Source organism: Euprymna scolopes, chromosome 5 (genome assembly GCF_053919585.1).
Source record: "Euprymna scolopes isolate OS-2025 chromosome 5, ASM5391958v1, whole genome shotgun sequence".
In the NCBI taxonomy this organism is placed as follows: domain Eukaryota; kingdom Metazoa; phylum Mollusca; class Cephalopoda; order Sepiida; family Sepiolidae; genus Euprymna; species Euprymna scolopes.
The window spans coordinates 70,347,633-70,419,721 of NC_136486.1; positions in this window are offsets into that span (position 1 = coordinate 70,347,633).

Here is a 72,089-nt window from a genome sequence, read left to right on the forward strand (position 1 = left end):
ATGAGCGCAACTAGCAACACGTGCCAGACGGTCACTTCTGTGAACTTTCTACAGTCCTGCACATTCGATGATGACCGGGTCAAAACTGTGATCCCCGAACACCTGCCAGGCCAGGCCCTGGAAGTTCCAGAGCCCTTATTGCCATTGACACCCATATTTGCATCAGTCTTCATTGAATGTCCGTTTACCATTTTAGGCGAAAATCCACCTTTTTTTTATCGAGATACACACTGATTGCAAAACGTGTATTCCATTGCATATCAAGTAATGATTGTGCTTGAAGCTTTTTATAGTGAGGAAAGACTTTGTACTGAGACAATCCCACTCTCTAAACAACTAAACCAAAAAGAAGAGCAAGTCAGCAAGTCAACATCATTGGAAGCAGGTTTTATATCAGGGTTTTCCATTCTCCTAGAGAGTTTGCCTTCACCACGTCTTACGGGAGCCTTATCCGCCCACCATGCCATTTTATCCATGACTGGAACTTAGGTTGTTGGGCACCAGAGCATACTCCACACGCCGGTGGGTCATGTATGCCGCAGCTAACAGGGTCTAAGTTCCTCTGGAGGTTTTCGTCAGGGTGACCTCACCCTTAGCCTTTGGTTAAAAGAACCTTGGCCCACAAGGGAATGGGGGCCCATTTATACGGCGCAGGACACTCGCCGTTCATCAGAGACCCGTCTAAGTGGCAGTGGTCACGACGCGCATGTGCAGTTGATTTTTCTGGGAGAAGCGCTGTATGACTCTAAGACATCTGTGTGTTTTAAACACACGTCCACACAAGACCTTGACCACCAACATACATACATACATACATACATACATACATACATACATACATAGAGCGTTAAGTAATGCTAGCTTCGCTATTTATCAATCTTTTATTAGAAGAGATTGACAAATGACGAACCTGGCACACTTATAAGTCTTTTTCTACATATGAACCACCAGGTTATGCATTTCCTCTATCGTTTATTGCCTGCTTGCAGATCGTTTTTGTTGAACAGTCTAAGTTGGCTCTTTAATTATATAAATGGTCTCGAAAATAAAGGCTGCGTCATTTTAAAAACTTTCTCCTTGCAAAAAGAACTTCTTCTTTGAGGAGATGTGAAATGTAGGGATGAAAGTTCATGAGTCTAGAGGTTAATCATTCAACCACGGTAGTGGTTTCATTCAACCACGGTAATAGTTGAATATATGCTTAAGTCCGAAATTGAATGAATCGAGACACATTCAAACCCCCACCACTAATTCCGTTCGCACCCAAATTTCAAACAGGTTATAGAGTTGGATAGAACACCTCATTAGCTACATTTTGAAAAATAAATTTCGAAAATTGGTTCAGTAGAAAAAAAGTTACAACAAAGTATGTGGGTTCACAAACAGGAGAGTAAGTACATACATAAGTGACTAACGCTTTTTTTTTATTTTGCATAACTTTTTTTTATATATAAATATTTTTTACTGCGATTTTGCCAATAAGACATGTTAGCGTAACGGTTAGAGTACCGGGGGTTCGTGGATCCCGTGTATCGTTTTTTTTTATAATTAAAAAACCGAACTTTTTTTTAATAACTAATTTTTTTAACTCTCCTTATGAAATAGATATGCGGTTTTCTTTTCCTAGATGGTTTAGATTTTCAATGCAGCACAGTACGGCTTGGGATCTTACCGTACTATTCTCCAATGCTTTAATAGCTGCCTGACTATCTGAAAAGATAGTTATTTTCTGTTGCTGAACCATGATCAGAACTTCAGATTCAAAAGCCTTAAACATGCGCTATCTCTCCTTCTTCTTCGGTTTTTGTCTTGATGTTTACCGAATGTTAGAGCTGACTTGTCAGACTTAGGTCTGAGATCCTGCTCTTCGGTAAAGGCGGGGGTGGTGCTTGGTACCACATCTAATGGTGCCAGCTCATGACTGGTGTTTGGTGTTGTATCCGATGATACATGTATTGTGAAGACCGTCCTCAGTTTACTAAGATAATAAGATTTTTTACAGGTGAGGTGGTTTGAGTATTCTATATAAACACTCGCAACAACCCTATCATTCATTTTAGATCCATCAGTATAGCATTTGATTACGTTGCTTTCCAGCTCTTTTTCGTAATCTCTTGCGTCTGTTCTGTCATAAACCATACATGTGAAATGCTTTTCAAATGATCTGGTTTTAGTCATAAGGTCACCCGGCACATGCAAGAGCAGTAGTTCCTTCCTAGCCTCATTACACAAATCCACGTGACTCTTTGTTTTTCCAGTAGTCCCAACAGATCTTGATCACCACAGACCCATGAGATCTATTCTATAGGATCCCCGTATCGCTTCTGCCTTCAGGAATTCTTTAATCGGAGGGATATTCAACAGCATCTCCAATGCTCCAGTAGGTGTGCTCGGATATGCTGAAGAAGTCATTAAACAAGCAAGTCTTTGTACCTTCTGGAGTTTCTTCCTCAAGTACAGTTTCTCTGTCCCGCGGATCCAGGAAACATATGCATACGACAAAATGGGACATACCATAGCAATGTATATCCACCTCATTACATGCGAGTTAACTGTCCAGGTTTTCCCCATAATTTATTTGCATTGCATAAGGGCTGCAGTCGCCTTGGAGGAAATATTTTCTATGTAGCTTTTCCTGGTTAGCTTACTGTCCAGGATTACCCCTAACAGCCTTGCCTCCTGCGAAAGTTTCAATTTCTGTCCACTCAAAAGAAGGTCACCAAGTTGGCAATTCCTTTTATATGTAAACAAGACTATTTCTGTTTTACGGCTACTGAATTCTAATTCATTTCGATTAGACTATTTATTAGGAATATTTAATGCCATTTTGGCAATGCGTCTGACCAATGATGCTTTTGAACCCGCGACCAGCACTGCGATGTCATCAGCATCAGCCTGGGCATAAATATTCCTATTTTAAACTCCTTTAAAAGAGGATTCAGCATACCGTTCCATAGTAAAGGTGATAAAATCCCACTTTGGTGGTTTCATTTAACTACTTCCCTTTTAACAGTTGTCCTCAGTAGTTCTACTTGAACTGTTCTGTGCCTCACCATATACTCAATCCATCGGATGAGTAATGGTGGCACATTGAGTTCTCGTAGCGACTTGAACATACTACTGAAGGGTATGTTGTCAAAAGCTCCAACGATATCTAAAAAGACACCGAGTGCCATCTTCTTTTTTGTTAGTTTACGCTCTATACAGATCACGAATTCATGAACCGCAGTCTCGGTAGAGACCCTGGGTCGGAACTACTGTGATTGAATGATAAATATTGCATAAATGTGTGTTTGAGAGCTAATTTTTTTTGACAATCATTAATAAATATTATAAATTTATATATTAATACCATAGCAATGCCTGGAAAAAGCATGGATTATAGTGAAAAATGCGCGCATGAAAAGTAATATTCTTAAGATTTTATTAAACCTGGAAAAGTAAAGGACAAGAAATTCAACCTGGAAAAGTAAAGAACAAGATATTCTAGTGAAGTAAAAAATAAGAATTTTTTAGACTTAAAATATTGCAGCTAAAAATAAAATTTGAATATTGATAAATATTTTATTTATTATTTGCATATGTTGTTGTCTATTATTGAGTTAGAAAGGGTGTCAGTCGATGGATTGAACTTATTTCCCCCCTATTATTTGCATATATTTATGTAGTGAAAATTTTTTGAATAAAATAAATTCATTAGTTAGTTAGTTAGTAGATGGAATTAATAATTTTATAATTTACATAAAAATGAATTAAATGATCCTAATTATGATATAATAAAATGATTAATTTTTAGCTGCAATATTTTAAGCCTAAAATATTCTTAATTTTTACTTTACTAGAATATCTTGTTCTTTACTTTTCCAGGTTGAATTTCTTGTCCTTTACTTTTCCAGGTTTAATAAAATCTTAAGAATAATACTTTTCATGCGCGCATTTTTCCATATAATAACAATTTCATAACAACATGCCCGTGCTTCTAATTTGATGGCATGCACGTTGTTGACGAGATCGTTCTATTGTTGATCTTTCCTGCCATCTTCACTTTGATGGGTTTTTTTTTCAGTAAGAGGTAAGCATGATGGGCATCTGCAATTATAATAGTCTTTACCTGGAAATCTATCAGTATTAATATTATTATTAATATATATATTATTGTTATTGGAGGACTGCGTCCTTTTCTTTTTTTTATTTATTTGAAGTGGTAGGTATGTTTAATTTAATTGCTTGCACAGCATAAACTGAGATTTGGGATCTGAGTCATAATGATGGATCCAAATTAATTATAGCCGTCAGATTCGTTTTTGTTGAAAAACGTGACCGATATATATATATACATATATATATATATATATATATGTGTGTATATATATATATATATACGTGACCCCTATATATATATATATATATATATACGTGACCCCTATATATATATATATATATATATATATATATATATATATATATATATATATATATATTTGTTTACCGTTTTTTGGGAAGAATTCCCACAAAGTGCTCGATTACAAAAAAAATAAATTTCGATATATTCATTCGAATTCACAATTGTACTAATGGTAATTGAAGGCATTATTAGTGGTCTACCATGACACACTGTTTCGGGGATTTAAAATCCAAACAGTATAGTATTAAATCATGGCTCTGCAGCAGTGTAGATCAAACACCTCCCTTAATCTTAAGTAGAAACATGGTATAGATATTAGATCTGGTTTCCTATTTTTACTTAACCTGGCTAGCCTATTCATGTTATAAAATTTAATTCCTTACTTGTGAGATTCATGTTTCCAAATTCAAAATGTATATATTTTTTAATTGTATTTATAAGATTAGGATTAATCTATTTGACTACTTATCACCCCCACTAGTATTAGTACTTTATATATGTACATTCTTATTATTGAAAATTAAAATATATAAAGGTTAAAAATATTTTGAATATATGCATTTTGTTTTTCATTTTTTTATTTTATTTATATAATACATTTTATACATTACTAAAATAGTTTGGATTTCCTTCATTAATATATTCTAGTTAATTTTTATATGATTGAAAAGCATGAGAATGCGGAACAAATGCTTTATTTAGCTGTTTAAATATTTTTGTTTATTCCCCCCTGTTTTATCATCCTTATTACACAGCTAGAAACTGGAGGTATAAAATCTATTAATTTTAAAGTAACGCGAGCTATTCTAAAAAACTCTGACATAATGGATCCATAAAACATAAAAACAGGGCAGGTACTATCTTTATGCGGCATACGGACTATTTGAAAGTGGAAAGAGTTTCTTTTATCGAATATTTTATAAATAACAATCCCATCCTCAATTGTATTTCTAAATCCAGAAATGTAGCCAGTTGTACTCTATGTTCACAATTCAATTATAACATATGTTTAAGTTTCGGTTTCAATTCTAGCTGATGAACCTAAGTTATATAGTTGGTTTTTAAATAAAAATCGATAGACCATTAACTCTATAATAATATATACGAAATCTGCAAGAATTAAAATATATTTAAGCATACTTTACGATCAGGCTTTCCCGGGCGTTCGTACTAGCTTAGATAAATACTTTTGCAGTTTTAACAAAAAAAAAAGCTACAATAATATCAGATCATCTCTATTTACACTGAATACCTACAAAATGCTAACATCAATATATTACATATGAATCCACAGGTTTCACGAGTTTACCATAATTATATTATTTCATTTTATCAAATATCGGGTGTGGTGTACGTTTTTTGGTTTTTTTAATACAAAATCTGCATCAGTGCACGAGACACAACAGGCTCCATTTCACATATGATATGATTCAAACACTTATACATCAGAAATCTCAATTAGCTTGGAGCTCTAATTTGAGACATAAATAGTTGTACATGCACAATATCGGCTAGATCAGATGGATGGAAGTGGGCAAGAAGCATCATTTCCTATATTAGTAATGTATAAAATCTATTATATAAATAAAATTTTAAAAAATGCATATGTTAAAAATATTTTTAACCTTTATATATTTTAATTGTCAATAAATAAGAATGTTTATGAAAATATTTTTAATTGGTTTTCGCCCATCGTATATATAGCCAGGTAAAGCCGGGCTGAACTGCTAGTATAAATAAAAAAGTGAAAATCTGTGTGTGTCAACTTCCCTACCAAATAACAATTCTCGGTCTACAGACTCGAGATTTTACATAAGGAGTATTGAGACTTAGGAAAACATTTTTAATTGGTTTTCGGCTAGAAATTTGGTTGTTAAGGAGTCAAAGTTCAACGATTTGACCTTCATAACTCTACCAAACTCCTCCGCCAATTTAGGGTTAAAAACTTGAAATTTTAGATATAAGTTACTTGGAATTTATAACTTTATAATCTGATTTGAGCCTAAAACAATGAATTTTAAAGGGGTTAATTTTTTTTTAAATTGACCTCTCCGATCTCTACCGAATTACTCAGCCAATTTTTGGTCTAAACATTTGAAATTTTACATAAAGTGTATTCAGACAGCGGGCAAGCTTTCATGTTTTAAAAATCTTTTTAATGTTTTTTTTTTCTTTTGCTGAAAAATTGGCTTCCAAGGGACCAAAGTTCAAAAAAGTTTACTTAACCTTTAGAGACTCTACCAAAGTCCTCCGCCAATTGTGGGTCCAAACACTTGAAATTTTGAACACTTTTTAATATATATTTATATATATATATATATAGATAGATAGATATTTAATATATATATATATGTATTATATATATATAATATATATATAAACAAAAGTTTATGTTCCAAATTTCAAAATGGTGTCCTTTTAATGTTTATTTTATTCAGCATGTTTAAATATTCAATTCTTAAATGGTAAGATGTATAACATCTTGTAATTTGGAATATATACATGTCATTTATTTGTATATGCTCTGTAGTTACATCGAACTTCATAAATTAAAGTATTGGAATAAAGTGGTGAAATATATTTAAATAAACATATTCCTCATAAACACACACGCACACACACATACACATATATACATATATATATATATATATATATATATATATATATATATATATATATATAATTATTAAAACTTTGTACCTATAGACATTAATGCTTTATGCTTACTAAACCATTAGTGTAGGTGGTAACAATTCCTGCCAATCATAAGATTCAAACCCAGTCACAAAACCACCTTTTGCTCCATTTGCTAAGCCTTTACCCCAGGCTCACCAAACAATTGCGACGCGAATGGAAGGAATTAAGAACTATTAAACGCTGAATTCGGGGAATAAATTATGAAAATCTAAATTGTTCGCACGATGGGAGTCGTGAACAGTGCCATGACGCTAGTTATAATTCCTTAGTTATAATTCCTCAGTTAAAATTCCTTAGTTATAATTCCGCAGTCAGTGTCCATCCTTAAGTATTCCTAAAAGAGACTTGATAATTATAATTAAATGATAATTATTCTTTTTTTGCTGACAGATGTAGCTTTCTACCAAACGTGTGGAACAAACAATTTTAAAAAAACATCAATCTAAAAATGGGCGCACTTGGTATTGTTTTGCTGAACGTGTACGATGTTCAGGTTTTTTTTTAACTGCGTGTACCAATTACCGATTAAATTTATATTTTAAATAACATCTTATGCTATTACATAATATATACGTGACTTCATCTCCAGGCATATTACATCTCCAGATTCGCGAAATGTATATCCCATTGTATATGCTTTTTTATACGTATTTACGTTGTGTGTGATTTGTTTGTGACTTTATCTCTACTATTATACAAATGTCACTTTATGTGTGTGTGATTGAGTTCCTTTCTTATATGTTCCGAAACGGATGAGACTATATTTTACAAATTTCACACAAAAAATAATTCAGTTGCCTAGTAGTGTTCTTAGATATGTTTCGTACAGAAATTCGTACGATTAGTATCGGAAATTGGATAAATCTAATCCTAAAAGTAGCATTTCTTTCATATAGATAAAAAAAAAGATAATTTAGGTTGCACCAGCAAGAGAGATAATAAACAATTTCTTCTTAGAAAAACAAACAAACAGATTTGCTGACATCTGGAAACATAGCTCAGTGGTAGAGCATTCGACTATAGATCGGGTGATCCCGTGTTTAAGGTCGAGCGTACCTCACCATTTTTTTTTTAATTTTCTTATTAATAAACTCAATTTACGATAAAAGAATTCCCATTTAAAATCGCTTCAAACAATGTCTTCATTCATCGTCAAACACAAATATTAGCTGACGTGATATTGTAAACAAAACCGGACGGAATTTTATCTATTTTTATTTTTATTTTGGTTTTGCGAATAAGTCCACCAGCCAAATTATTCTTCGTAATATATAATAATCAATATAGGATCTAATAATACAAACGCAATCTGCATAAATTAAAATATCATATTTAAGCGTATGGTATGACCGGGCAACGCTGGGCATCCAGCTAGCTAGAAATAAATGTAATCTCACACAATTCGTCATTGGGTCAAGGGAACAATGTGGACCTAGATAACTGTGGCATCACAGAGAGTAGAAATCCTATGTGAAGTGACTTAACTTCAATTTTAAGAAGTTTTAATTTTAAATATATTAACGCTAAACGGTCAGTAAGGTTAAATAATATTTAAAATCTAGTCAGGTGACACTTGCAAATATGAATTTGCTCCATCCTAAAAAATTGATATTTGGAGAACAGACGTGTCGGATTGAAGATGTTTGCTCCATTAAAATGACGACTGAAAAATAGTTTTAATGGGTAGTTTTACAAATTTGCGAATATTAAAAATTGTTGTTATAATTAAATTGTTTATGTAATTTTGTTCATTATTACGTTAACACAGTGATAGGCTTTTATTTTCTATCTTGGAATCAAAAATTTTCCTGCATTACTATATATATATATATATATATATATATATATATATATATATATATATAGTAACCCAGCTAAATTTATATAAACATTTTAGAAATTTTGAATTGTATCAATAATCCAATAATCCAATTGCTTGATGTCTTTTTACGTATCTCTTGGAAAATATTATTTTCTAGGTGACATTTGAATCTAGAACTGCACGTGTTTGTATGCATATAAGCTACTGTATATATACACATTCGTATAACTATTGCCTTCTGAACTAATCTATCGGTCGCCGAGCAGATCGATTAAGACATCAACACTGCAGGAAACTGCTCTTTTTCCATTGTAGATATACATAATTGCAATAAATAGATCGCACTCCTGTTATTTGATTCGAAGTGTTAGTTTTTATTTTGCTTGTGCCTCTCTGTTTCCTTCATTATCTGTTTGTTTTAGTTTCTTATTTTTTCTATTTTCTCTTATTATTATAATTATTATGGCTAACTTTTCTATTTTTCCTGATTGGGATTTTTCACAAAGTCACTGACAACATGTATTATTCTTTAAAACTTGAATGAAAAGTCTGGCAAAATTTCAAGTCTTTCTATCCTTTCTCAATAATCCATATAAATCACTTTACGTTAACACCACATCCGTTTACCATTGACGTCTCGCTATAAAAGATTGCTGGTATACCATAATATTTTAGTAATTGTAGGCCTCTTTAAGAGTCTGGACACCTTTCCTCTGTAAATTTTACCTGTGCCATCATTCCATGTTTTTTTTTCTTTTTCCTTAGCGTTTCACGTCGTTTTTTTATTGCCAGGCGAAAGGGACATCTCCATATAAATATATGGATGCTTAATTATTTTGGCATGTAATTTAATTGATTTCTAGCAGTTTTCACTGGTTTTGTTCTTTTGATATGTTTCTTTTTTTGTTTGCATTTAACATTATCTGTCGTAGATTCGTGTTCGTTGCGTAGACTAGATTGTTTTCACATTCTTTAATATTTTAATATTGGTATTCCTTGCCGTTTGTTATATGGTTTCATTTTGGTTTTTGTATTTCAATTTTATTTACGTGTTTTCTAGTGTTTTCGCTAATGTACCTAAAATTATTGGCATTGTAGTGATTTTACTTAAGTTCCATATTCCTTTCAGCTTTGTAGCAAGCATTGCTTCATTTTTCTGCTTTCTTATCATTCTGTAACGTGCCAAGATGGCCAAATCTATGTTTTTTACCATTTGTCTTTATGTTAAAAACGAATACTTTTTTATTTCCCACGCAGTCATGTCTACTTATGTATTCGTTTGTAGTGGGTTTCTACATTCATTCTACTGTGATTTACTGTTTATTTGTTTTGCAAATTCTGTTTACAGCCGCGTTGTTTTGTGCATCTATCAATAGCGATTCTGTTTCTCTCTTTAGCTGAAATTTCCGTAACAATAAGCAAGTATTTTTTTTACATATTTTTTTTTCATATCATTTTGTTGTTAATTTGGGTGATACTTATTATCGAAATGTTTTATTGCAAAAGGGATGTGTTGTGGCGAAACTAACCTGTGTTACCAACTCATAGACTATTTCACACTCAATAAATACCGGAAGACCAAGCCGTATGGGGGTTGTTGATATCCGGTGGACAACCCACCTTTAAGTATGTTTCTTTTTATACATGTTGTTAGCTGTTTTGCGTATAAGTCTTTAGCAGGGCTATAACAGTTGCAACAAGTAATTCGGAATTTGCAAAGAACAGTCGAATTTAATATACCCACATGGTTAACATAACAAGTACTCAGAAGAACTCACGGCAGAAATCTGAGTTAAACGAACGACTGTTGAAAAAACACTGACAAAAAAAAAATAGGAAACTAAAAGAAAACAGGAATTCAGAAAAAAAAACAAATAAGTACACTGTCCACAAAACAATGAAACGGTTACAGCAGCAAATAAGAAATATTAATTACGAACTCGGAAAAAATAAAACACCGCATGGTCAAGATATCGTTCGAAAAGTAAGTTGAGAGAACATTTTCATTTTTATTCTCACCTTTGCACTGTTTACGACAATTCAGTAACCTGTCAATTCTATGAAAATAGAGAATATATATATATATATATATATATATATATATATGAAAATAGAGAATATATATATATATATATATATATTCTCTTTTTTCATAGCATTGACAGGTTACTGAATTGTCGTAAACAGTGCAAAGGTGAGAACGAAAATGAAAATATTCTCTCAACTTACTTTTCGAACGTTTTATTTTTCCGAGTTCGTAATTAATATTTCTTATTTGCTGCTGTAACCGTTTCATTGTTTTGTGGACAGTGTACTTATTTGTTTTGTTTTTTTTGAATTCCTGTTTTTTTTTGTAATGAAAATGGAGAATATATATATATATATATATATATATATATATATATATATATATATATATATGTGTGTGTGTGTGTATTCTCTATTTTCTTAGCATTGACAGGTTAGTGAATTGTCGTAATGATATATATATATATAAATATATATATATATATATATATATATATATATATATATATATATATATATATTCCTATCTATGATAAATTACATTTTTGGAAGATATATTCTTTCCAATAAATTTAAACTCTACGTTTAACGTTCGTTTGCAAAGGTATTGAACGAAAACGAATTGCTGTTCCCTTTTCCATCAGTAAATGAAAAATACTAACAGCTGGTTTTGTTAAATGTCCGTGAATTTTGTATTTTAATCATCATACAAGGACAAAGTACTTTGGGACAATTATTAAAACTGAACATTTAGCAACAACAATTATGTGAACACTAGAAATGCTAAGATGAAAGACAACAACAGAAACAGCAACAAAATACCAGCAAATAATAAGGTCAGAGACCCAGTAATATTAAAATCAATAGCACATGAAAGAGCCGCTTATTTATGTCATTAAAGATACTGCATTTTCACAAGACTCAATATCGAGTAACATTAACAATTACTACTATGAACTAGAAGAGGAGAACGCATTTTCAGTATATTCTCGAAGATACGAGGATATTGCAAACAGTTGTGGAGCCAGAAAAAACTATGTTTTCTATTACGAAAACTAGAGACGGGTGAGCACAAATTTGTGGATTTTATTTTACCGCGTAAAACTACAGAGTTATTTGTCGTTGAGATAGTCGAACTGTTTAGCTCGAAAGTCTCTTTATTCCATAAGCTTTAAACATGTCGAAATTTACAAAAAAATTATGAAAAAGATGGCTTCCTTTCTAGAGCTATTGCCCTTTACATGTCAGGATATGGCATAAAGATGTACCCCATAAGATCTTTAGCAACGGTAAAGCTGGAAATGCATTTTCAGTTAGCAAATCATTTCTCTCTAATAGATTCAGAAGAGTCGTGGTTGTTGCGAAAAAATTAGACGCCCCCAGTATGAATGCTGGAGACACTCAAGGGGTCAATACTAGACCCAATGTTATACCTGATCTTCATAAATTATCTTATTCTAAGATGATTTGTAGACATTTATGCTGACGACCCTACCATCTGGCATCATTTGAAATGAAGGACTCTCGTCTTTGAGGGGGGCATCATGTTTTCAAGCTTCTGAGCTTGACCTTTACCCGTGATCTGAAATGGAACACGTACATCAAATCTATTGCCAATGCTTGAAAAATGGTGAGAGCCTTCTATCGCTCTAGTAGATATCTCACCGCTGATGCAATTCTCTACCTGTATGAGAGCTAAGTGCGTCTCACATCTGGACAGGAGCTGCTAGAAGCAGCTTATCCTGCCTTAACAGAGTTCAAAATAGACTTTGTAGTGGTTGATGCCTTTTCCTCTTTCCTTACACCAATTTCCCACAGAAGAAACGTTGCAAGTATGTTTCTGCTTTATCGTTATTTTCATGGTAAATATTCGCCTGACCTCCAATCTATGGTCTCTTCGCCAAACATTCATGAACAACACTCGTCTAGCTCAAACCATAATCAATAATTCCCCCCTCCACTCTTTATTTGTGCCTAAACCTAAACGTAGATTCGATGAACTGCACGCCTATGGAACTCTCTTCTGTTTTCATGCTTTCCAACTCAATACAATATGGTCGTCTTGAAATCCAACGTAAACAAATTCTTCTTGAACCGTCCCCTTAAGTAATCCAATTTACCAAATTAACACTACTAATGATTACTACGATATTATCCCATCGACTACTGTACACTCATTAACCCGTATCCTCGAGTGGCCTCCAAGGCTTGAGAAGTGGTTACTCCTAAATGAAAAAATAAAAAATACCAGGTGCTGTATAAGCCATCCGCTTATCTCGATATTCCCTTACAATTATACTCGCAACTACATATACATAGGGTATGCATTGTTGTTTTTTTCAAAATTGAACGGAGATAATGAATGAATAAATTAATAAACTGATGATATATATATATATATATATATATATATATATATATATATACATATGCACACACACAAACACACACACATATATATATGTTGTTTTGAAAAAAGAAAAAACCGAATGAATTTATAAAATAATCAATGTTTCGTCCCTATTGCAGAGGACATCTTCAGGATATTAAAGGAAAAATAGAAATAATAGAGTATACATACCTACCTACCAACTCTGTAACTTGGGTTGAATCAGTAGCGAGTAGAAACTATTAAATATTAACATATTTTATATACTTGTATATAGAGTATCCACTCCTAAATTAATTAACTAATATTCATGAAATTTGGAACTTCACGCTTCGTCTAAAATTGTTAGAAAACAGTTCTTTCTAGAAGGGAAATACAGTTCAAACAAAGTTATCAAATGTGAAATGTTATTTAGAAACTTCTGTGTTGAAAACACCCATTACACCTATTATGCTGACATTCAATGCAGTCGTACAAACACAAATGATGATGGGCGCTCTGGTCCCCCAAATTCGGCAGTTGTCTCGAAATTCGTTTGGTTGGTTGGTTGTTTTTGGTTTACGGCATATCAACTATTTTCAAGTCATTTAATGCCGAAGCCAGTGATTTTAATAGAGTATATTTGTTTTTTTTAAGTCGGTTTCTATTGTACCCATAGCTGCGACCCTAACAGGTACTACCAGTCCGAGTCAGACGGTGCATGCGGCGTGAAGGTTCACAAACAGATTCATTATGATAAGAATAAATATTTTTTAAAACACTTTTTAAAGAGAGTGTTAAGATGGCCTATCGTTATCGTACTTGACTTACTATTTTTAGGTTTTGGTTTCGATCTCAACTCGAGTATTTTTGTTTACTTACAAGAATTGAACTGTTTAGTAAAAAAAACATAGTACTCGTATGATCATATGTCAGTTTCTTTATAAATTGAAATATAATGTTTATGCGTATTTTACGACCGGGTAACTTACTAGTTTGTCAACTGTTTCAGGACTGCGCATACGCGGACGTGAAACATAACAGCTTACTTATGGTTAGAATAAGTAGTTTTTTGTTACTTACTAGAAGTCAACTTTTTAGAAGAACATGCTCATGTCTCAGTTTCTTTCCGTTTTTTTTATTTAATATTTTAAAGGAATTAAACGTTACGTTAAATACCGGGAAACGCCGGATACATATGCTAGATTATTTGTAAAAGTGATAATGTGTGTCTATATATATATATATATATATATATATATATATATATATATATATATATAACTACTTCATTTATTCATATAAATTTAATATACGAAAGTATAGATTTATGCGTAAACTTTAAGTATTTACTTCAAAAGTGCTTAATACGTAGGTAGAGCTAGTTAGTAATTTATAAAATATATATGGCGATTAAGCTACACTGAATATTCTGCGTTTCATCCAACTATAGGATTCGTCAGGCTTATGCGCATAAGCCTGACGAATCCTATAGTTGGATGAAACGCAGAATATTCAGTGTAGCTTAATCGCCATATATATTTTATAAATTACTATATATATATATATATATATATATATATATATATATATATATATATATATATATGTATATGTATAACTACTTAATTTACTCACATAAATTTATATACGAAAGCTGATTGGCTAACTAAAATCTCAATAGAAGATGCGCATATAAAAACGACAAACAACCACAGAATTCGCGCATAAGCCTGAAGAATCCTAGAGTGGATGAAACGCGGAATATTCAGTGTAGCTTAATCGCCATATACATTTTATAACTTACTATATATATATATATATATATATATATATATATATATATATATATATATATATATATATATAGGTGAGGCAAACATGGGGAAAACATTGTCAAGTTTCATCCGGAAAAAGGCTGCTAAGAGGTCAGAACTGAAATACTGGTACGTGGGGGATCGTCGGATTTTTATCATTTTCTAAACTGTTTCACGACTACGCATTCGCAACTCGTTTACATTATGTTACGAATAAGCAGGTTTATAAACACTCCTTAAATATTGTGCCAAGCTAGTACTTGACTCGCTGATTCAAGGTTTTTGTTTCGACTTCTTTCAACTCGCAGTTAAATTACAAAAAATGCGATAAAACTAGAGTGACAAAAATTGGTTTGTATATTGGTAGATATATACATAAATCTATAGATGAATAGATATTAATAGATACATGATATTTAGGTATAAAACCATATCGATCACTAAAAGGTTTAATCACTCATTTTGAGAACGGTATGATGTTGTGAAATCAACGAGTGACTTGTATCCTCTTTTTCCTTATATACATATATATATATATTACACTGTTTATTTATGTTGCTAATGCCTCATGCTAAGGCCAGTTATATATTTTTACAAGGAAGTCACCTATTATCAATGCCCGGAGGCCACTTGGGGAGAAGGGATATTGCGTGTACAGTAATCAATGGGATAATATCGTAGTAATCGCTAGTAATGGAGATCTGATAAAGTGCCTTACTAAAGCGGGCGGTTCAACAGGAAGTTGTAGGACTTAAAGATAATAATTTATGCATGACTCGTGTAAATCACACAGTTTTAACTTGCATCTCCATAGAATTAAGTATAATCATCTCAAAGCTTTCCACTGCATTTGACGAAAATTAGCATTGAAGAACTATACTCTGATGCGTTTGCCGCATCAAAATTGAGTAATATTTTCTAGGATTTTAACTTGATGGTGCCAAACTGATAGCACACTCTGGGAAATTACAAACATGTATGAAACACGCCTCATGTCAATAAAGATATCGAAAAAACGTATAAAACGGAGACTTGATTTATATTCTGATTGTATAATTATGGGTTGTATACTCTAAATGATTCAAATTCGCGACTTTCTCTCTTTTACTTTAGTTTATATAAATTTTCATCATCACATGGTGAAGATGTAACCCCAAAATGTACACACAATCTCAACAAAAGCAGGCAGGTACAAATAAAAAAACACACGTTCAACTCGCCAATCTCAAAATTTCATTGTAATAATATCCAACTCCACACTTAACATGATTTATCGTATAATTTTTTCTATTATCATTATTATTATAACTAAATACTCACTAACATGTTCACTTCGAATAAGACACGTTCATTATTTTAGTTCTGATTACAACAAGTTTAACAAAGTTTCCAGGATTTGGATTTTTCGATAATAGTTGCAAATCACTTTGTATTATTGCAGCAATTTATATCTGATAACAACCAATAGTCACCGCGCTATTTCAAGTTGAGGTTATAATAGTGTTTTCAATCCTTGACCTATCCGTCCTCATCAACCCTTTGCAAGCTAGTTGTATAACACTAACCCTTGCTGGTTTCACCATCTTCGTTTTACAAAGGAAGACGAGTTATCAAATCATAGGAATTCTGATCGTTTTATATCCCTTATGTTCGAATACATTATATATATATATATATATATATATATATATATATATATATATATATATATATACACACTTAAAATTTGCTGTGTTTGGGGTGTGTTGCTTATGAGTTGGTTGTCGTCGTATTCTTGAATTTTCTCAATATTTCTTCTGTTGTTTTTCATTTATGCATAGCCAGCAAACTTTTGAGGAAGTACCTGAATGTGAATATAAGTTGTTTTTTTTTTGTAAACTTAAATAATTAGAATATCGTATGTATATATATGTATGTGTCTGTGTGTGTGTATCAGTTAAGATAAAAACGAAATGTAATGGGTTCTCTGACGTACCTCTCCATCGTGCAGTATGTCGATACTCTATGGCTGACTGGGATAGCTTCCGTACATTTATATCAGATCTACATCTGCGTTCTATGTTTAAAAAGGATATATCCTCTATAGTATCAGATCTGACGGAATGGTTAATTGTAAGTATAGACCGTTTCATACTTTCAAAAAATTCCAGCAAAACCCTCGCAGCCAGCCGTTGTTCTCCCCATAATGTGCTTCTGCCATTGCAAACAGAAATTACTTTTCCAATGCTTCTAATGTAATAGATGTACAGAGACTAAGCCGCTTTCAGGACCCCCAGCAATCACTGTAAAAAAGTAATAAAGAATGCGAGAGAGTTGTATGCTCAGTTCGTCAAGCCAAAGTAGCTGAGCAGCGGATTGGTTCCCATCAGATTTGACAAATAGCAAACAGAATACTGAACAGAAGTGTATGCTCTATCCCAACTATTATCAATGGACTTCGGGTAATCTCGGCAGCATCAGACAAAGCCGACTCTTTGCCAAGATCTTTGCAGCTAATTCTACCTTTTACGACCAAGGCCGCAAAACCAAGTATTTCCTCGTGTATCTGAAAACATGCCATGCGACATAGAAATATCTGTACGTGATGTTGCCACGCTAATCATAAACCTTGATTCTAGTACAGCAACTGGCCCTGACGGAATTCCAATTAATTATATACGGCCAATCTCAAAAAGATTCAACCAGAAATAGCGTCCATATTTACAAAGTTATTTAAGTGCTGTCTTAAGGGAAAATACTTCGCATAACCCTGGAAAATCTCATCAGTATGCCCTGTATTTAAGAATTAAGGTGAACGCTCATCTCCATCTCATTACAGATCAATAAGTTTCCTGTGCATCATGAGTAAGCTGCTGGAATCTACGTTAAATAGAGAAGTAGTCAACCATCTAAGCAAAAATAATCTTCTTAGTGACGTGCAATATGGTTTCTGTACAGATAGAGCTACAGCGGACGTGCTTACAGTTATATCTCATGGGATTACCAAATCTCTCGACGGAGGATTCCTCTCTAGGGCCATTGCTCTTTACATACCAAAAGCATTTGATAAGGTATGGCATGAAGGTCTACTTCACAATATCTCCAGCTATGGTATAGCTGGAAATGTCTTTTCAATTATTAAATCATTTCTCTCTGATATGTTCTTAAGGGTAGTGGTCGATGGGCAGAAACATAAGCTCTCAGTATTAATGCTCAGGGGTCCATTCTGGGCCCAACTCTGTTCCTGATCTACATTAATGATCTTCCACATCACATCCTTACATCATTGGTAGACATCTATGCTGACGACACTACAATGTATGGTAGCAAATCAAACACCGTAAACGAATAAGCTCTCTCTGACGCTCTCTCCTCTTATCTTGAGCACGTGGTACAATGGGGAAAGCGGTAGTTGGTTACTTTTAATGCATCTAAAAGCAAGCTTCTATCTCTACATTATCAACGCTCTCATGCCAATCTGGCATCAACTGAAATTAACGGCTCTCGTCTTGAAATGGCTTCATGTTTTAAAAAACTTCTGTGCTTAACCTGTTTCCCAACCTGAAATGGAACACGTATATCAAATACTAAGCCACGGTCGCTGGAAAAATGATAGGATCCTTCTACAGCTCCAGTAGATATCTCCCTCCTGATGTAATTCTCTACTTATATAAAAGCAAATTACGGCCAACGATGGAGTACTGTTGCCACATCTAGACAGAAGCTTCTAGAAGCAGCCTTTCATGCTTTGACAGAGTTCAACATTCGTAGTTTAGTGGGGCAGGTGCCTTTTTATCTTTCTTGCAACCCCTTTCCCACAGAAGTAACGTTGCGATCCTGTCTCTGCTTTATCGTTATTTTCATGGCAAGTGCCTACCTGAGCTTCAATCTATGCCCCCCCGAGCAAAACTTTCACAAAAACACTCGTGTTGCCGAAATCACTATCAATAATTTCTCACGCTCTTTATCTGTGCCTAAACCTTAAAGTAGATTCTACGAACAAAGCTTCTTTCTTAGGACTGCACGCCTGATGAATTCTCTTCCAATCGCCTGCTTTACAGATTACTACAATCTGATTGTCTTCAAGTTCAACGTAAACTAATTCTTTATTAGTAATCCAATTTACAAAATTCCCATTACTTCTGTTTACTACGCTATAATCACGTTGACTAATGTACACCCATTAAGCCTTATGGCTCAAGTGGCCTCCGGGCCTTGATAAGTAGTGGTTTCTGTGTAAAACATATATATTTATTTATTTATTTATTTATTTACCAGTGGTAAAAAAACCGGACTAGAGTGCTCAATGTGTAGCCAGAGCAGTATATAGGAAATCTATTACTGTGAGTCCAGAATGAGTTTACATATTGTTTCAGCTAGAGGAAGATCCTCAAAGAGAGGAAATATCCAACTAGCATCGTCAGAATTCATAGATGGACTAAGTTATAGAATCAAATAAGAATGGAAAAATCGTAGATGAAGGGAAGTTGGAAAAGAAGGGGGAGTGGAAGGGAGAGGACGTTGGAATTTAAAGTAGTAGGAGTGTATATAATAAGAGAGGGGTTTATAATTGTATATTAATTATGTGTATATTCTTATATACGTTTTTTGTTTGTTTGTTTTTAGTTTATAACGGTTTAAAATTAAAAGACGCAATTCTTATTTATAACGGCATAAGTAACAGTTAATTAAAAGGATCACCATGGCAACAGGGTGGAGAGTTAATGTTAGTGGGTTTAAAGTGATTTAGCCGCGCGGGGAGAGATTGAAAGATATTTATTGTTTATTATTTATAAAAAGGAAAGAAAAAGAGAAGGAAAATAAGAGGATAAATTAATGAATTATGCGTTACAGGTTTATTTTGATAGTATAATGATAGGTAAGAATATCAGTAAGTAAATAAAATAAAAATAAAAATATTAATAAAGAATTGTTTATGATAAGTAAATAATACACACACATAAATACACATACACACGTACACCTGTACAACGTACGGAGACAGATCAATGAGGGGAGAACACATGCCTAAGTATATATAAAAACACAAATACGTAAACATAAAAATATAAATATACATATATACATACATATGCATGCATATATATATATAAATATATATACATACACGCACACACACACACACACACATATATATATATATATATACATGAATAAATTAGCCGGGCAGGTAGAAATTATACGTTACAGGTTTATTTTAATAAAATAAAATAGGTGAAAATTTCAGTAAGTAACTTAAATAATAGATTAATAAAATAAAGGAAAAATTATGATAATAAACAACACACATACACAAATACAAACACACGCATACATATGTACAGCATATGCACATACGTCAATGGGGGAAGAGCACATGCCTGAGTATTTATATATATACATATATATATATATGCACAAATACGTAAATATACACACATATATACATATATCAACATATGTATAAATACAAATACACATACATACAAATACACACACATACACGTACACATACATATACATATATATATGCATATGCATATACATACATATATATATATATAAATTAGCTGGGAGGGATTGAAAAATATTTTATAATTATTTATTATTTATTATATATATGTGTGTGTATATTTATATATATATATATGTGTATATATATATGTATATATACATATCTGTATGTATAAGTATGTACATTTATAAATATATAAAACATTTGAATAATAATGGGCGCATGGCATTAATATTAATAGTTAAGTTATGTTTTTATAATTTCAACGTATATTATTAAACAAGAATAGTTTGATAAGGGACAGAAACTAAAGCATACTTCTAAAATATGTTTATCCGTAGCTCTAATTCAATGTTTAAAATATTATATAAAGAAGGGCGGTGAATAAAGTGTGGAGTAGGAGCAACTTTACTAAGACGTCTTTCGACCGACACTTTTCAAAATGAACATTGGCAACGAGGGAGTAGGAAAACATAGTTTTAAAATATTGTCCAAAGACCAAAAATGATTAATGAGGCAGTTTAACCAATGTTGACGAGTGATACCCCAAGATACGTGTAGATGTACATATTACTGTTATGACCGTCAAAAGTATATTATGTATATATAAAAAATGGTAATTAAATATCCAGTATATATATATATATATATATATATATATATATATATATGCGTGTTTGTGCTCGTATGTACACTCTTTGTATTGCAGCTACATTTTAGCGGACATTTCTCATTGTTTATATTACCTTAATGTGTGACTATTAGGTCATTGTTGTGTTTGCAAATTATAGTGTTATCACTCTTTGTACATAAGTAGCTATATTTTATTTTTTATATTATTATTATGCATAGTCATATACACAACAAAAATAAATAGAGAGATAGGTTGCTGAAATGAGCATGCTTGGCCTAAATAATTTAAATTTTTGTTTCTATACTCCTAAAAATACAACTTTATAATTTCATGAAATAAGTAAGGTCTTATGTTTTATTTGTAAAACTCGTGTAAAGAAACAACAATGTGACCCTTTATTTATATATATATATATATATATATGCATATATATACATATATATATGCATATATATACATATATATACATATATACATATATATACATATATACATATATATGCATATACATATGCATATATACATATATACATATACATATATATATACATATATCTTTACACACATATATATATACATATATATACGCAACAAATCCGCTTTAAAGCCAAATTACAACGCATTTTTACGAAAATAAACAAATATTTTACTCGTTTGAAAAATTTCAATCAAGTAAAATATGTGTCTATTTTCGTAAAAATGCGCTGTAATTTGGATTTAAAGCGGACTTGTTCGTATTTTATTCCATTCAAATTAAATCAATACTTCTATAACGGAACTCACCCACTGTCACACACACGTATATATATATATATATATACACGCACACACACACATACATATATATATATATATATATATATATATATATATATATATATATATATATATAATGCAATACACCTTGGCAAAGATTGGTTTTCTTAAAATGATTGGTCTAACTGACGCTAGGGACACGTTACTTTGTCTGAATCAGTATGTGATTATTATATCTACAATAATGTATATCATTACAGCATTTATTTAGTACACCTTGTACAAAATTGAATTGTTCGTTATATGTTGTCTCGTACAGTTTTCTCTTGGCTGCACAAATCTCATTAGTTCTTTTCTTGTTCATTCTACTATAATTCCGATATTAATGGATCGGTCTATAAACAAATGTACATTCGTTTATCATTATTTCTTTAGTTGAATTAGTTTTATTAAAGATAGTACAACTACTACAAGCGTGTCGGCAACATATACATTGTTCTTTTAATTGTTTCCAGTACTTATGACGGGATATAGATTCAAGTCCTTATTCCTTTGTACCGTTGCTATGTGCGATTGTATTTTCGACTGTTCAAGTAAACTATGTTTTTTTTCTTTTCTGGATAATAGTATAGTCTGATAGTACTAATTATGTGACGAAAATCAGGTTAGGAGTGTAGAATACTGTATATAATTGTAAATAAGTGGCACTCGAACGCATGTCCGTAAGTGAATAAAATATAACCGGAGAAAAATAGGACCAGTGTTTTAACAAATCAGACAAAAAAAGAAACAAAAAAAACCTGAACAGGAATCCGTAAAACGTACAAATGTCAGACATTGAGTGCAAAAGATTTTAGAAACAAAATGTGATGTTTCCTTGGTGTTTTTAAGCACACAAACACACATTACACACGTATACACGCCTGTATGTATCTCTATGTCTAATATTATAGAAAACGAATTGTGTATATGTGTGTGTCTGTGTGTGTGCAGGCGTGTGAGTTTGTTCCCTTTTGACCGGATCGATTTGGATTAAGTTTCACACAATTAAACTTTATGTGTCTGACAGTGTTTTAGGTCGGTTAAGTATCGATAATCAATGATCAAAATAATTTGATGTGAGAAGGAACCCCGATTTGGACAAAAGTTAGCACCTTACACAGCCTAAAATCACAAGTGGATTTGAGAAGTTTTATTATCTTTAAAGCTGAAAAGCGCCGACATATAAAATCAACAGTAAGTTTTCGGATATGACAAGGGAATTTTCGAAATTAATGTTTCTGTTTAAAGCACAATTTCACCATAATAGTTGATATTTTATTATAAACGTATATTCAAAACATTATCGCCGCACAGGCACTAAGGCTAGGCATATAGAATCAAGAGTAGGTTCTTTTATTTGACAAGAACGCGTTCGAAATGAATGATCCTTTTAGTACACAACTGAAGCATGATACTTGACTGTTGCATTTTAAACTTTTATTCAAGAATGATTTTATTAAATCAGCAGTAGTTACTCTAACGTGCAATGTAGGGGATGTCTCCAATTTCGATGACAATAAAATATGTCAATGTGAAACATTCGGATATCCTCATTCGATCCCGAGCAACATTGGGTTTTCTTACTAGTATATATATATATATATATATATATATATGTATACGTATGTATGTGTATATATGTGTGTGTGTATATACTGTGCCAGCAAAAAGAAAGTCCGCACTTGTATTTTTTTCCAAAACTGCAAATTTAAGCTAAATTTAATGTAACTGTTTAAACAACTTATATCTCATTTGATTCGCCTTTTATTCCTCTATAATATTACCTGTTCACATTTGAATTTTGATTGAAATATTCTAGTGTTCACAGCAACTTTAAAAAAATAACTTCAAATTGAGGAGGCAAAAAGAAAGTCCGTAGCAACAAATTCGCTTAAAACCAGCTTAAATTATCGCCCCTAAATCAGTTTAAAATATCCACTAACAGGCAACAAAGCATCTCTAAATCGTAATTATTGTTGTTCCAGGTTATACAACGTAACATGTTGATCATTTGGGACGACTTTCTTTTAGTGATCGTCAGGAGCTCACTAATCTCCACCTTTCTTGTTTATCCAATCGAGAAATCGGCCGCAGATTGAAATGTGATGAGAAAACGGTACGAAAGACTATGCAAACGCACCTAAACACCGGCAGTGTTCGTGATTTCTCTAAATCTGGTCGTACTTAGCTTACTTCTAACAGGGAAGACAATGCTATCAAGATCTGCAGCCAAAGAAACAGAATTAAAACGGCTCCCCAAATCCAACAACAGTGCAATCTTGTAAAAAAGTGCTCTCTTAATACTGTTAAGAACAGATTAAAGGAATTCAATTTGCGAGAATATGTTGCAAGAAGCAAGTCAATGATTTCTGTAAAGAACAGAAAGCGCCGTCTAGACTTCGTCAGATGCAATAAAGATTATGATTCTTCATATTGGTCAAAAGTGCTTTTTAGCAACGAAAGCAAGTGCAATACACCATGCAGACGGAGAAAAGACGAAAAATGTAATCCTACGTGCTCAGTCTCAACGCTGCAAGTTGTGGATGTTCAGTTTTGGTGTGGGGCATTATTAGTACTAATGATCAAGAGCATGTAGTTTGCTTGCAAGGTCGAATTAATTCGACCAAGTGCATTAATATATTGTCTGAGCATTTTCCATCCTGCTTTGGTCGGAATTTAGATGATAATCCCATCTTCACGCAGGATAATGCTCCCATTCACACAGCTGGCAATGTCAAGAGGTTCCTTGATCAGTATGGTATTCCGTGTTTGGATTGGCCTGTATAATTACCAGACCTCAATCCTATAGAAAACGTATGGCATTATATCAAGCAACAGCTACGCAATGATAGAACTTCAAATTTGGAAGAACTTTGGACAAAAATTAAAGAAAGGTGGGATGCCTTTTCCCCGGAGTATTGCTACAGTCTAAATCAAGGAATTCCCAAAAGATTGCAGGCTGTCAAATTGCAGAAGGGCTATGCTACTAAATATTTACTAGCTCATTGTGTTCCTGTTGTATTTGTGTTGCATTAATGTCCTAAAGTTACATCTAAATAAGGATTTTCTATTGTGCGGTCTTTATTTTGCCTCCTGAATTTGAAGTTATTTTTTAAAATTGACGTGAACATTAGAATATTTAAATTAAAAGTCAAATATGATTACGTACAATTATACAAGAATAAAAGGCTAATCAAATGAGGTACAGTTTGTTTGAACAGTTCCATTAAATTTAGCTTAAATTTGCAGTTTTTGAATAAAATACAAGTGCGGACTTACTTTTTAACGTCTGTGTATATATATAATATATATATATATGAAAGTATAGAATTGTCTTTATGCATAACTATTATAAATTAAGATAATCGATGTTTTCGCAGTCGACTGGTGTTTTGCGTGCGTGACACCAGTCGACTGCGAAAACATTTTAAAGAAAAATGGGATGCCTAAAAATGATGACAATTGAAGGGGAGTAAGATTTACAAAGTTGTCTCGTTAATTAATTCAAGATTCATATTCCACTCATAGGTTGGGAGGTGATTCGCATGCAGCTTATCCGATCATTTACACATACTCTTTATAGTCTTCCAGAGTGTCCAACACAACTACCTGACATAATTATTTTATAGTATTTATCATTGATTAACTGTAAATCTATTTGTCCCATAAAATGTGCTAGTCCTCTTATGTTGTCAGATTTAAGATATCTATCTTTTCTGCGGCTTGTTACTTGATATACGTGCACTATAGTATTATGATAAATTTGTTCTCCTCACTAAACAGGGTTAATACAACGAGGTAGTTGTGTTGGGCACTCTGGAAGGCTAGAAAGAGTATGTGTAAATGATCGGATAAGCTGCATGCGAATCACCTCCCAACCTATTCATTAGAAAGTGGAATATGAATTTTGAGTTGATTCTTGACAACTTTGTAAATCTTACTCCCCTTCAATTGTAATCATTCTGTTCTCATCTTTATTGGCAATGTTTCTTTTACAAAAAAAACAACAAGAATCTGTTTTGTATGGGTCGATTGTTGTTTTATGTGGGTTAGGTCTTGATATTTTTACTTTCTGATTATCATCATAATTTATTAATTAGCAAAATATTTCACTAACCATTATCTTCCTGTATTTTTCTGATCACGTGAAGAAATTAACATACTCTTTACAATATTACAAATTACGCTCATCATAACGTGTTCAATATCTTAAAGTGTAAAATAGCATTCTAAGATACAAAAGAGTTCTTTAAAATATGTTAAATAACGTATTAATGGTAACTCATTTAGAATGTTAAAACTAATCGTGTTTTCAACTATTTTACAAACTAAAATATTATCTAGTGTTTTTATTCTCTTTTTGTTTGCGAGAATTGTCGAATCGGCAAACCGTGGTCAATATCATTCGCGGTCGTAATATCGGTTGTCATTCAATTTTGTAAGACATATTATCATTCATGTTTCCTCTCCAATTACAATGAATAAAATGGTGTATTCTAAACGCAGGAACGGAACATTTTGTAGGAGATAAAATTTAAACCAGAATTTATTTACGATTATGTGGCATCTCTCCTCTCTCTCTCTCTCTCTCTCTCTCTCTTTCTCTGGTGATAAACTTAGCCCTAACCAGTTGGTTATTGCTGTATTATTGTTTCTCAATAAATTCGTTACCTTACATACAGCCTTTAAGATGGTACTTGTTGGCTCTCTGTAAAACTAGCTCAATAATTATATGCACTCTTAACGGGTATAAATCAGTTGAAATTGGGTACATCTGGCAAACATAATAAATGCTTAGTCTAACTTCAAAATGGCATATACGTATGAATGTTGGCGACAAAAATGAAGCCTACAATTCCCGAATGCTAAATGATGCAATTATGAAATTTGACCGTAAAAGGCGCAATAATCGGTCTTTTGAGAATTTTATTTGGCAGAGTTTTATATGAATGGAGTTTATGATGCAATTCTTGTAAGATTATTGTAGAAAGTAAATCATTTACTATTGACATATTAAATTTAATTGGATTGAATACATAATCTAGAAAAAGAATATGTCTACCCTCCACGCAATGTGAACTTGAGTAAAGCAAGAAAAGTCGGTTTACGCCGACTTGAGTTTTTGTCTGGAACAATCCACTTTATTATTGAATAGAAAATGCGAGCATGAAGAGTAAAGATTAAACTTAGAAAATAAAAGGACTAGTTGTTAAAACTGGAAAAGAAAAAGGCAACATATTCTAGTAAAAATATAATAAATTCATAACTTAAAATAGGGCAGCATTAAGATTTTTTTTTAATTCAATTTAACATTATATGATCAATTCTTAATCAATACTGCAATATTATCAGTTATAAATTTATTATATTTTTTTATTATAATATATTGTGTTTTTTACAGTTGTAACAACTAATTGTTTAAGTTTTCCATGTATAAATCTGAACCATAATACTTTTCATGCTCGCATTTTTCTATGTAATCCGTGATTTTACCAGGCTTTACTTCGAAATAAAATGTTCACTCTCCATTTCACGTGTTACCTGTGAATTATAAGCGGCAGTACAGATGAGCGACAGATCAAAAAAGCTGTTTATTATTAGCGGCAGTTTTTATATCCTGTTACCTGACCATCTCCACCGTTCACAGCTGGTTTAGCTAGAACGGATTTGGCTGCTATGATTAGCAGCCAAATCCGTTCTAGCTAAACCAACAGCTAATAAAAAACCGTCTCTCTGTTTCTTACAGATTCTGAGAATAATTTAACACACTAATTTTGTTATAACATTTGTTTTACTGGACGGAAATTGATTTTTTTCAAAATATAGATTAGAAGGTGACCTATGAACAGATAAAAATTGTTTGAAACGTGGTCGCAAAACGAGTGAGCGCCGAATCTTTAAAACAGTTCTAATGAGTAACACTAACACCTAACCATATATTCAAACATGGTATGATAATGGTTAGAGACGTTTGTTGCGCTTACAAGGAAGAATGATTCACTTGCAAACAGCGGATCACTTCATTGCAACTGAACTATAAGGATGAACCAGATGTTACGAGTGTTTTTGTTTTTATTTTTCAGGGTTCAGATGCGTTTTTGTTTTTCAAAATCCTGCTGAATTCATTCCCTCAATTATGTCAGATAGAAAAATATGCGAAGTCTTGTATCAAAATCAATGATTTGTGATGACTTGACAGGTTAACAGTTGATGAATACAAATTACTCTTAATGAACATCTCACAAAATACGATTTAAAAAAGACACTGAAACAACAAACAAATAATACCAGTTTCAGCTGCTAAAAATGCTACCAAAACGTTCGGTTATAAAATATATCGGAGATGTGCGAATAGAATTTAAAGATATATATTTGCCATAATATGAGAACGATTAACCTTTTCTTTATCAGAGATGTTCTTGTTTATCATCGCTATCTGAAAATGCTTTAAGCCACTGCCTCTCGTGAATGTATTGATCCACCTGACGCTAAGGACAATTCGCTTGGTCTCAATCAATATTTCACGCGACGATTATTCCATCTCCAACAATTACTTAATATCGTTGCAGCGTTCATACGAGATGAATTGAATAGAATCGGATTTGTTCGTTATGAGATGTTGTCTCTTATCCGTTTTTCCCTTGGCTGCACCAATTAGATTAGTTCTTATCTTGTTCATTTCATTATAATCGCTGTATTCATGGCGACGTTTATAATCAGGTGTATATTTTTTATTATTAATTTATTTGCATGATTGTGTTATAGATATTGCAAATACAACCCACTCATTCTCACTGTTAACATTATCTACTTTTCCTTTCAATCTAGTGAGGATGCGGCCGTTGAAATATTTCGTTTTGGCTGCATTTACGTCCAGTGTTTTATTTGCTGATGAGCAACCAGAAAATTTCATGAGTATTCTTGCTTGTAAAGTCTACAATAATCATAACGTATTTTAGTAATGCATATGAACCAAATAATAAAAAGGATTGTCTCATCATTCAAATCATATTCATATTCTTATATAAAAAGATAAACGAGTGTATATTTTATTGATATTAAAATATTGTTTAGTTACTTGTTATGCCACGCTGTATAGCTCGCTCAGTTGTGCTACCAATCTAATATAGAATATAAACTGTTTATTTTAAATTCTAATGTCCATACTATTTGTATTTGCTATGATGAATTAACATATTGAACCAAGTAACATATCATTAATTATTATTTTCAGAATGTGCTTCGATTTATTCATGATGAAATACTCTGCGTTTCTTTTATGTAGCCGGGTAAGGCCATATTCGATGTGAAAATCACAGTTTTGGCTAAATTTGGATGTAACATAGAATACGATTACTTCAATATTTGCAAGAAATACAAAAAACCTAAAAAAATTAAGTGCATCGTAAATATAATCTGAACTAGTAGAGGATGTCATGTAAAGTAGATGGTACTCACGATAAGACAATGATTTGGGAACAATTTTGTGAAAAAAGATGGCAGTGTAGCAAAAAGATTTTAGCTCACTCTCACTATTCAGGTAGAAGCAGAACAGCTAAACTGTTGATTTTAATATTTTAAAATTGTACTTATTCGTCAATTGAATATATTTACGCTATTATGATTTGATATAGAAAAAATCGAATAAACACTTGATGCTAGTCGCTCTCTATCGAACACTCTCGACGAACACCTTTTTATAAAAGTAATTTTCAAATGAAACGTTATAAATATGCATCTTTAGTTAAATCTTTAATCGAAAAATTAGTAATATAGTTCTCAAAATAAACCATTTTATTTATCCTTTTAAAAAGAATATGTTTCAATAACTGAATTAATTAAAGTCCTAAAATCTATAATTTACGCTTGGTTGATCTAGATTAGAAATTTTTACAATTATTAGGTTGGTGCAAAAATAATGTCGTTTTTTTGCCGTTCAACTTCAAAATATCATAACCCCATTTCATAATAAACTTTATTAATCGAAATAAAAACCATTAGAATCGACACATTTTTGCCAAAAGGAAAACAGATTTATTTATCCTGTTACAGAAAAAAGGTTGTCTCTTTCCATGTAAATAAGAAGAACATTAGAGAAGTGCAAATGAGATTAGGATAAGCCGAGACTCGAACCTTGTAAGCAAGGTTAAGAAATAGAATGTTAGAAATCGAAATGTTAAAAAGGCCTATGGTTAAATTCTATTATAAATATTTAGATATTGTTTATATTGTAAAAAGAATCCATTTTTCATTAATTACAGAACCGAATATTTAAAATGTCAGCTAAAGAGAATGAACAATACAAATTAAAAATATATTGTAAAAACTAGTTTAGATTAAAAAATAGGTTAGTTAGTCAAAAGTGTGTTTGGAAAAACGTGTTCTTAGCTACGTGAATTGGTCACGTTAGGAAACATACTTCTGACGTCATTGCAAAAAGGAGATTCTCTGCTAGTCAGCAGTGATCAGGAGAGTCAGTCAGTGGTCAGCTGACCCTTTGGAAGCGAAAGTTAGAAAGATTAAACTGTAGAACAGATGTGAATTCCTGACGTCATCATCATTCGACCGGTCCAATGAAATAAAGAATCATCATCGATATTTTTGTAACAGTTTGTCATGTGTCGTTATTCCACAAATTAAAAGCTAATGTGTTAATCATCTTATTATGAACATTGCGTAACCCTTCCAAAGATGTATCTCTCCTCCTCTCTATATGTGTTATAAGAAATATAAGAACTGTGCATCTATCACCCTATCACCGTCAGCATATATATTAAGTTCCAAGCATCTTAGAACAGAACAGTATGTGTATAAATGTCTCCCTCTCACCATCATCCTCATTCCTGTATAATATGGCCCCAATATGAATCCCCCGTCATACCTCTTTAATATATACCCCTATGCAACAATCCCATTAGTACAGAAATCTGGGGTTCTGGAAGCGGTGAGGTCATTGAAGACCGATTCGGCATCATCTCCGCTTTTGAAGCCGAGATGATGCCAAAAGATGATTTCGAGATGCTTGAAAAAGTAATAATCGGTGGACGAAAGGTCCGGAGCATATTACGGATGAGATAGAGTCTTGTAGCCTAATTCGTTCATCTTCTGCAGGGTCATATTAGGAACATGCGGGCGAGCGTTGTCATGCAGGAGAATTGGTCTCTTCATATTGGCCAATCTCGGGCACATACGTTGGAGCATTTGCTGCATTTCATCAATTTATTGGTAGTCATTCTCTGCCATAATTTGTCGGTAGTACTTCTCACCCGGATTCAAGAAGCTGTGGTGGATGAAACCGGCCAGAGATCATCAAACTCTTACCATAACATTTGTTGGTGCCATTTCGGCTTTGGGAAGCATTGTACAGCTTTTCTGGCATCCAACAACTGTGCCGAACGTCCTTGGTTGCCGTAGACGATACACTTCCCATCACACGCCACAATCCGCGCTAGAAATGGGTCGTTTTTGTTGCGTAGAAATAGGGAAGAAGACACCTAAAAACGACGATGATTTTTATTATCCTTCAATTCATTCGGCTCCCATTTATCCAACTTTTTGGACTTCCCTATTTGCGTTAAATAGCGTTTTTTAAAGCGAAAAACGCGCTTGAAAATTATATATATATATATATATATATATATATATATATATATATATATACATATATATATAATTTTCAAGCGCGTTTTTCGTTTTATCGGATCGTGTTATCTGTTACCATTCTTAATCTCTTTATTCATTTTTTGCATATATATATATATATATATATATATATATATATATATCAATGAACCCTATTTTTTATGGGTAACTGGTGTCTGACTCGACGTCTTGACGAAACTAAACAAAAACAAAGTTCACTGCGGGATTGATGTTTGACCTAATTCACTTTTAACTTAATTCATCACTTTTTTTTTCGCTTTCATCTCAAGGATTCGAGTTCGCCCCTCCCCAAACTGTTTTTGGTTTTTCAAACACCCGGGCACCGTCGGACCGGTCGTTTTTGTTTATAAAGAAGTCTTAACATTGTTTGTTTTTATAATATTTAAACAGGGTTATTACTTCGCTTTGTAATAATTTTACCCCCACACCCCACACACGTCTCTAAAAACCCGGGCAACGCCTGGTATTCCCGCTAGTCTATATATATATATATATATATATATATATATATATATATATATATATATATATATATATATATAAAAGCGAAAATGTGTGTGTGTGTTTGTGTGTGTGTGTGTCTCGCAAAAACCTTCGACAGAGGCGACGGATTTTCACGAGTTCCATATCATTTTGAAACTCCATATCTTGGACGACAGACATCGAAAAATTGGCCCAAAACATTAATTCCTTCACCATAAACTAGCCATTTTTGTACGGGCAATGGTAGCCAAAAACCGTCCTCTTATGACAAGATGGCTCTACGCATGCGCATATAACGTCGGAACATGAATTAGTTGAAATATTTAAAAAAAACGACTTAATTTTGTCAACGTCCTCTTAGCTCAGTTCATTAGAGCGCGGCATCATTATCTAAAGGCAGTGTTTGAATCGTGGTGTGAGATGTCTTTTTTTCGATTTTTAAACGTTTAATATTAAAACAGGGTAATTTAAGCTATTTTTCACGTTCTATGTTTTTTGTTTTTATTTTTCAGATCTTTTAAAGAGGTTTTTACGTTCGTTTTTCTGGGGTGTTTTTCCACCACATTCGCGTTTTCTTTTTTTGTTTTTGTTTTTCCGATTTAAAAATTTTTTACATCGTTCCTTTGCCTTACGTTAGTTTTTTCGATTTTTTTAAGTTTTAACATTTTCATAATATTTAAACAGGGTGATTACTTCGCTTATTCTTTTGTTTTGATTTACCCCCACCCGAGCATACACACCTCTAAACACCCGGGCAACTCCGGGTACCCCTCCCCCCCGCTAGTCATATATAAAAGTAACATATGTGAGAAAACGATATTGTTTTTGTACGAAGCTAATATCTCCACAATATTTTCTTGCTTTTTTATTTCATTTCTAACCCATTTAGCTCATATCACCTTAGCGTTTCAGTTAACGATTTATTCTCCTTAATTGGTGTCACATCCTTACAATTAAACATGACCGAATTTTAAGACCGGACTTCAAAGCCGTGTAAATCAAATTAAAACTACTTTCAGCTACAACTTTGAATTTTATTTGCAACATTGCACACAAGTCAATCAATATCCTACTTATATTTTGTATAACGTTCGCGTTCCGCTATAATGTTTTGATACTCTTGATTTATAGTCATTCTTACGTTACAGGATTTGCTGAATAGCAGTAAAACAAAAAACAACAATAAAAAATGATAATAATTCTGAACAACGAAAGGAAGTTATTCCTTATGTCGAAGTGATATATCCTCGGGACTCCAGGCTGCACAAAAGATAGCTGCGATAAAAACCGGATGATGAATGACTCAATGAACGTCCGGTTTTTACAAAAGGTAGATCAATCAATATGATCAATAACATAACTGGTACTTCATGCATATATCGATTCATCAGTTATGGTTTGAGTTCATATCAGATACAATAAAAACAGTGGCAGATGATGATTAGGCTGAGATTTTAAAAGGCAACGGGTATAACATGCAGTGATTCCAACACAGCATTTAAAATTATGTAGGTAAGAAAGACATAACCAAAAAAAAAAAAAATGTATATTTGTGTTTAATTTATTAGTGAACAATAGATAATTCGCCTCATTTATTATGACAAACGAAGAAACTATCTTTTAATCATGGTTTTTATCTCTGTATTTTTAACATTATAGATCAACTGAAAAATGTTATTAGAAATTGCAATGTTAATAAATGTATAATTAACACAATTTGGGGAAGATTGAATTATATAAAAAGTGTTAACAAGGTAGACATGGGAATGAATGCCGTTTTATTGTTTTGAAAATGATAATTTTTTCGAAGGTACATGATCGGTCAGTCATATTTAGCAGTCCTCTGCTACTAATGAATTATTTGGAATAACTATCTCTCTACCTGTCTCTCTATCTATCTATCTCTATCTCTCTCTCTCTCTATATATATATATATATATATATATATATATATATACATACATATATATATATATACTAGCATGGGTGCTCGGCGTTGCCCGGGTATTTTTAGGTGTATGTTGAGCAAAAAAACAGCAGTCAATTTTTTTTTTATTTGACCCCTATTATAACCCCGTAACATTTATTGTTTTGGGCTTAAATCAAGTTATTAAGTTAGATTCATGCCCAAGGAACCTATATCTAAAATTTCAAGTGTTTAGACCCAAAATTGTCGTAGGAGTTCGGTAGCGTTTTCAAAAGTCAAATCAAGGAAGCTTCACTTTTATAGATATACTAGTATTTCAGCCCGGCGTTGCCCGGGTATTTGGAGGCTTATGTTGAGCAAAAAAAGAAAAGCGGACAATTTTTAAAACTTTGACCTCTTAAAATTTATTGTTTTGAACTTTGACCCCCTTAATCGCCAAATTTCTCGCCGAAATCTGGTCACATCGATTTTTCCAAATCTCAGTAGCCTGTATATCAAATTTTGAGTCTGTAGACTTAAAATTGACAGAGTTATTGTGTATAGAAATGTACCCAGACACACACACACACACACTTTCACTTTATATATATATATATATATATATATATATATATACTAGCATGGGTGCCCGGCGTTGCCCGGGTTTTTTAGGTGTATGCTGAGCAAAAAAAAGCGGTCATGTTTTTTAAATTTGACCCCTATTATTACCCCTTAACATATATTGCTCTGTGCGCAAATCAAGTTATTATGTTAGATCCATGTTCAAGGAACCTATATCTAAAATTTCAAGTTTTTTGACCCAAAATTGTCGTAGGAGTTTGGTAGAGTTCTCAAAGGTCAAATCGTTGAACTTTGACCCCTTAACAGCCAAATTTCTGTCCGAAAACGAATCACATAGATTTTGCAAAATCTCAGTAGCCTGTCTATCAAATTTCCAGTCTGTAGAGCAAAAATTAACAGAGTTATTGCGTAGGGAAATGTACACAGACACAGACACACACACAGACACGTTTACTTTTATATATATACTAGCGAGGGGTATCCGGCGTTGCCCGGGTGTTTGTACGTGTGTGTGAAAAAACCCGAGAAAAAAAACAGGTGCCCGTGAAAAAAAGCGAAGCCTTGACGACGCACAGTTGGAAAATAGTAAAGTGTGAAAAAAAAGGTGCGCGTTTTTGATTGACGTAACGGCGATAGGTATTCAGCAGTTAGCATTTTGTGCGGGATCGTTTTTAATGAGGTCAATTGTTTGTTTTTAAAAACCCGCTCTATCGTCTCGAAATAAAAGCTACCGTCTGATATGACGAAGTCGATATTGAACAAACGTTACTTAGCTCTCTAGAGACCACTGGCTCTGAGCCTGACTTTAGAGTCGAGTTTCGCTTTTTGTTTATACCGAAAACCGAATGTAACGCGTTCCGATGCGGGAAATGTGAAATAATTAACGTTTGAAAGTCAATAAAATTAAATAGACAGGCGAGCTCCGTGGTTAAGTGTGAGATATTACAATTTATAGATGATATAAAAAGTTTTAAGAAGTTGCGAAGCGAGCGAGCACTTCTCTGAAAGAAGCCTTTTGTGGACATCGAGGAGAAGCGTACATACATACATACATACATACATACATACATAAATTTTCGCTTATATATATATATATATACAGAGAGAGAGAGAGAGACGGAGAGAGAGAGAGGGGGGAGACAGACAGAGAAAGAAAAAGAGAGAAAGAAATATTCAAGGGAGATAAACATTTCAATAAAATAAACGCATGTGGAAAGCTTTTATTTTGTTCTATTAACCGACAGCCATTATTTAATGTAGTTATTAATTTTAAATAATTACAAAAAGGCAAAATCTGTATAAATAAAAGAGGAGATGTGTGTGCGTAAATATTAAACAGATAAACTCTTAAACTAACAGTCACATAACACTGAAATAAACAGAATAGTAATTATATAGCAAGGATAGTGTATAACGAATAAATTCTTTGCTGGATAGATGTATTACCCGTACGAGCATATATCAGCAAATTGAAATGCGAAATATGCATTTCTAATGACTGACATGGTTTTACTTCTTTCTCACAAAAAAAAAAATTATTTCTTCAAGTGTGTTAATATGTAAACTTTATTCTGTATCTCTCGATAACAGCATCGGTAAAGAACACGATTGGAACTTTAACTGGTTTGGTTTCGATTCTAGCACCAAATCACTTTTTTTAACTTTCGCCATCATGTCTTTGTATTAATAAATGCGAATATCTGCATGATTTTAAATATATTTAAACGTATTTTATGAAAGTAGAATCAAAATATGTATTTAAAGATTAGGAAAATAATACTTTGTCTTTTTTTTTAATTTCTTATAGGTTTTTACGTCTTTTTAGACGATAAATATTTTTTGACAATTATTGTTTTGCCGGAACCCCTCAGGAGCAAAGACAAAATTCAATGAAAAAAAAGTCATACATTACTTAAGGAAACTTTTCACGACAGGGGGCAAATTCTAAGTACAGTTTTGATAGAAAAGCTTACTTGGGCTAATGCCAGGTTTCTGCGTTTCTTCTCTTCTTTCTTCTGCTTTCCAAGTAATGCGTAAATATTCCTCGAAATTCTGAAATTGGAAATATGGATAGTCTAGCCTACCTTTTATAATGTTATTTTTCTTTTAACTAAATTATTCCTCCTGTTCCCTTTAGAGAATTTTTTTTCGATAGCTTTTCTTTTACTTAAAATAACTTCTATCTTTTTCTATGAATAATTTTTCCTTTCCTATTTTGTACAGAATTTCTCATTTTTTGTTTTGGAAAGAATTTCTTTTCTTCAGAAATTTTTCAAATATTTGTAAGATAATTATACAACACAAAATAGAGGTTTAATTTAAAACAAAATAGCAACTTTCGTAACAAATAAAATATAAATAATCATTAAATTTTGAGTAAACAAATATTAATTTTAATGACACATTTTACGTATCAGTCTCTGACTAAAATACAAAGGTTTCGGTATTTTTATGTTAACTAAAACTCACAGTTGACATTCGAAATGTCGACTTTGTGTGTTGTCGAGTATGCTGACAACGAATATTAAAGTTAAATTTGGGGCTGATCAATAGTTTACTAGATATGTATACATTTGTTATCCAACGTCAAAGCTAATTAAATTATTGGCAGTCATTTTTTTTTACAACCGGGGAATTAGTAATACGCATGCGTAACGTGTTTCCAAATAAACAGCCACAACCTCCCAATGTTAAAAATTGATTTCTGACTAAACACACTCAACCTCTCTTTATTAAGAACAGGTTTCGGAATAAATCCCCCATTATTTTCGATCTTTGGTGGGATATTTACTTTGTTGTCTGCTTCAGTTACACGCATACGAATTACTAACTACTTGGTTGTGAAAACAAAATGGCTGACAGGGATTACATTAGCTTTTACGTTGAATATCGTATGGTATCATATCTGGTAAACTTATCAACCAAAAATTTTGCTGGGATAGTTGTTGTCAGCATGCCTGCGAATCTATAAAAGTCGACATTTACAATTTAAAAAAATCGCCACGAGATTTAAATCAATCAATGATAAGTTGACACGAAATCCATCATTCAAACATAAGCAGAAGTTCTCTTGCCCATTTATTTTAAACAAAATTCATGAAAATTTGAATTTTATTTAAAGCAATAAAGTTTATAAAGTTATGTTCGTCCGCCCCGCTCCGGTAGAAATGCTAAGCTACAGTAAGCAAGTCATGAAAATATTATAAGTATAAGTCTATTCTTTTTACATTGTATTCCAAAATCATCTTACACCAGAACTTCACATTATTAATATTTAATTATGATATTATTATAAGTTACCTGTAGAATGGTAAAAAAAGATATATTTTTAACAAAACGTTATAGTCTGCAATAAGTTGTTTATCTATCAAACAAAATGCTGTTTTCCTTGGAAACCGGAAGTTTAATTCGGTCCAGAATTTTTTTCTATTTCAAATGTGATATGAAAATCTGACACTCCTGAAATACTGCGTGGTTACCAAGTTTTGATTGTCAGTTTGGAGAAAATTACTATAAGCAAGCATTTATTTGATGATCAATCTACAGGACGTTTCTCAAATCACCCCCTTTTCATTGTTCTGGTTCAATAACATTAAATACAGATCTTCAATCGCACAAATTACCATGTGGCCAGGCGGTAAATTCAATTAATAACCTGGATACTGAGGTTTCCCAGATAATGCTAAAATCGTGCCAATGTTTGATGGCTTCGTGAAAAAGCAATCTTGTCCCCCTAGAAAAGATGCTGTTTATATGATCAATTATAATCTTCTGCAAGAGTTATCAATCGACTGGTTGTGTTATTGATGAAGATCAGGCAGTAGAATTTCTTGGAGAATTTACTACAACAGCATCATAACCTGATATTGAAGTAACGAGATCCAGTTCTATTATTAAGAAATCTTAGTCAATTTAAACTGACACACGGTTATCAATAAAACTTTGAAAACTAATGTTATGGAAACCATTAAAATAACTGGAAATTTAAAAGGTGAAACTGTTTTAATTCTACGGATTTCCCTTAATCGTCCTGATATGCCATTTCAGCTCAAGTGTTTACAATTCCAATAAAAAATATTTTTGCCATGTCCCTAAATAAAGCTCAAAGACAAAGCCCCCAAGTTGGTGGACCTAATCTTTAAACAACTTGCTTTCTCATGACCAGTTGTATATTGATTGCTCACGCACTGAAAATCTTAAAAAACTCTACATTTGCACATCCGTAAGAGGAAACACCCAAAATATTGTTTATGTGGATATTTTTCAAAATAAATGCTACAGGTGTATTTACTAGTGTTCAGATATGCATTGCTTTAAAGTAAATTGTAATTATTCTATTAAGAGAATCGATTGCTATATATATATATATATATATATATATATATATATATATATATATATATAAGCATTTAAAAAGAATAAATGTTTAAATCTCAACTGTATTTCTCGCGGTTGACGGTAGTCGAATAGAATTGGTCCTTGCTAATGAAGCCAGATATGACTTTTGTTGTCGTGTTCGAATCTCTCGACTGATGTTAATCGTGACGCCCTGCACTAATGATTCCTGAAAGGATGAAACACTGGTGTCTGTAGGTAATTAATAATTATTGTAGTAAATAATTAGATATATGAATGCATATATATATGTATATATATATATATATATATATATATATATATATATATATATTGTGCATTAAGTACTTAAAACAAAATCGGATTTAAGAGTTTTCAGATGTTTATGATATAAACTACAATTCTCACATAAAATTTTGACAGAACAAGGACTAAAAACTAAATCATTGAAGTAGAAAACAGGATTAATGCTACTGGTGAAACGTCTATAAAATAAATGCATCTACTGATCCTTCCTTATGAGGGTAGTGGAAAAAGAAGCCATTATAAATTAATGTTTCATTTAATCAAGACCATAATTTATGCATGGGAACGAAATATTCAAATATATCAGATACAACCTAGCAACGCCGGTCCTTCAGCTAGTGTATCATAAAATGAAAAGAATAGGAAAAAAATAGAAATAAAAACAAGCAAAATATTAAGCTATAATTAAAAAAAAAAATATCTAGATGCCATATAGGACTTAGATGAAATCACACAAGCAAAAGAATAATTTACCAATGTATTCTACATGTCGGTTGTGTTGGAAGACTGCCTGAATATTGACATCTTCATGCTATCTGCTGCGAGTCGCTGAGAATATACAAGTATGAATGTTATGTCACTGTAGAGGCGGAACCATTATAATTGGATGTAACGAACTAAACAAAAACGCATCGTTAAGACTAACGAAGCGTACAAAGAAGCAGAAGTAATATTCGAATTCCACAATGTTAAATACGGTTAAGGACTTAACATTTAAACAGCATTTGATTAAAAACAGAATGCGAATACCAACACGTAAACGTAATTTTCCCTAACAAATATTCCAGACGGAATTACAAATTTACGTTTGGCATTTTATTATGAAGATTTTCAAATATACGATACCAATTATATATGCTTATAAACAAGTCAATAAAACTAAACCATATATGCTCTTACTTTATTCCCGAACTTATTAATATACATAAATTGTTATAATATAACGGACTATCAAAGACAACATTTAACATTTATAGTCATATGCCCCCAGCCAGAAAAATAACATGATTACAACGTTACATAAATGTGTATATATATATATATATATATATATATATATATATATATATATATATATATATATATATATATATATATATATATCAAATGAAATCCCATTAATTCGTATCCCAGCATTATCTCGTATCGTCGAAATTGATAATATCACAGATGTGGTCAGTAAATTGGATGTAGTTAGATTTATATCTAAGATGGCTTTTCACCTGAGTTCTATAGTGCGCAATTGCATTTATTTATAGGGACTAGGTGCAGCTTTGGTTGCTACAAGCAAACGCAATCTCACATACTTCTTAATCGAGTGATTCAAAACGCTTTTAAATAATAGACGATTAACCAAACAATGATCGTCCACTAGTATGCAATCTCAAAATGGAGGTTAGAGAAAAGACAAAAGGGATCGATTGATTACTTAGTTTATAGAATCTTTGCTTTATTATAGAGTAATAGAAATATATGGAATATGTGATGTCTTAACTGAGGCTTGCATAAAGTACATGACTTCATTCGCCTCGTTTTCTTAGACCATTTTAAACGTATTTTCTCAGTTAAGTCATATATTCGAACTTTGGAGAATTGCACCCGCTTCTGCCTATTTAGAATGCTTGGGGTCAAATCAATTAATTATTAACGTTCTTTTCCACGATTTTAGCTCATAGCAGAAATGTCAAATATTTAAACATTTCGTAACCTATTATTGGAAAAGAATTCTTATTGCAACATAATGCCAGTTAATCTAATAAATACGTTTTAGGTAAACTTTATGCTAATTTTCTATTTCCCAATATTTACCACTAACTAAATCGACACAGTAGAAAAGAAAGTACAATTTTGTCCGTGTGTTTCATTTTATCTATGTTTATCTATATAATTATAAAACTCAAATTACCTTGATGTAATCCACTTTCCGGTTTACGACACTTAATTGCGCATGCGCGCATAAACATTAACCCCTAAAAGCGTAAACAAATAAACACAAATCGCTTCTTTTGCAAATCTGGGCCTGCGCACTCAAATATGAACGTTATTATTTCGAAATTATTATTTAACATGGGAAGAGTGGGGGGTGTTTTGCAACTATTCTTTATTACAACTATACTGTCGTTATTTTCTTACAACTAAACGACTTTAACCCGTTGACAAACATAAGAACAATTGTAGTAAAGCCAAGACTTCTACTACTACTACTACTAATAATAATAATAATAATAATAATGATAATAATGATAAGAATAATACTCTCTATCCGTCCCTTTTCCTTCCTTCTTTTTTATTTTTTGTTTACATTTCTATATACAAAATAGTTGTGTGAGAACGGTCAATTTGTTGGCACATTTACTTATCTGTTTCAATGTTATTTTATTTTATTTTATTTATTTAGTTTTTTTCTTTGCTCCAGGTTTTATTAATTATTATTCTTTTTTAGATTTTAAGTTTCTATAAATTGGTTGAAGGATTCCAATATGGGTTTTTCATTCTTATATTTCTCATCGGTAGGTTCATGTGCGTTTTTGCTGCTAAATGACTTTCGTCGGCGTTTGTTTCGTAGGAAAATCACGTTTAATTTTCGATTTTTTAGCGGTTATTCGGAAAACAGATAACTCGATATATCTAAGGCGTTTGACAGGGTATGGCACGATGGTCCTCTAAGGAAAATTAGATCATATGGAATCACTGGAAGAATTCATAATGTAATTAAATCCTTCTTAAGTAATAGAAAAATCAAAGTTGTCCTCGACGGTCGTACATCCAAACAATATGACATAAATGCGGGAGTACCTCAGGGGTCTATCCTTGGACCTCTATTATTCCTGACATTCATAAACGACCTCCCTGATAACATTGTTTCGGAGATGGGTATATTTGCCGATGACACCACTCTCTATAACAGATATGAGGGGAAAACAAATGAACACATATCCAAGGAAATGGCAGAAAAACTAGAGGATGACCTCCAATCCGTAGTGGAATGGGGACAAAAATGGTTGGTCACATTCAATGCTGCTAAGACTAAGCTTGTTTCCTTCAATAACTACAAGAAACCTTCTCTACCACCAATAGTAATGGCCAAGAACACATTACCTGAAAGTACTTCTTTTAAACTTCTCGGCCTAACGTTTACAGGGAATATGAACTGGAATAGATACATTGAGAGCATTGCAAGGAAGGTTGGCTCCCTCAACCGTGCTAGAAAACTACTTACGCCTGAGAGTATCCTATACCTCTATAAGGCAACCATTCGCCCATGTATGGAGTACTATTGTCACATCTGGGCTGGTGCATCTGCTTCTTGTCTCTCGCTCCTGGACAGGGTTCAAAAGAGAGTAGCCAACCTGATAGGTCCTGAACTGTCATCTAGGCTTCAGCCTCTGTCCCATCGACGAGATGTTGCATCCCTCTGCCTGTTCTACAAATACTTCAATGGTGAATGCTCTGACGAACTGCAAACACTTGTACCTCCCCGACGTAACTACCCCCGACAAACCCGACAAGCTACTAAGCCTCATCACTTTACAGTAGAGATCCCTAGGTGCAAGAAAGCCTTTTACTCCAATAGTTTCTTCCCCAGAACTGCGGGTCTTTGGAACTCCCTTCCGGGATTCTGCTTTCCCAACTGCAACGATATGCAGAAGTTCAAGTGTAATGTCAACAAACATCTTTCTACTCATCTCCCTTCATAATGACCCCGCTAATTAAGTCCCTGATAGTAGCCCCCTGCTTCAAAGTGGCACTGTGCCTTGTTTGGGGTGAAAATTGAATAATAAAAAAAAAACTTTACACGAATAGGGAGGATTTTTTATGTTTGAGTGATCCGTCCGTGATTTTTCATTTTAATATACTTTCATAGAAATGTTTCTGTTATGTCAAAAATATATATTTTCTTTACGTCACAAGTGTCACGCTCATACATGAATTCCATAACTAATATAACATACTGACACAACGGGTCACGGGTAGTCTAGCATGTAATAACATTCAAATTATATCATATTTAAATATTACACGAATATGTAGTTCGTTGTCGTTGGCTCCTACTCCAGGCCACATGTAAGAGGAAGGGACCCAAGAAGGAGTTCTGGTAGCCTACTCATCCAGGGAAACATTTCTGGTGGCAGCTATACCTTGTAAGGGTTGTTTCCGTAGCAGTCGCGGCACTTTTTCGAAGGCTAGTAAAGATCCCCAAATTTTACTGGGAAAATCAGGCTAACATTAAACCGGTGTATGAAAGGTGTACGCAACTGTTCATGCACTGCATATAAACATAAAAACTGACATTTTTAGTCTCGTTTAGGTCGAATAACTCCCACACTTTTTACTATCAGGCTCGAATTCGATTACACAACTTTTACCACAAAAACTTTCGTGCTGTCTGGAAAACGTGTTACGAAATGGCAAATAATTGGGTAACTGCAAATATGTAACTCAAGGATTCACACAGGATTGCTCCGTAATAAATAAGGATAAACCGTACTCTAAGTACATAGTCCTGAAACCTATATATACTTATGTATGTACTATATATGATTGCTTATATGATGTTACTTAATTTTAAATTTTGACATAAAATAGATTATAAATTCCGTCAATAATGAGACAAAAAATGTTACATCTTTTTTCAAAAATTGCAATAAGATATTGAAAAATAGAGAAACGTTCTATATCAAAAGAATACGTAAAAATAAACTATGCACATAATCTGTTTTTACTAAAACAGCGTTTAATGATATTTATTCAAGAATGGAATAAAACAGCGAAATTAAGATATTCGAGATGTAACTCGCCGTTTTCAACTCGTAAGATATAGTTAATGCACACCCCTAGTTTTAATTCTTTGACATATTTTTGTCACTCGTATTTGCTCTTCTGTATTCAGTGTGCAGACAACTAACTAATATTATCAGATTTTTAATGTTGAATATTTTTCTCGATTTCTTTAGTGCTTGATAGAATGTGCATATAAGAGCCACGTAAATCCAAGGCTGAAGTATCCGGGCATAAGCTGCTAGAAGCCGTTTATCCTGCCTTGACATAGTTCAAAATAGACTTCGTAGCTCAATGAGAGAGCCTACACTTACTTTATGTTTATCTCGTGGCAAGTGCTCGTCTGAGTTTCAATCTATTGTTTCTCTAGCCAAACTTTCAATAGAAACACTTGGCTAGCAGAAACAACAATCAATAATTTCCCCCACTTTGTATCTGTGCTTAAACCTAAACATAGATTCTATGAACAGAACTTAATTGTTAGAACTGCACGCCTGTGGAACATTCTTCCGTTTGTCTGCTTTTTAGCTGACTACAATATGGTCGTCTTCACGTCCAACGTAAACAGGTTCTTTAGTAATCCAATTTATCAAATTTCGACTACTAACGATTACTACGATATTGTCCCATTGACTACTTCTCTCATTAACCCTTTTCCTCGAGTGGCCTCTGGGCCATGATACGTGGTGACTCCTATGTAACAAAAGGTAAAACTAGCAATACTTTCAAGCAAAGATACACTGGCTATAAAAGTTCCCTCCTGAATCCAAAGTATAGTGATAAGACATCATTGGCTGCATATTAAAGTGAGATAAATTCATAAAAACTTAACACAAATGAGGGCATACGTATACAACTTGATTCGGTCTAAAACATTTTACAGACGACATAGTATTTCTAAACAAAAAAACAAGAGAACATGATCATTGTTACAGTAGCTAACTCATTCTAAAAAAGGGGCATCGAGAATAACGTGAAAAGTTAAATAAGTTACAATGATCTAAAATGAGGATATGTTAGAATATGAAAACGTAAAAGTTTAAATGCTTCGAACAATAACTAAAAGCCACTATAGGATTAAACCTATTGCCGAATCTATTTCTGTGTTGATTCTGCTAAAGTAAACGATGAAAGTATGAATTCCTCAAGTGAAAGAAATTGGCGTCATGTTCAAGAACAAAATCCCAAATGAAAACATATGACATATGAGGTAACTATAAAAATAATATTAATAAGTAGTTGTTCTGTTTCGTTCATCATAATACAATCCACCCGGTTTTATTTTCTTATTTGGTGTGCAGGGAAATATGTGTACGTTCGTTATGGTATCACGCCCACAGGCTTACAATACTATGTTACCACCGGAGTATATATATATATATATATATATATATATATATATATATATATATATATATATATATATATATATATAAACTATATCTGTGTTAAAGAATAACAACAATATTTATGATGACGGCAACAATATCAATAAAAGCAACAGAAACAGAAGCAAAAAATTAATAATAACGACAACAACAACAATAACAACAACAATACTAATACTCCTACTACTACTACTACTACTGCTACTACTACTACTAATAATAATAATATCAGTCTTTGAATTATTTGAACATTAATATTTATAGTTAGCCATAAGTTATTCACCCTTGCATCGAGTATGCTTGTCACGAATGTATTTAAGATTGAGGCTGGTGGAATAGACGGTTTTCTATTTATAAAAAAGGCGACCAAATAATAGCATTATGACTTTTTGTGGGGAAGCCTTTCGTGATGTTAGTCGAGGTTCTTTTGTTCGTGAAGAGATTCGGTTCCATTGAAACGTCCAGCTTGCAATAGAATGGCCATCTATGGAAATAGGAAAGGAAAAGAGATTACATCAAGGAAAGGAAATGAATGCGTACCAGTATTTGACTTCTGGTCGATATTAGAAATCAACAGAGACATGCATTAGGATTTTCTTTTTCTTCCTTTTCTTTATTTTTGTAAATTATTCTCTAATATTGAAAACAATTGTCTTAAGCATTTTAGTCTCAGATTTTTAAAAATATTTCTATTCATTTTTTTAATATTTTGTATCTTTAAGTATTTAATTATTTTATATAATATGCATATATTTAATTATTTTATATAATATACATATATTTAATTATTTTATATAATATGCATATATTTAATTATTTTAGATAATATACATATATTTAATTATTTTATATAATATTCATATATTTAAAATTTTAAAAATATTTATTGTGTTAATATTCCTTAAATTAGTTTTTATTTTTCTATTTGCGATTCAAAAAATGTCTTCAATATTTTCCATTTATTTTTTTGTTAAGATCTTTTGCGACTTTTTTCTTCGTTTCAGTTTTTAATTACGATGATTGTTTGAAAGGTTTTTGTTTAATCATTTAGAGATTCACCACACAAGTTATTAGTTAATCTTTTCATAGTGTCTTTATATTTGATTCGTGATTAAATGAATACAATTCTAAATGTTAGGATAAAAATCAATTTACGTTTCTGATTTTTTACAGGGTGGAACGATAAAATTATCGCCCTACGAAAGACGACATGATTCAATTTCCGTGTGATAAAAACCGATTTTGTTGCAGATCATCTCCTAGCTGGTCAGTTGTGTACTCAAATGCGATGGAAGCTTTCTATCATATCTGCAAGTGACACAGTGTTCACCACGAGAGATGGGAAATGCGCCTATGACAGGACTATTGCCAACACCCTCAAAATGCAAATTCTGACAGTTCAACTCTTGAGGGCACAACTCAACGAAGTTCCAGTCACGATTATAATCTTTGGTTTGGTTTCAAGTGAGAGCCACACCATGCCACCTTATATCTTCGGGGTCAGCTTGGAAGACAACAGCAATGTGTACCTGGGAAGAGTGTAGTGATCCCCTGGTGCAATTAGGTGGCTGCTGGCAGACTTTTGGTGTGGTAGCAGGACTCGGTACCGGTCCATAAGTTCTAAGAGACTCATTTTTCACCATGTGTCTAATTTTTACAATACTTCGGTATATGTAACCTTCGAAAAGCTTCAGGTGCATCTTGTCAAACTCACGGATCTACACGAAGTTTCGGAAAACACTCTTGATTTAGTCCACGGAGGGAATATGTTCTCATCCAGTAATAATGACTGGTACAAGTCCTAAGTAATTCGCACATTGTAATCTGAGTGTCATACTCTTTTAGAATTGAGCCTTTAACCTCCATAAGAGTGTACATTTACAACTGTATTTTACAACTTTATCCAGTAGGCTACCCTAACTTCTGCGATTAAAAAATGATACTAAATAGCATTTAATTAGATGTATCAACATTTATTGCTCATAGTTAATAATGTGTAGTTTTTGTTGAACAATATTTTTGCAATATAATAAGGTATTCTGCGCAATCAATTCAATACATTGTATAATCCTGCATGCCCAAATATATGTATTTTTTGTAATTATGACAGGAAAAAATCAAATCATCCTGTGAAATAACTCATATTAATACTGAAAACTATAGTAAATGGTATTTTCTGTATAAATATAAAAATGCGTAAATAAATATAAATGAAAACTAAAATTTAGAGATAATATGGTTTAGTGCTGACAAAAAGTTAACCTCTGGTATTTCTATTATGAAAGTGATCTTGTACGTGTTCAAGAATTATATATATATATATATATATATATATATATATATATATATATATATACTTGTATGCAATATACTGAGTTCGTGTAATCCAGTAAATTTTCATATACCAATAAGTTTTAAGCCAAAATGAGATGATTTAAAAAGTAAGCTACAGAATTATCATATTTCATAATTGAGCATTAATATACTGTATAAGCAAAATCAAGACTTCAAAAAATGTGTTTCATTTTACGTTACAATTGTTTCCATGCCAGATCGACAAACATTATGGCGTTTGAAAATACACTTTTTGTTGCTATCAACACCCTTTTTTGAAGTCTTGATTTGGCTTATACAGTATATATATATATATATATATATATATATATATATATATATATATATATATATATATATATATATATATATATATATGCTTAAAAATTATTTGTACACGATTGATTAGTCATATTTAACTGTTGGTGTAGCATAAAAATCCATATATTTCTCAGTGATGTGAGAGCTAGATACACATACATCAGGTTGTGGACTTGACAGATATATTCTATGCCATGAATTAAGCCAAGTACGCATTCTAAAACAATATGCAATATACAAACCAATGAATTTAAACATTTTATTAATGAAATATCTAAAATAATGGTAACAAAAACAGAATTAGAGGAAGGTCATAACCTATAAAATATACAATCTTATTAGCAAAATAAGTTTTATTTATCAGCAAATTAAAATTTACCTCACAAGATACAAAACAGAATTCTATTAACTAACACAGATACAGCAAACCACGCCGAAATCCGACTGTGAAATGGACCTACTTCGTCTCGACAAGGGACGCGGTCATCCAACCAGCTAATAACTCTAAGCTGGTGTCTCACATGTAGGAGTTTCAACTCAAAAGGACGATGCCATCCAGCAATGCTACCCTAGCGACGAATCAATGATAGGTTTTTCAGAATTTGAGAGATTATATACAATAAATTCTTGTATGCGGGGCGTTTGCTCAGTTTGCAGAGTGCTTGTCTCGCATGCAAGAGCCTCGCATTTCGAATCCTAAGGACGGATTATCAAACTGATGCGCCCAAATGAGAGCGAAACTCGAGTCTCGGATTCCGGTTTGTTGACTGTCATAGTTCTAATGGACTGCGACTTATTTGTCTTCGGAATATAGGATTTTCAGGTAGTAAAGTATAGTAAACAATTTTGGGTAGTAAAGTATAGTAAAATAAACAATTGCAAATAGTACAATAACGTCCTGTTATGTAAGCTGGTTCGCGCACGGGATTAGAAGTTTGCCACCGTTGTGATTCGACTTAGCTTCCAGCTTTCACTCTCGATTTGTATACGTATTTTCCTCCCACTCAAAATAAAGCGCCATGATATTTGTTTTCTTAGTATGATGATTATATAGCTCCAGGTTTGACGTAAATTATACATTTGAATAACTTAGGACATTATGTAATCCGAAATATTCTGTAGATAACAACCGAGACAAGAATAATATTTCATGTTATTATCAAGATAAATATTCCGAAACATGAGTGAACAAACAGTTGATAGGCCGTAAGAGATGTAGATGAGATTTAGTTTGCCTGTTTAACGACATATCAATATTTTTTGCTATTATAATCATCTACTCGTCTGTCAATTACACATCAGATTTTTGCCTGGTATTCTGAACAAGTTGACAGATTTTTCCTCGCCTCCAGCGAACGGATCGACTAATAACCCTTGTCTTTGTTTTGTTATTGACCTTTTCTATTGCCACTTTTTCAGTAGAAAAGCTAACACTAATGAGAGACAAAATGTTGTTGGTCGGATCAAAGTGAGTTGAAATTTGCTTTTGAGGTGACGGGAGTTGCTAATTTCCCTGTTATTCGTCTAATTAAAACCGACAGAACAAGATGAAAGGCTAAATAATTGGCTTGTCTCAGAACAAATCAATAGACACAAAACTCTCGAACATAATGTTGATCACGCAAGCTTCCATTATGCGTAAAAAAAACTTGTTTGTAGTTTCCGTTCGCACCCCACCGGTCACCTTCAAAGTATACCTATATCTATGGTGATCACTTCATTTATATACTAGGAAAATACTCGCTCCCAAGACAAATTAAATCCTCGGACAAAACAGCTTTTCAATACTTTTTATATTTCGATTACAAAGATTGAAGTCTATATATAATGATAATAAATCTTATGTCTCTTAATATAACTTTGATTAAAATTCATTAAATAGTTAACCCTTAGCAAATGACTAAGATTAGTATTGTGAGATACAGTTTAGGCACTTGATGCGTTTCTATTGCTATAAGCACAAAATTATCTTATAAACAAGAAAACGCTATTTGCAGTCTATGATGATGATGCCTTCGATGACAGCACTGAATTGTTTTACAAATTTTACGGCTGGTGATTTTAGTGCTAATGATGAAGAACTAGAAGGACCACGCTGTACAGATGATTGCCAAATCAAGATATTCAATAAACGAGTGCACAACTCGATACAAGTCTTTTTGTACACGGAAAGGATCTTCTATCACGGAAAGGATCTTCTATCAAGTTTTCAAAAACCAGACAAAAACAACTTTTGTAACGTTGAGGAAACCTTTTGTTTGTTTGAAAATGAAACGAAGGCGGACTTTTTTATGTCCCTTAATAACATTCATCCAGCCCTTAAGATTATGTTAGACAAGGAAATTGGTTCTATTGTATTTTAGGACATACTAGTTTCCAATAACTTGTTCACATCATCCTATCGTAAACCTACGTTTACTGGACTTTTACACACTTTGAGAATCTTTTATGCCAGAAAATACAATAATTTAAGACCTTTAAGCAATGAGTTCTAATGATTTCTTCGAATACATATCCCCATGAGAAAATAAAATGCATTACAAAGACCCTCTTCAGCAATCTTTATTTTCTAGACGCTGTTTAATCTACAATAAAAAATATTTCAATATTAATAACTTTATGGATGCCCTATTTGCATATGCTTATTTTCGTAAAGTAAGTTAAGTAACAAATTAGCAAAAAATAGCATTGCCTATACAATAAAGGTATATTGTATTTACGTGGTGTTCTTTCAACAAGACCTATTTTTTTCAATTTTACACACATGCGCACACAGACATACCTATATATATATATATATATATATATATATATATATATATATATATATATATAAAGGAAAATGAGATAGAGATGAATAATTTCCTGTAAGATGATACTTATACATTTTATGCAGATTCTATTATAAATAATTTTCTTGCAATATACGTAAACTCATTGTTTCTGTGACATTTAATTCTTAAACATCGATGTAAATATTATGAATCATTTAATATATATATATATATATATATATATATCAAGAGATCAGTGTATATGACTGATTTCGTTAACTCAATGGCGTTTCACTTGAACTCTATTCCCCTGATTAAGTTATGTTATAAGCAATTAAAAAGCCAGTATATTCTAATCGATAATAATTGGATTGAAATAATCTCACTTCAATGCTGTGTAATCTTTCGCAAATTTCGGCATCTTTGATCATCCGATATAATTACGATGACACAAATAGAATCCCATGAACGCAAAAACGATGATTAATCGGTTTCAATATTAAAAGCGCGAATTGATAAATCACACTGATAAAAGTATATTTTTCATTATTGATTAGAAGAGCCATCAAATTATACTATCGAATATTTTTATAATGAACATTCTCAAACATGAATGACACAGTATGAGGAGATCATCCTCTTTAAAGACGCAGTTTAACGATGATATTAACGCATACTGTACATGCATCGTGAATTAAAACCAAGTTATTAAGAGTGCTCAATAAAAAAAGAGCAAACTATAATATTTTTATTGATATGGACAAATGTTACATTATCGGTACACTGAACATGCTGATGTTTCAGACAATTGGTCGGCAAGAACCAAATATCCCCGTCAGGCGACCAAATAAAGTTTGTGCGTCAGTCCATTTCAGTCTATGTTTGATAATAAGTGTTTCAATGCTTAGACATTGGGAACGTTCAAGAACCTAAATATCCCTGGCATACAGTTGCCAGCACACACCCAGGATTCGCCGTCGGCACATCTGATGAAACCGCTCGAGACGTCTCAAATTCTTCCTGTATGTTGTCCAAGTCTCACAGGCACAGAGAAGAGCAGACAGCCGCTATTTTCGACCCATATATATAAATTGGTGGTTCATAGTATGGCATGCCTGGCGCAGACTGATACATTAAGGCAATCTTTTTTTCAGACTCATAGTCAGCCGCAATGTGCTGCGGGCAACCGCAAAAGCATCCACAAGATGCTGCATATCAGCCCCCGTATGAGCCGCTAGATCATAGAGCAAGTCAAGAATCGTGTTGGTGAGTACTTTGTACATGCATTGAAGCGCCTTATGTTGAACAACCTCCTACTAGTTCGGTAGCGAATATAGACACCCTCCCAAAAATCATGGTACAAAGCAAAGAGTGTGGGTGCTGGAATATCTCTCTGCTTAACACCATTTCCCACTGAAAAAGGATCAACCAGTTTTCCCCCAACGTTGATCACAACTTTCATATCATCATTGAAGAGCTTTAAGATAGTTACAAACTTGTCAGGACAGCCAAACTTTTTCAGAAACTCTCATAAAGCATCACTATTTACTGTATCAAAGGCCTTGGTTAAATCGATGAACACCTAATACAGACCGTTTCGCTGTTCTATACATTTCTACTGTAGTTGCCTGGCTGTAAAAATCATATTCACTGTCGCTCAACTACTTCTGAAACCAAACTGCAACTCAGGCAAAACATCGTCAGCAATGTGCTCCAGCATTCTGTAAAGCATGATCCCACGGGGCACCTTACCGACAACTTACAGCAAAGAGATGGCCCGATAGTTTCCACATTCATCTCTGGTACCCTGTCCTTTGTATAGCACCACCATCAATGTATCCCGCCAATTCTGTGGAACACACTCATCACACCAAACGTTCTGCAACAATTCCGCCAAGCGTTACATCATCTTGGGCCCAGAACATTTAATGATCTCTGCATGCAACCGATTCATCTCAGGGGATTTTCCAATTTTTAGCTTATGGACAGCTGCTTCAACCTCCTGAAGAGAGGGAACCTCTGCCAAGATATTCTTGACCTAATTGCTAGGAGTCGACCTAACAAACTCCTGATCAACGTAAAAAGGCCTGTATATGAGGTCATCAAAATGCTCTCTCCATCAATGAAAATGTCGGTAGATCCCCACCATTCTTCGAGCACAATAAAGTGATAGTTGGTCTGGATGGTCCATAAACCGCACGCAGTAGGCTGTATAAGACCTTAGTGCTGTTAGAATCCGAGGCAAGCTGTATTTCCTCAGATTTTTGCCTCCGCCATTCGTTCTGTATATTTTGCAATCTCCCCTGCACCTAACCTTTGATTGCCTTTAAATTGTCCCTCAATCGATCTTGCTCACCATCCATCAAACCAGACGACTGTCTATGTCTGATTTGCATGTCAAACCAGACGACTACTTATGTCTGATTTGCATGTTAAATTAAATGAAAAAATGTTTTTCTTCTTCTTAGTAAACTTAACTTGACACTCAAAATTCTAATAATTAATTCTCCTGGAAACTAATAATCTGCCACTAACACGCATACATTAAAACGACTTGGATGGAGGTCCTCAGTTTTCAGCCCTTAATCTTCGAATGCTGACTGATTGGAAGTCATGATTACTAAAAAATCCATTCATTTTTACCCAAAGGCATGCACTAGTTTGTTCTTAACCAGGTAGATACTTACTAACTACGGTCTGTACTTAGATTTACAGATATCTATATTACATAGTAATAGCTGTTTCTTCCTTAACCTTACAATGTTAAATACAAAAACTGAACCGATACTCTGTAACGCAAAATACAATTTCCCGATTTACAAACGTAAGCTGAAGATATTCTCATTATAAATTAAAACCTACTTAACACCCATAACCCCCATACATTCGCATCTACTGGAAATATTCCCATATATATATTTACTGCATTATGCATAATGTAGACGCCATAGCGTATAATTTACTTCCACCTATACTGTATTGTACTTATCAAAAATGACGTTACTTGTATCTATTGAATACACATAACCCTTCTGCCATCTAAAATATCCAGAGATTGTACAACAATTTTTAGTTAATTCGTAATATCAAGCCATTCTGTAACGCATTATCCTATTCCTAAGACAACATAAAAATAAAAGGAAGAAAATTTTATTTTACTTTTATTTTTTACTTATTTATTTTCTCAATTATAAATTTAAAGGAAAAAAACATTAAGCCATATTAACCTCTTCCAACAGACCTGTTTACAAATATAGCTGCTTCCACTGTATGAACTCTTACTCAGCCCCTCCTCCATTAACAAACAATGAAATAGCAAGGTCCTGTAATCATTTTGAGGAGTATAATCTCTCAGTAGATATATAACCTTTTTAAACTAACCTAGTAACAACACCAACCACCCTCGCGGGGTCGCAGAAATACTTGGATTAGGACCCAGGCGCGGGGCAAACCCTCTCGGTACTGATGGACCCGTAGATCTTTCCAGGTCATCCGTCTGATGGGTTGAGAGCACCGGATAGACAGTTCTTGGCTACTGTTCGCGACTGATAGTACAGCAGCCCTAACTCTTTGGTAGTGCTTAGAGCGGTTGCTCCATCAGCATTTGTATAATAACGGGATGTTTGTAGTGTCATGACGCGCATGGAAATAGACCCTGCACTTATCCCCGGTGGGCTATCCTCAGGCCACAACCCTACTAGATGGAGGGACAGCTGATGATTTGCCTGTGTAGCATGTCTGGTATTCTGCATAACTACTTGCTCAACACCCCTTATCTAAACTGAAACTCTTAAAAATAAAAATGACAGTACATTCAAAAATCACGCTAAAACCAGGCCAGAACTCGAACAAAAACAACATGCCTTCTCCCTTGAGGCTCGCATTTACGAACATCCGTGGGCTTAGAACTAATTTAAATGATGTTGACGCATTTCTTCTAACAAACACCCCGGATATTTTAGCACTAAGTGAGACTAACCTATACTCCTCCAACTACTTTAACATGCCTGGATACCTCCCACTCTGCCGTAAGGACTCTGACAGACATATGCATGGGCTTGGAGTCGAAATACCCTCCCCTTAACTAGAGAAACTAAACTAGAATAAGACGATCAAGCCTTTATGTGCTTTAGACTTAACATGCAACATAACATTAGCTGCTTTTATCTTCTCTACCGCTCTCCCTCGGCCCATTACTGTACCCTAACAAACAAAGTTTCTGACAGCATAGATACAGCACTTTCCCTCTACACTAGCGCAAAAGTGCATGTATTTGGTGACTTTAATGTCCATCACAGCAACTGGCTTGGATTTCGTACTTACCCAGACGCAGCTGGTACCACAACACGTAATTCTCTATATCCCATTCCCTATCAGAGATGGTTACGTTTCCAACCCGTTTCCCTGACCAGCAAGAACAACATGCATCACTTCTAGATCTATTTCCGACCACAGTTCCCGATGAGTGTGTAATGAATGCCCACAGCCCTCTTGGGAACGCCGATCATGCAGTGGTAATGGTTGAAATCGACCAAAACTCTAGAGCCCAAACTGAAGAGCAACTGCTCACAACAACAAGATATTATAAAAATGATGACAGGGAAGCCATCAGGTACCTCGTCAGGGACGCTCCATGAGAAAATATATTTTCACTTTTTGCTGAACATTCCGCAAATGAGACAACTGAATGGTTCAAAGCGACAATTGAAGCACATGTTCCCACACGCAAATTCTATAGCAAACCCACCCTCTCCAATAGTTCACTTCTACTTGTGCAGCTGCTATAGCGCAAAGGCAGTATGCGTACCGCAAATTTAAGTTCAAACAGACAGAAGTACATAGAAGCCATAAATAAATGTAAGAAAAAGCAACAGCTTAGATAGAATTTACTGAAATCACCCAAAAACGCATCGAAGCACAGAAATTAGGAACCCGAGACTTCTGGAAAATCTACAACAGTGTAGTAAATAATAGGCAATCAACAATTCCCCCACTATTAAACAATCATGAGGTTGTTTGCTCAGCAACTTAGAAGGCGTACATGCTTGCCAGAGGTTTACCTCGAACTCCACACTGGACTATTCTAACCACCCCCATCCCTGACTTTCCTTTGCAGACAGACGCCACACTAGACGATCTGAAAATCACCCCTGCTCAGGTGCATGCTATCATAAGAAAGCTTGACACTGCAAAACATGTGGACCTGATCTCATCCCGGCTGTGCTATTAAAAAAGTGCGCCGCCGAAGTAGCTCCAGTTTTCTCCAAACTTTACAACAAATGCCTTAATGCATCTTGCTTTCCTGCCTGCTGGAAACTGCTTCTGTAGTGCCAGTTTTCAATAATTCTGGTGAAAGAACTGACCCAGTAAAGTATCGCCCAATTAGCCTCCTCCCACTTTTCGCCAAAATATTTGAGACCATAATTAACCAATCTCTAGTCCATCACTTTACAGATGCTAAACTTTTGACTGACCAACAATATGGATTTAGGCAAGCACGTTGCACAGCAGAAATCCTAACTGTAATCTCTGATATATACCATTCATTGGACAAAGCAGGGAGGATAGAGCGGTAGCTCTAGATATATCTAGGGCTTTTGACAGGGTATGGCATGAGGGGCTTAAGAAAATCAGATCATACGGCATCCCTGGAAGAATACATAACATAATTAGATCCTTCTTAGATAAGAGAAAAATCCAGGTTGTCCTTGACGTTCGTACATCTAAACAATATGATATAAATGCGGAAGTGCCTCAGGGGTCTATCCTTGGGCCTCTCTTATTCCTAATATTCATAACTGACCTCCCTGACAAAATTGTCTGTGAAATGGGTATGTATGCTGACGAGACCACGCTCTATAATTGACACGACAGGAAACAAATGAACACATATCTAAAGAAATGTCAGAAACACTAGAGGAAGACCTCCGATCCGTAGTGGAATGGGGACAAAAATGGATGGCCACATTCAATACTGCCAAGACTAAACTTGTCTCCTTCAATAATTACAAGAAACCTTCCCTTCCGTCAATAGCAATGGCCAAAGACTCTTTATCTGAAAGTACATTTTTAAAACTCCTCGACCTAACGTTCACAGGAAACATGAGTTGGAACAATTACATTGAAACATTGCTAGGACTGCTGCGAATAAGGTGGGTTCTCTCTACCATACTAGAAAGCTATTAACGCCTGAAAGTATCCTATACCTCTATAAGGCCACCATTCGTCCATGTATGAAGTATTGTTGTCATATTTGGGCTGGTTTATCTGCCACTAGTCTCTCGCTCCTAGACAAGGTTCATAAGAGAGTCGCCAATCTGATAGGTCCTGAACTGTCAGCTAAACTTCAGCCTCTGTCACATCGACGAAATGTTGCATCCCTCTGCCTGCTCTGACGAACTGCAAGAACGTGTGCCCCTCAACATAAATACTCCCGACAAGCCCGACAGGCAGCTAAATCCCACCCCTTCACAGTAGATATCCCTTGATGCAAGAGAGCCGTCTACTCCAGTAGTTTCTTTCCCAGAACAGCTAGATTTTGGAATTCCCTTCTGGGTCCCTGCTGCCCCCACTGTACTGACATGCAGAAGTTCAAGTGCAACGTGAACCGACATCTTGCTGCCCAACTTCCTTCACAGTAACCCTGATGCTTATGTACCTGATAGTAGCCCCTACAATAAAGTGGCAATGTGCCTTGTTTGGGGTGAAAATGTAATTTTAAAAAACACACCTCCGAGATAAGCATGCAACGCCTTTGCCTTTGAATCAAGCAGAATTTCAGTATCATTCTCATTGAACCCATCCTAGTGTTTACGCTCACAATAACCTATTACTCTTACATACCTCTTAGACATACTTCTTTAAAAGCAGGCCAAGAGTTTTCATAGCCAATCAGTTCCATTTCCTTAACTAGTTTCTCCCTACAATATTGTCTCACACAAAAACATACATACATATATACATACGTACACACACTTATAAACACATAAACTTATATATACGAGAATATAAAACACATAAACTTATATATACGAGAATATAAATTTGGAGAAAATTTGGAAATTTAAAAAAAAGTTTTTGCTAGAGAGGAAAAATAAAATGTTTTCCCCATCCCACCGTGCATATCTTTACTCAGGCCCCACAGAGACTAACGTAATGATAACCAATTACTCTTTTGATCTCTGCAAAATATGCACATGTATACGTTATAGCAATCATATACACATGTGTATGTGTGTCATTGCTGGAACTGATTTATATGTATATTTTGCATACAAATCTATCTTTCATTTAAAAACGACTCGTATTTGTAGCATTAGGTCGAAAATAGAGTCCCTCCAACAATTAGAATGTTACTATATCCGGCAGAAGTTCAGTTTAATATACAAGATATGATACCAGTTATTGATAGTAATTACTACGTCAAGTTGGAATTTAAGTTATTAATTTTAAATAGCAAACATTATGTCCGTTTATTTCTTTATTTTTCTACTCATATTATATGATCCGACGCACTCAGTAAGATTATGAGGACGATAAATATGTAAATAACTCCAGTCTAATGTTTTTGTGATCGTATTTACTTCCCGGCATTTGTTTATTTTTGTCCAGATGTTTTTTTCTCATATTTCTGCATCAATCATTCTTTCTATTTGTAGCGAGAAAATTGTCCAAACATCATTGTTTTCATTTAATCCGAACGTGACTACTTAGTTTTATGTCGCCCTTCTCGACTTCAATCAGGGTTTCCATTAATATTTACATGATAGTCGCCATAAGAGCCCGTCACTGTTCATCCCCTAATGGCATTCGTTTTCTCGGGCCTGGATACGTTTGACCGAAAAGACATGATGTACGCATGTGCCGTTCACTGTCAACGTGACCAATTACCGCGTACAGTATTGGAAGTCGTTAAAATGGATCGTGGCAGGTTTTAGAAAAAACTAACCTATTCAGAAGAGAGAAATAGCGTGGGGAGGAAAATGGAAAGACAGTATCGATTGGAAAAATAACAGTAAAATGAGAAAACAATTGTGTGAAACATTTACTTTGATGAAATAACGGTATGAAAAATGGATTCGTCAATGTTATGGTCTCACTGTTACTCCGAACATATGAAAGGTTCAGTTTTATGTATTATTTTTACGATTTTCAATATATCCGTTCGCAAAAAAAAAACATTTTAAGTATAAGGAATGAAAAAATTTGCTTTGTTTGTAATGTTTTAAGGAACATTTTCTATGTATGGTTATTTAATGGTAAACGACAATACATATGCTAAACACCACGGGAGTGGTAGTACCTGTTAGGGTCCCAACTATGGGTTAAATAGAAACTGACTTGGAAAAAAGCAAAAAACAAATATATTCTATTAAAATCTTTTCTTCAAAATCACTGAATTCGGCATTAAATAACCTGAAAAGGGTTGATATGCCGTAAAACAAAAATAACCAACCAACCAAAAGAGGCGGCTTATTGAAACAACGATTATAAGAACGTCTATTTGAAAATATGAACATGCGTTAAAGTTTAATATATCATTTTTTTAAATTCATGGCCCAAAGAAGCAGTAGAGGTTAGGATTTCAGATGGAGGCACAGCATTGATCAATTGAATGACGCCTTCATCAGTGTTAATTCCGTTTTCCATTATTAGCCAAAAGATTACCCAATTCCGTGGAAAAAGAGAACTACAAATACTATCTCGCCTATATCGATCACTGATAGCAGTATTCTGCCATGTATGATACATTTATGTATTTGTTTAATTTGGCTCAGTGTTTAGTTTTCGTAGTTAATCTTGTTTGTTATTAGCTTAAATGTTCTAATTGTTTTTATATTATTGCATATTTCGATACTTTGGACATATTTTTTTTGTATTTGTTATAGTTTTTCCTTATTTATAGTTTATGTGTAAAATGTAGTTTTGTGTGAATTTTATTCTTTGGTGTGAAGGGGGGGGTTACATTTAATTTGTGTGTTAATATTATTTAGGAAATTGTGGTGTATGTAGTGCTCTTGTTTTCTTTGCAAAATATACTTTATGATAAGGATATTATATGAACATTGGACCAGGATTTATATGAATCCGTTTTTTTTTTATATTTGGAGCATTCGCTATGGCAATCGAGGAGGTTCGACTTATTTGTATGTTTTATACGTCGATCTTATGTATTTAATAGCATTATTAGAGTGTATTGAGACGTCAAAAAAATCGGATTTCGTTGTTGGAGTTTAAAGCACAGAAAAATCTTAAACGCGTAAATTATGTTTTGTATAGCAAGAAGGATTGATACGAGTTTATATGTATTTTAAATTTTTGTATCGATTGTTTAGAGACTTTTAAGTGTTCATGACAGTGTCTATTCTATTTTCTTGAGATATTTTGTACTTAGTTTTAGTTCTTTATTATTTAGGACTTAACGGATGTTATTTGTAGTTTCATAAAAATTTAATTGGTTTGTCACATGTGCTTCTGCACGTTCGAGCTGAAGATTTGTATATTATAACAGCAACTAATATTCCAGGCGGGTTTCGTGGAACTTTAAATGCATAGTTATTAGTTTCTGACATTGGAAACTATATTTCTCATGTCGTGGGGTAGATGATGTAATAAGCAACAACAAAGCTTAATAAATCTCTACCGTTACTATTATATAAAAGTGAGTTTGTGTGTGATTTTCTTTCCACACACGTTCCGAAACTGCTAAGCCTATCTTTTGCAAATCTCATACAAAGGTAATGTATGTGCCTGGCAGTGTTTTGGATATGTCTTGTATAGAAATTCATCCGATAAGTATCAATATGGGACAAATTCCATATTAAAATACTCTTGCTCTCGTATAGATAAAAGAAGAATTTTTACAGGGTAATATTTTACGTTACACCGGCAAAGGGAAATAACCAGTGTTGCCAATTTGGCAATTTTGCCACTAGATCTGAAGATTTAGTTTGCCATCTCGCATGTATCTGGGGTTTTTTTCTAGAAAATCTGGATATATTTGACACCCACAAATCCGCAATTATAAATAAAAAATAAGGAAAAGCACTTGAAAATAATTTCAAACATAAACTATAGTCATTCACGTAGGTAGAAAAGTAGGATTTATTGAGTTTCGTAACAATTATTTATTGACTTTTTGTTTTCTATTTACCATTTTCTCCGGTTAACCATTCTTAAACTCGATATAAAATCGTTTTTTCCAAATACATTTTATTAAGGGGGTGTTCCAGCCTCCAATGATTAAAATACAATCTAAGCACTCCCCTTAAAATAGAAATATTTATTAACTTAGTAAATGTGTAGAAAAGTTAATAGTCGAAAATTATAAAAATCAATAACAGCAAAAAAATAAAAAAAACTTATACCAAACGCAGTAAAATGTAATTATCTACCGACATGTATAATTTTAATGCACTAAACATAAGTTATTTCTAATTTCAAAATATGTGTTTAAACTGTATTGTTACACACTGAATTAAAAACAAAAGCAAATGGCTGATTATTGTTTGATGGATAAGGAGGCTTAATTCCTGAAAAGTTGTAAACAAATAACTTATTCTAACACTAATTCTAGTTGAGTTGTACTCTCAAATTTTGAGTTAGTGGTAGTCGTAGATTTAAAAAAAATATTCAAGAATTAAGTCTCGATGGGTAAGCGACAAACAACCAATTATTTGTTGTATAGACAATTAAAAGAAATGAAATTTAAAAAAAAACTAAACACAATTTCAGCACGTATAAAAGAGAGTTGGATTTTACTGCGTTTGGTACAAGGTATGTGTTTATGTTTGTTATTGTTTACAATTTCCCGACTGTTTACTATTCTATACTTTAACAACGAGAAATAGTCATGCTTTTACTTGTTTTTACTTACTTGTTCGACTTTTATTATTACATTTTATTGTCAGTATAAACCAATTTTTTAAAGACGCAGCTCATGTTAACACCTCAGCGAAGGGGATTGCGTTTATTGTTGAGTAAGCATAAAAAGACAAGTATTCTACATGTGGAAAAACTTCACTTGCCTTCCTCCGATAGCAAAGTTATGCACGTGGTCAGTTGTGTATGTAATAAAAACCCCACTACCTCCCCAAAAGAGGCAGTCAAAATTGGGGCAACTTTTTAAATCCGCAATCTTAAAACAAAGAAGTATAGTATCGGAACAGATACTATACTTCAAAGTTAGTTTTATTTGGAAAAGTCAAACATTATACCCATAAAAGAAAAATAATAGAGTTTGTAAAATTGGTAAATATTTAAATCGTAATTTTTTGGATTTTTTTACATATTTGGAGCAGAGGAAAACAACTCGATTGTGAATGATGGTAGCCAAGAAAAGTGCTACCTAGTTTACTGTACAGTAACACCTTTATCTCGAAGGCCTTTATCGATTTAGAATTTCAGACTGTTGAGCACTTTTTATATGGAACGTGCAGATGTTTGTTACATTTTAAGGTGGGTTCGTGCGGTTTTATGACATTGTGACTAAGACGTCGGATTAGACAGACATTAACGATTAGTAATTTGTCTTAAAAAGTTCGAATGTCCTAGAAATGAGGAATCATTTTAATAAAAATTTATTGTGAAAAAATAATCCCCGCAATTTAGATTCTAAATTATATTTCGGAATATTCACACGTAATCTCATAAAAAAGCAGAATGTAATTTTTAAAGGGTCCTTATCTGCTTTTAAAAATAGTTATTATTTTTTTAATTGACAAACTACGTAATGTTTTTCCTTTGTATATATTCTCAAAGATTTTCCTCTTGATTTATTTCTCCATTTATACATCTGTGCCATTTTCACTTACCCTGCACAATCTCCCCTTCAGTTTTGTTGATGACCGTACAACTAACTTGTATATTTACTACACCAATTCACCCCGACAGAATAGTTCTAAGATTTATCAAGTAATTCCCTTATGAATTTAGTACCTTAGTGTTGGGTATTTCGTTTTTAATTTTTATATAGCAAATATAATTTTTTCCTGATATTTGATGAGAATTTATTCAGCAATATTAAATATTTAAGTACGCCATTTTTTGTGTAATTTGTAATATATTTCAATTAAATTGTTATATTAAACATTTTTTGATTTTATTATTTGTTTCTTGCAAAACAAAATATATCCTCTCCGAAAAACAAATAAAACTAGCTGATAAAATTTGAAAACCTTCTGGGGAAATAACTGTTTAAATATAATTCCAAAAATACGCAGTGACAAAACACGGTATATTTTATATATTCATATTATTTATATGAAGGTTTGGTAAGTTTTTAAGTTATTAATTCCGAATAAGGCGGCAAAATTTAAAAATCTAGCGATTTCCTGGAGATTCTGTTCCCGGATCTAGAGTTTTTTATTTATTAGTTAGCAACACTGGAAATAATAAAATATCAGCAAATCAGTTTTTCTTAAAAAAAAAACCCAGATTTTTTGCCATCTGGAGACATAGCTCAGTGGTAGATTATTCGACTAGAGATCGAATGGTCCTTTTTTTCTAGCCAACCGTTCCTCATTTTGTTTTCATTTTTTTCTAATTAATGAGTTCAATTTACGATAAAAGAAGAGATATTATTTAAAATCGCCATAAATTATTCATTTGTTTGCATATTTTAACACTAAACATTAATCAAAAATGACTTTTCTATGGCATAAAATAACCCAATCCAAATATAAGCTGGCGTGATGTCGTAAACACACACAGACGGAATTTGATGAGTGACATTATCATTATTTATTTTTTTCCCGAATTAGTCCGTCGGACAAAATATTCCTCGTAAAATATAATATTCTATACAGAAATGATTCTGTATTAAGACATACGGAATCTTCATAAATTAAAAGATCATGTGTAAACGTATTTTACTACCGGGAAACGCCGGACGACCAGCTAGTATATAGATAAAATCTAAATTGAATAGACAAGAAAAACTCGTAATCTGTGACTTTCCCAAACGTAGCAATCAACTATACACATGAATACTTAAAAAAAATAAAACAATAGCAACTGCGTGAATCCAAATGTTTTGTTGATGACCCGTACAACTAACTTGCATATTTACTACACCAATTCACCCCGACGATTGGAAAATTGCTTACAAAATCGGTGAAATATGTAATAAAACAATATATTTATGGTAATTGGTTATCTTTATAAAATGTTACTTTTGCTCTTTTCTCTCTAGATTTTTCCAAATACCATCGTGGCTAGGCATGTTGAAACATGGTAGCAAGGATGCTGGAACACGCCACTTAATTATATAACGTAAAAACCCAATTCAAGAAATCGATGGACTCACGATGAAGTCGTAGAAAAAGATATATAAATTTGTGAATGTGTAAAAAACATATATACCTTGTCGAAGTTATTTGATATCCAAAAGCTAATTATATCCTTCGATTAGACATATATGTTCTTTCACACATTTCCGAATTTATATATTGTTCTACCACTTGTATTCAACATTATCGGCTAAAATATGGACATGGAATAAAATTTTTCATAAAACAGTTTTCCATTATTTTGGGGCAAATTATAAAGTATAGCGATGATATTCCGATATATGTACTTATGTCGGATTATTATTACAATTATTTGGCGTTTGTTATATGGTTTGTTTATGGGCATGAATACTGGATATAATAATAGCCAAACATCGAAAATATTACTGTGTATTGATAAGTATATGGTGTGTAGATTGTAATACACATATGGCCCAAGTGCAAATAGGAATTTTACTGGGAAAAAATATTTATTTTGTAAGCAACTGTGTGTGCTAGCAGTTTCTCTGTGCTCCATGTGTTTGCCGTTATATTATGATAATTTCATACGTGCTAACAAACAATCCTGCCTTGGAGGCAGGATGTAAGTGGAAAAGGTTGGCGAAATGCCGATGTCGAATTGATAAAAATCTCTTCTTCCATTCACAAGAATTTGTTAGAAATTCGCAAGAATAAAACAACGCCAAGCCGCCTTACTGACTTATGTTATACAAATTTCGTTCATAGTGTCACAATTCTCCGAGCATAAAGAAAAAGAGTTCGGTCAACATCATACAAAGCTGACAGTAAAAAGTTGATTCTAACAGTTGGCACAGGAAAATGAAAACATCTTAAAGAAACCTTTTGTAATAGAAGCAATTGCATCAATTAATTTCAGTAATCAGATTGCAGTTTTTTCTTGCACAATTGATATAACCAGCCGTTTCTTTAATTGAAAGATAACTATATTTCAATCTATATGGAGCATTATAGTATTTTAAGTTATCGTCATAAACAAATGTAAGAACTACAGATTAACGTAGTTTGTTTCAATTATTCAACAATGTTTAAACTAGCTAAGTTGACAACGCAATTAAGTACACACATTATTATTACCCAAAAGCATATTGTGCACAAATCTAAATATAGGAGTTTAAACGTTTGCTGCATCATTTTCATTAAACAGAAAAACCGTATAAATCAGCATGCTATGACCTTTGACCGACCTGATTTTCTTGTCGGCATCGGTTTTCCCGATTCATTCTCTAATCAGATTCTTTCAGGACAATCACCTAGAGTGCTGTTAACGTGCATAAATAAAATCTGTGCGTTAAAAGTGACAGGATGCAAACTCGACACACTCGTTTAGCAAAGTCTTTTTGCTTATTATCTAAAATCTCAAAAATCTAGTAAGTCCAAAAAATCAACATTTCTTCCGTATTTAAATAGGAAATGTATATCTTCAACAACGATTTTTCTTAAAGACGGGCACGTTGTGAGATTTGCTTAAACAATACGTTCATACAAATATAGATAAAAGATTATAAAAATTATTTGCTTTTATGCAAGAAATGTAAACATATTGCGCAATATGGACGCCATGTTTAATCGGTGTTTAAAAGTTATTGTAGTTAGCTACTTTTAAACGCAAGCCTAAGTTAACTAGGCTTATCCCTTCCAGCAAGCACGGATTGTCACGGCATAATTCACTCTAAAATGAAACCTTACTTCACTATGTTAACTTACTGTCATAAATATACCTGTTTGAAATTTTATTCATTGCAGGAATATCTATGTTAAACGTATTTACCAGTAAGTTGTATAAGGATCACAATATAGCTATCAGGCTTTGGAGAAATTTTACAAAGGGTCACCATGAGGATCTACATCCCTGCTCGTGGCGATCAATGACGATACAAAAGCTGAAATCAATACATTGAAACTGAACATGTGTCCTGAGTCATTCCTTTCTGTGTTCTGGGCCAAACCTCCGCCAAATTAGTATGCAAGCGATGTGCCTGCCTGTTCTCGGTACGGAAGGAAAAGTGTTCTCACCCTACAGGTTAACAAACAGCTTAGACAAACGATGAAGATTCATTTACCAGACAATCCTTAGTAAACCCGCTAGACAAGCATAAAACTACATCACTGTATAGGCTAGCTCGTTCCTAGGATTATTTCTCATCATTTTATCATCAATTGCTGACATACCTACATATCAGTTAATAGCGATGTTTCACCAGTTAGAGCAGGTTATCGGGATAGCTGGCTTTTCTTATATTCCATCTTTGTGAAATATAGGAAACGTCGGTTGTAGGCAACTAAACATCCAGTTATTGCATTAGAGTTAAATGACAACATTCAAACACATACACTTTGCCATGTTTCTTTTTATCTCCATTATCTTGTCTTAGCATATTTCATTTTACTAACAACTATAGAAATATATTACTTGTATTTTCAGTGTATACGTTTGTCTTGTAATTGAATAAATCTATACTCATGCGTTAATATTATCTGTTTGTATTTAGAATAAGTTTCTAATAGAAATAAATTCCTCCTCTAGGAAACCCCACCGGATCTTATTTAATCATTAATTATATCTATATTTGTCTAAGCCTCTTCTTGGATATTATTCTATTTATTTATTAGCTATGTTTCCTCTAAACGTATTTCTTTTCTGTAATAATTATATAAATATCATTTTTTAAATGTCTTCTTTTTCCTCAATTGCGATATTCCCTATTATTAATATCATAGTATTATCTATTTATGTATTTCTAAACGTGGTGAATAATTTGCATCGACCAATTGAATAGTGTCCTCAGAAAAATATACAATACAATGTTTGCCTTCAGAATAAGTCTTCAATATGTTTTTTATAAATTTAATTGCTTCAACATAATAATAACAATAACAGTAACAATAAAACAACAACAACATTATTATTATTATTGTTATTATTATTATTATTATTATTATTATTATTATTATTATTATTATTATTATTATTATTATTACATTAATATTACTGTGTAGTGCTTGTCTACAGGACACTCTTTTCTTTTTATCCTTTTGTTTTTCATATTTATCTACTTTTTGCGTTCCAATTAGATATACTTTTTCCGAGTTTTTTTACTTTGAACAGATTACATAGTTTTTAGGCTTTCCTTAAATTGCAATGTTTATTTGTAATATTATTATCTGTCTAACCATCATTATAATTTTTATATTGTTAATTAAAATATATTTTTCTTTTTTTCTTTTTTTCGTCACTTTTACTCTTTCTTCACCAGATGATCAAGAAATTTCTTTAAATATTTCGCTCTTTTTAAAAATCTTGTTAAATTACGCGCAAATAAATATATAAGAATATAAATTATAGTGCTTACGTACATGTAAAATATAAAGTTGTGATTAATCATGTGTGTACTATAACTCATATCTCCTCGACATTATGTTAAGTATTTAATTAATAACAAGTGTTGATAAAACTATGAACCTTCCCTTATACAGTCATGTGTCCTTATCTTCTAACCCATTGTTTGTTCGTCCTTTTTCAATATCTGTGTTTAATTTTTCTAACTTTTATATATTTATACATACATATAAATATGTTCATTTCCATCCCGTCACGCAAAAGTAAACCACATTTCCTTCTGGCCCTGTCGGTGGGGCATTAGAATACGCCGACTGCCCCCCTGCAGAAGGTAAAAGTCCTTCAATGGGGGTCCTGGATATGACCTTAAACTATATCCAGTGGTGAGGCCCCAGCTTGTGGGCTTTGGGGAGTGTGGAGCCACCCTTTAATTACCATTGTCCCAGGTCCACTCTGACCCGGAGTGGTAGTACCTGTTAGGGTCCCAACTTTTTTTTTTTACACAGTGATCACCACTTATCAAGGCCCGGAAGCCACTCAGGGGTAAGGGTTATTGCAAGTACATTACGTTAGTGTGGAGATTTGATCAAGTGTTTACTTAAGGGGGCGGTTCATTAGGAATTTGTTAACGCTGGACATGAACACATCCAAGTTGTAGTCTGGTGCGAAGCAGGCAGATAGAACAGAGTTCCACAGGCGTGCAGTTCTAAGAAAGAAGCTTTGTTCATGGAATCCACGTTTTGATTTAGGCACAGATAAAGAGTGGGGGAAATTTTTCACAGTGGATTCAGCTAGACGGGTGTTTTTCGTGAAAGATTGGCGAGCGGGGGCCAGAGATTGGAGTTCAGACGAGCACTTGCCATGGAAATAACGATAAAACAAGGATAGGCTCGCAACGTCTCTTCTGTGGGAGAGAGGTTGCAGGGAAGAGAAAAGGGCACACCCCACTAAGCCACGAAGTCTATTTTGTACTCTGTCAAGGCAGGATAGGCTGTTTTTAGCAGCTCCTGCCCAGATATGGCAACAGTATTCCGTCCTTGGACGTACTTGGCTTTTATATAAATAGAGAATTGCATCAGTAGTGAGATATCTTCTGGAGCGATAGAAGGATCCCACTATCTTTCCAGTGACCTTGGCAACAGACTTGATGTACGGGTTCCATTTCAGATCAGGAGTAAAGGTCAAACCCAGAAGCTTGTCAAAACACGGGGCCTCACCCAGACGAGAGCCATCCATCACAATTGATGCCAGATGGGGATGTAAGGATAGGAGTTTTGTTTGGGGTTAAATAGAAATCGACGTGAAAACAACAAATATAATATTCTATAAAAAAAAAAATTCTTCAAACTCTTTGGATTCGGTATTAAATAACCCGAAAAGGGTTGATATGCCGTAAAACAAAAACCAACCAAACCAACCAACATTTCCTTCTTTCTGGCTTTCGGATGAAAACATATTCTGTAGTTAGACTAAGCGAGAAAGTAAATAACAATTCATTTAACCGCCTAAACTAGCTTCGCCAATTTCATTAATTTAGGAAAAAAAATATCACCTCTATAATAAAAGTTAACTGTATGTATTTTCTTTTCTTTAAAACATATATATTTAATTATAATAAATTAAAATAAGAATACAATTGTATGACTTACGGTGAATCTATATAACTTACTAGATGAATATTAACTAGTAAATAAAAAAATTGCTATGTATGTAAAGAAAGCGTACGCTATTGGAAAGTGATATACAAATTACAATTAGCATGTTAAGCGATGCTCTTCGTGTAAACAAATTAAGGTTTGGTATTTGAACAATGTCAAAACATTGTTAATTCACTGCCCGCAGCCAAACAGCACAACGGTTAGAAGTTCCGGCTGTCATTTGGGCGGTCGGGTTTCGATACTAGCTTGCGGTAATTGCTTGCCTAGTCGCACTGATGAGCTGTAAAACAGCGAAACAGTATTGTATGTGGATGACTATATAATAATAATGAGAAGAAAGAGAAAACAAATGAAATATTATATATATATATATATATATATATATATATATATATATATATATAATGATTCCTTTCTGTTTTCTCATCATTATTATTGGCTCACATGGAGCTTACACACAAGTCAACAAACGATCTGATTGGAGACCTCTGGTGTTCTCTGGAAGCTGAGTGACAACAAGTCTCTCCAGACGCCCAGCTCTCTCCTCCTCCTTACATAGCATTTGCAAATAAATTTGCATCATTGCAACACCATCTTACCATTGATTTCTCGCTGGCAGTGGTCATTGGTTTATACTGGAATTTGAGTGGCACTAAGCCTCCCCAAGACCCCAGGTCTCTTCACACTTGTCCAGCAGGCAGGAAAGCAAGATTCATTAAGGCATTTGTTGTAAAGTTTGGAGAGGATAGGAGCTCCTTCGGCGGAGCACTTTTTAAATAGCACAGCCGGGATTGATTTCCACCATCTATTAAGTCGTCCACCGAGGACTTCTGGTTTTAACTTGCCCTTTGATCGAAACATTAGCATGTCCAGTATCGCGATCATGAAAATTTATTTTTATTAATAAAAATATATCTTGCTCTCATTTTATTGACAACCTTTAATAACTTTGTTAAATTCATTAGTTATAACTGTTAGGTAAATACTTTCCAGAAATGAAGCAATTAATTCAGTTTTAAGGAGGTTCATACGAGAGTGCTCAGTAATTATTTGTCTTACTTAAGCACTTTAACCAAGACGCCATACATCTCAAACATATATACGAGGGGCGTGCAATAAGTAATGTCCCTGCCCCACTTCCCATATCAGTAGAGCAACGACACTTGGCACAGTTATTAGCCTTTCTCTACATAGAAAACACCCAGCGTTATGCATTTCCCCCATCGTCTGATGCAGCTCGGGAGACCGTTTTTGTAGAACACCCCAGGTTGGTCCTCTAACTACGACGTGACTTAAGAAATCAAGGCTGCAACGCTTTCCTTTCAAAAACAACTTCATGGCTAGGAAGAAGTGAAAGTCAGAGGGTGCAAGGTCAGGAAACTAGGGAGGATGGGAGAGGGTTTCATAAACACACGCCCGTGCTTCTGATCTGACGACATGCGAGTTGTGGACCGGAGCGTTGTCCTGCAGGAGGAGGGTCCCTTTGCTGATCTTGCCCCGCCTCTTGATTTTGATAGCTTCCGTTAATTTCCTCAAAAGTGAAGCATAATAGGCTCCTGTAATTGTGGTACCCTTTGCCAGGAAATCTGCCATCATTACTCCTTCCTGGTCCTAGAAGACTGTGAGCATGACTTTGCCAGCGAAGGGCTGCACCCTTGCCTTCTTTGGAGGTGGTGAGTTCAAGTGCTTCTACTACATTGACTGGGCTTTGGTCTCTGGATCATAGTGATGAGCCCGGGTTTCATCGTGTGCAACCAGTCTTTTGAAAAACTTTAACTCATCTTCTTGGCAAATCTCCAAATTCATCCTCGAGAACTCGACGCGTTCTTGTTTCTGGAATGGGGTGAGCAACCTTGGAATCCATATGGCAGACACCTTATGCATATGCTAATGGTCATGAATGATAGTTTCCACAGACCCTGTACTGCTCTTGATATCTTGGGCTATTTGGCGAATAGTAATGCGCCGATTTTCCAAAATGGCAGCCGCAACTTAACGGACAGATGCCTCGTCAATGGCAGAAGGGCGCGACCAGGTCTGGGAGCTGTTTCCACAAACTTCCGGCCATGTTTGAATTCACGATGCCAGCGTTTTACTAGGTCATATGATGGGGCATTATCACCATAAGTTTCTTTCATTTCATCAAAAGTCTCCTGTGGTGTGCATCCTTTCAAATACAAAAACCAGATCACTGCTCGACATTCAACAGGCTCCATTCCACACCTGACTCAATTCAAACACCTGTAAAATAAAAACCACAATTAGTTCAGAGATGTAATTTGCCACATAACCTGTAGAGATAAAAATCCTTGCATATGCAAAATTTCAGCTAGATCAGACAATTGGAAGTGGGTCAGGAGCATTACTTATTGCACGCCCCTCGTATATATATATATATATATATATATATATATATGCCACTACACATTTATAAACATGTTGCACTCAGTCAGTTACAAGTAACTAGAGACCTCTTCAGGCGATATTGATTATACAAAAGCGAAGCAATGAATTAAAATTTTAATAAGTTTCTAGCACAAAATTAATCTACAGGTCGCGTCACTTGTTACTTAAAAATATAATAAAAGCTATTTGATAAAAAAAGAAAAGCATAAAAGGAGCGAATTATATATATATATATATATATATATATATATATATATATATATATTATATATATATATAAATATATATATATTTGCTATATAAACACATATATATGTACAAGAAACTATTTAAGTGTTTTTACGCTTTTTACTAATAAAGTCGTTGTAATTTTCTTCACATAAAATATCGTTTCCATTTGAAAGAAAATTAATATATAAA